Source organism: Triticum urartu, chromosome 5 (genome assembly GCF_003073215.2).
Source record: "Triticum urartu cultivar G1812 chromosome 5, Tu2.1, whole genome shotgun sequence".
NCBI lineage: Eukaryota > Viridiplantae > Streptophyta > Magnoliopsida > Poales > Poaceae > Triticum > Triticum urartu.
This window is the reverse complement of record NC_053026.1, coordinates 508,042,990-508,115,078: the sequence shown is the minus strand read 5'-3', so window position 1 is coordinate 508,115,078 and position 72,089 is coordinate 508,042,990. Positions and strand designations below refer to the sequence as shown.

Below are 72,089 nucleotides of genomic sequence, written 5' to 3'. Positions count from 1 at the left end.
AAAACCCAACTTGCACGTCTCTGCGGTTGTGATGATGGCATTTTACTATGGCACCGATTCGTATAGTCAAGCTGTACTTATCAGCTGCTTATCCCACTTGCACGTGTCAGCGTCGGTGTTGGTGGAGGTCTGAACTCCTCTACTGTCGTACTCGGACTGGTGATTGAAGTGTAATTGAACGTACCAAATACCAGCGATACTATGTGTGGTGCTAATGTTTTTTTAAACAATTTTCATATTTTTTTAAAGGATTGTTTATATCAAGATAACCTGTGAGTATTTTTTACAGATAAATTAGATTTTCACCAGTACAGGATGTATTATATTCGCATTTTGCTTGAGGTAATTATTTTTATGTACTGATGGTCTTTCTGAATTGGGAGTGGTAGGAGCAGGCATAGCTTTGTTTTTCAGTCGTTCACTGGTGTGTTTGTTATTACTATGCCTTTTGTACTGCCGACTGAGAGTTATCAGTACTGACATTTTTTTTGCTGAGTTACTAGTTGACAGTAGCGTTTTGCATCAGATATATCAAGATAAGTTTTTTCAATTTTATTTTTGACTGCATTCAAAAGGATTATCAAATGGTTTAAATAATAATGTCACTGCTTCAGCGGGCACAAATCAGAAATTATATCAGTACTGATGTGTACTCTGCCTTGTACTGACGACTGAGAGTTATCAGTACTGATATGCTACAAGAGTTTAAAATTTTCCTTGACATATTTTTTTCCTGAGTTACTGGTTCACAGTAGCCTTTTGCGTCGGATATATCCAGATAAGTTTTTTCAAACGTATTTTGTGACTGCATTCAAAATGATTATCAAATGGTTTACATAATAATGTCACTGCTCCAGCGGGCACAAATCAGAAACTAAAAAATAACTCTAGCTCTGATCGAGAATTTGACGATAAAGCTAAATAAGTTTTGGTAAACGAGAGTGTTTTGTGAAATGCTTCCTCATTGTGTGCTGATTCAACTGAGACTACAAGGTTATTTTTTAGTTGACGCAGCAGAATAACCACTATGTATTGTTCAGTCTTGAGCTTCTCCTAACTGTCCCCGAATGTTGTGCCTTGCCGGCTCTCTTTCCAGGTTGAGCCTTGGCAGCTTCATCGTCAGTTTCAGTTTCCTCGCCCCCGACACTGTCATCTTCATTGTCTTCGTCTGATTGGCCATCATTCTCATCAAACTCTTCTTCTTCATCATCTTCATTTGATTGCTTGGAACTCTGTACCTTGCCCTGTTTATGTTCAGCTCCACTGACCTCCTTGCCCACTTTGCACGTGCGGGCATTATGTCCGTTAGTTCTGCCACACTTGCGGCAAGTGTAGCTGTTACGTGTGTTGTCTCCATTGGTAGAAAGCTGGGTGGCTCCAATCTGCTTGTTCTTGTTGACAGTGGCATCTGTGCGGAGTGGGCATGTGCGGTAGTTATGGTTGCTCACGACGTTGCAGAATCCGCATGCCCTTACCCCGAGGGGTTTGCCGTCCGGGCCAAATTCCACGCGCTTGATGGGGCGTGGTGGCTTTTTGGCTGATGCTTTCGCAGCTTTCGCTGCTTGCGTCTTGCTCTTCCTCCCCTTTGTGTTTGAGAATATTGGGGGTTTAATCACCCTTTCCTGCTGCTGATGGTAGGATGTGCTATTGTCATGTCGTTCGCCTACAGCACCATCAAGCTCATGATCTCGCATGTGAGTTTGTCGGTGCTCTTGAGTGTGCACACGGGCAAGCTCCGGTTGCTGCTGCTCCTCTTCCTCGTTCTCAAACGGGTCAATAGCTCCCATATGGTTCATCTCGGACAACATTGTAGCAATATCCTGCTCAATGGCTTCATTGTCCGCGACACCTCCATTTTCAGCAGAATGCATGGTGTCGAGTTCTTGTTCAAGTTTGTCCATGACGACCCGCGTCCTTGCCATTTGCTCTTGGCTTCTCAAGCTTTTTCTGTGCACCCTCATGTTCAGCGTCAGCAGTGAGCTTTCAATGCAGTATTGGGATGCCTTGTTTGACGCTACTGTCCTCAAGTCATTTCTGTCAAATGTTGGCTGGATGTTCGGGCGTTTGGTGTATCTCCTGAGTATGTATTTCTCTGGAACGCTTTCAGCCTTAATTGTCTGCATCATGCACAGGACATGCACGCAGAAAAGACCTGTATTTGTTTTTGGAAGAGGTGCATGTTTTTGTCATTTCATTCGAACAAAAACTTTGCAAAAAAGTAGTACAGTATGTAACATCTTTTTTGTAGTCCTCACCTGTGTGGTCCCATAGCCTGCACTCGCACTATGTTTCTCCCACGGGGTCTGCAACCACCTGGAACGCGTGCTGAGCCCACACAGATCGTTTTTGCGGGTGGTTGTAGCGCACTAGGTACTTTGTGGGCTCTTCCGTCTCTGTCGCCGTGAAGAGAGTGCTCAGTTTTAGCCTATCTCTGATCTCGCTGTACACAGCTCGCGTGTATAGCTTTGCCATCTGGGTGTCAAACCCATAGAAGGTCAGCGTGTTTTCCCTTCTGCAGATGCAAGAATGATGACCAAATTGTTAGTTTTCGCGCAGGAAAAACTTCTAATAAAGTTTTTACTTTAGTAAGCATGTAATTTTTTGTCTTACGACAAGTGATAGAGCTATACCCGGTTACCCATTGTCTCCTGGTTCTCTGTCTGCCTCCTGGTTTTGACGCAGGAGTTTACCTGGCTGACAAACCGGTGTAGGTTATGTCTCTCATTTACGTAGTTCTTCTTGAGCACATAGTTCATGCTCTCACTTCGCTGTGTGGATGTCATTTTGGCGCAGAAAATTTCTTTGAAGTAGGATGATATCCATTTCTCATGCTCGTTCCACATTCCCACCATTGTGGCATCATCGTGGAGGTTGTACTTATCCATGAGTCTTTTCCAGGCATCCTCAAACTCAGTTGGCATGAGGGGCCAGTTGAGAATTGATGTGAATTCATCCTTAAGGTCCTCGTGTAGGAAATACAGGTACGCGAGGTGTTCCCTGTACTTCTTCATAATGTGCCAGCGACATAGCTTATGTACTGTGTTCTTGAAAACATCTGTGATCGCCAAAGCCATTGCCTGGCACTGGTCTGGTAATGAGAAAATAGACTTGGAGTGGTCAGCAGATGGTTGTGCATATATACCAATACAACTGACACAACATTTTTACTGTGTTATTTTCCTTTTCTTTTTGGTAGGGTGGTGGCTTGGGTTGGTTTAGCGGGTAGGTGTCGTAGGGCTTTTTATCTTCGAATTTATTGTGGAGTGGATTGTTAGTAATCTTACTTATCATGTCCTCAGTAGGATCTGATTTTTTATTCTTCTGGGCATTTAGTGTCATTTATATAATGCTTTTTGTGGATTAATGTTAGTATTTTTATAAATTAATCCTTATTCTTTTGGTGTTAGTTGGGTATTGCTTATGAATCAAGATCATTGTTTTTCGCTTGTTTATGTATTTTGGGAATCCTTCTGTTTTTCCTATCTTACTACTATTTTGTCTCTGCTGTTTTTCGTGGATATTCTATTTTAATTTTTTTCTATTGACTATTTGTAGAAGTCTGGATTGTTCGCGATGTGTTTTTGGTTTTATTTTTGGCTTGTGCTACTACTTGCAAATTTTTGCATGATTCTTCCTATTGTTGGATTTTATTTTGGTTTTATTCATGTGTTGTGTTGTATATTTATTATAAGTTTTACCTTATCGAGGAGCGTTGTGTTTGTGAAAGAGGATATTGAGCTTGTGTTGCATTTTGTCCGTTCAGTCTTTCTTGGTTTAGTTTTTGTTCGGTTTTTTGTTTTTTGCTCATGGTATTTATAGTGTTTTATATTATTTGTTTATTTTTTTTTCCGAGATAAAGTGCTTGTTATTTCTTCAACGACTTGTACCTATTGAGAATGCATGTAGGAGCCTTCCTTCTCATGCACCTTAAAAATGTCCTGAACAGCCACTTGAATGAATCTGCATCCTCATCTCTTATCAGGGCAAAACCAAAGAATGTAGTCTATAAGTGGTTGTTAGTTCCGACAAACACCCCAAGTGGCATATGGTACTTGTTGGTCTTGTATGTTGTGTCAAATGTTACGCAGTCCCCGAAGTCCTGATACGCTCCTCGGCAGCTTGCGTTCGCCCAGAATATGTTCTTAACTCTGTCGGACTCATCGAGTTGCATGTCATAGAAGAATTCTCTGTTTATAGCTTTCATCTCCCTAAAGAAGTTGACAGTCTTTAGGACATCATCCACATCATCAATCCTTGAATTCTTTGCTTTCCTGCATAAAAAAAGTTCATTGAAAAATGCATGTTGAACACGCGTCAGGTCATGCGTTGCTTGATATGTTTGTACTGACAGAGGAAAAAAGACGTAGGCGGTTTATGGGAGGAGAACAAGTTTGTACTTACAGGTTAATCAGGTCTTTGGCATTCATTTCGAGGAAGTAGCTACCAGGGTCATCACCGCCCAGAATGCTCATGATTTGCGCGTGTTCAATGCCTTTGAACTGCAGGTACTTGACGTACTCCAAGATTGTTTTGTCAAAGTTTTTGTGGGAGTGCAAGAAGACAAGCATTTCTGCGGTGAGCTGTAGCCTATGGTTGTGTTCCCAGACTATCTCTTTTACGACAATGTTCCATCCTTTTCCTTCTTCAGCCTCATTTTAGCCCCACAGTTAGTTCTGGCTGTCTTCTTGTTACGCTGTCTATTTGCTTCAGACACCTTTGATTCATAAACTCCATGGCACGTGCAATAAAGGTAGGCTCTGGTCTTAAACTTGGGGCCTTCCCTGACAGCAAAACCAGCGTGCTTCGCATATACGTTGTAGAAGTTCTTAGTTTCTTCGAAAGTTTCAAACCTCATCTCTAGCCTTGGCAGAACATACGCTTCAATGTCAGGTGGCTGCACACAACAGTGACAAAACAAAAATGTTAGATGGGGTGGTCACAGCACCATGGTATGGACTGTGCTTGTATTTGTTTCTATATGGATACTTACATGTGTATAGCTCTGCGCTGCCTCTGGTGTTTGTTGTTCTCCTTGGTTTATGGGCGCCGGTGGTGTCACCCTTGGCACATGCAGCAATGCATCTCTTGTTGGGAGCAACGATGACGAAGATCTCTGTCTCTCGTTGTACGGACGTCTCTCCTCAGATTCATTGTGATGTTGCTCCTGTCTATATGGCTCATATCTTGTAATTTTGAACCTGCTAGAGACGCCAAAATTTCTGTCTTTTTGCCGTGGTCTTCCCGTCGCAACTGCTTTTGCAGCACGGATGATTGATGTTGACGGAGCGACTGGTGGAAGCCTTCTTGTCCTTGGCTTTTTGCATGCGCTGGAGAAGGAAAACATTTGTTGTTGGTGATATTGTTGGCCTAGTTGCAACCCAGTAGCAGCAAAGCTTGCATTCCCAGACATTGCTGTTTGCTGTATAGAAGGACCTGTCCGTGCTTCTGAAGATTGCGGTGTATCTTCAAATCTGCCTGTACTGTTGAAATATCCAGGCGGTATTTCTGGTGTTACCTAACCAGGTGGTGCCCCATATCTGTTTTGCTCATGAAATGCTTGCTGCGTGCACCGCCTTGCATGCTTCTGCAAACAACATTCAAAAGTTTTTGGGATTAATCTGGTTTTGTTTTCAGTCGAACTGATGAACGTTCATGTTCAAACACGGATGTACTGATGTACTGTTTTTTAGCACTATTTTGTAAACTGGACATTGAACTCATGCATGACTTCTCCTTTGTTCTTTTGTAACTTATGCAACTACACTAGAAGTACTCCTAGTTTATGTATCATTGAACTTACTGTGTAACTGTGGCCCTCTCTCGTCACTATCTACCTAGACTGATGCATATGTGCTTTTTTTAACTTGAACTGAAGATAGCATATTAGATGCACTGACAGTAACCTCGACATCCTAATCGTGCATTAATGCATATACATTACAAGTACTGCTAGCTTATGTATCACTGAACTTATTGTGTAGCAATTTTATATTTTTTTGGTAACAGTTTTGTTACTCGTTCGAACTGACGCAACTACATGACTTGTACTCTTAGGAATAACAACATACAACTCTCAGCGGTAGCTGAACCTTGTCACTTATACCTGGACTGACGCATATGTGTTATTTTTTTTAACTTGAACTGAATATAGCATATTAGATGCACTGACAGTAACCTCGATGTCCTAATCGTGCATCAAGTGGCAGGGGTGTCAATGAACTGATGCTAGCATTTGCAATGTACCATCGGGTTCTTCTTCATAGCAGGACTGACGAACTGATGGAGTGACACAAACGTGGGGAGCAGACATTACCTCCAGTGTACTGTCTTCTTCTTCTACCTCTCGTGGGCGTCTTACTGGCATGTTCTTGCGAGGCGACACCATTGACGCAGCACCTGCTTGTGGTGGACGTCTGGCAAAGAGGTTTGTAGAGGAAGCACCTTGCGGGGATAACTGCCCCGGAGAAGGAGACCCGGCGACGGAGGGAGGCAAGAGGCGGGGATGACGGCTCCGATGATGGATCCGGCGACGGAGGGAGGTAGGAGGCGGGGATCACGGCCCTGTCGATGGATCCTGCGGCGGAGCGAGACAGGAGGCGAGGATCACGACCCCGACGATGGATCCGGCGACGGAGGGAGGCAGGAGACGGGGATGACGACCCCGATGATGGATCCAGCGATAGAAGGAACGAGGAGGCGGCGGCGGATCCGTCGCCGGCCAATCACGGCGCCGCGGGCTCCCTCGCTCCGGCTGTTGCCGTCGCTCGCTCGCCCGCGACGGCTGCCTCCGGTGGTAGGAAGCGAGTCGGATTGGGGCTGGGTCGGTCGTGGACGCGTCGCGCCTTATAGGGGGCGAGGGTAACAGAATATTCCAAAATAGTCCAGCCCTATATATATATATATATTCCTAAGACTCAGAACATTTTGTTCTAGACTCAACAACGCCAGCGATCCGATCAAGCATGGGGCTCCTAAGTTGGGGATGGCTCTGATTACCAACTTGTAACACCCACAAGGCGGCTATATCTCCCACGTGTCGAGGCACGACTTAGAGGCATAACCGCATGGTGGTTTAGTCGCAAGTGGGGTAATCTTCGCTCAATCCCATGTACTGAATAAGAAAGGGATAAAGAGCTGGCTTACAATCGCCACTTCACACAAATACAAGTTAAACATACATCATCCAGAGTACAATCAAGGTCCGACTATGGAACCAAAATAAAAGAAGACAACCCCAAATGCTAGATTCTCGATCGTCCCAACTGGGCTCCACTACTGATCAACCGGAAAAGACACATAACAATGATCAAGATCTTCATCGAGCTCCCACTTGAGCTCGGTTGCGTCACCTGCACTGGTATCATCGGCACCTGCAACTGTTTGGAAGTATCTGTGAGTCACGAGGACTCAGCGGTCTCACACCGGCGAGATCAAGACTATTTAAGCTTATGGGTAGGGTAAGGTAGTGAGGTGGAGCTGCAGCAAGCACTAAGCATATATGGTGGCTAACATACGCAAATAAGAGCGAGAAGAGAAGCAACACAACGGCCGAGAAGCTAGAAGTGATCAAGAAGTGATCCTGAAACTACTTACGTTCAAACATAACCCCAAAATTGTGTTCGCTTCCCGGACTCCGCCGAAAAGAGACCATCACGGCTACACACGCGGTTGATGCATTTTAAGTAAGTCAAGTATAAAGTTCTCTACAACCGGACATTAACAAATTCCCATTTGCCACATAGCCGCGGGCACAACTTTTGAAAGTTTAAACCCTGCAGGGTGTCCCAACTTAGCCCATCACAAGCTCTCACGGTCAACGAAGGATATTCCTTCTCCCGAGAAGACCCGATTAGTCTCGGAATCCCGGTTACAAGAAATTTCGACAATGGTAAAACAAGACCAGCGAAGCCACCCAATGTGTCGATAATCCCGATAGGAGTCGCACGTATCTCGTTCTCAGGGCAACACTGGATAAGACTAGCTACGAGTAAAACCAACCCTCAAGTTTCCCCAAGGTGGTCCTGTAGGCAGCTCGGTTCGGACCAACACTTAGAGAAGCACTGGCCCGGGGGGGGGTTAAAATAAAGATGACCCTTGGGTTGGCCGACCCAAGGGAAGGGTAATAGGTTGTTAGGCAAATGTAAAACCAAGGTTGGGACTTGCTGGAGGAGTTTTATTCAAAGCGAACTGTCAAGGGGTTCCCATAACACCCAACTGTGTTAGGAACGCAAAATCAAGGAACATAACACTGGTATGACGGAAACTAGGGCGGCAAGAGTGGAACAAAACACCAGGCATAAGGCCGAGCCTTCCACCCTTTACCAAGTATATAGATGCATTAATTAAAATAAGAGATATTGTGATATCCCAACATATCCATGTTCCAACATGGAACAAACTTCAGCTTCACCTGCAACTAACAACGCTATAAGAAGGGCTGAGCAAAAGCGGTAACTTAGCCAAACAACGGTTTGCGAGGATGGTTGAAAAAAGGTTAGAGGCTATCATGGCAATTTGGGAGGCTTGATAAACAAGTGGTAGGTAGAGCGACATAGCGATAGAGCGAACAACTAGCAAGCAAAGATAGAAGTGATTTCGAGGGTATGGTCATCTTGCCTGAGATCCCGCAAGGAAGAAGAACGAGTCCATGAAGAAGACAAACGGACGAAGTCGAATGAATCCTCACAACTCCGGAATGAAACCGAAGCTAACGAGAGAAGCAACCCGGAAAGAAGCAAACAACATAGTAAACAACCATCACATAAACATGGCATGATGCACAATCAAGTATGATGCATGTCTGGTTTAATGAGGTATGACATGGCAAAGTGCACAAACAATACTACAAATTAAGTGGCGCTCGTTGCATATTGACGAAACACCACATCACTTATTTAGTTCTCTCTCAGTTATGTACTCAACAATATTAAATGTTGGTTAGCATGACAAGGGGTGAAGTATAATAAAACTATCTATCTAGGCAAGTTTAAATGAGGCTGGAACAACAAGCAACAAGTCCGAAAAATCCTCATATGCATATTTTAGGTTTGGTACTGTTGTGCCCTAAACCATATTTTAGAGTTGTTAAACATGCAAAGTAAGTACATCATGTTAAACTATGCATTTTATATCCCATTTACATATAAAGTTTATTAAATTTGGAGCTACGGTTATTTAGTTATGAAATAAAGCATTTTAACATGGCATTAGAGCAAAAATTAACAAACAACATTTCAAACATTTCAAACATGGGTGAAAGTGGCATATTATGAAACTAGACGAAATTCTAAGCATTTAGCATATGTAATGTTTTAATAAATTATGCATGGTTATTAAGTTATTATATGCATGAAGAGCAAGGGTTTTTCTGTAAAACTGTAAATCCTGGGATAAAAGATTAAATGCGTCCAAAGGAAAAAACACTATACGGGCCGAAACTGATTGGCCCAATAGTGCTCAGGGTTAAACAGTGGCTGGGCTGAGGCTCACCAAAGGGCCTTGGGCCGGTGGTAGAGCTGGGCTAGACGCGAAGTGGAGGGAGGATGGTGCTGGGCCTTGGCACGGCTTGGCTGGCGGGTGACGTGGAGGACGGCGGGTCAACGGGCACGGGCGAATCGAGCAGGAGGAAGCGCTCGTTCGTCTCATTCTCGCACAAGAGGAAGCAGGCGGCAGCAGAACTTGCAGGGCGCCCGAAGATGGGGATGACGGGGACGGCGAGGGGCGGCGAACCTCCGGATCTGGCCGGCGCGAGCATGGACGGCTACGCGAAGAGAGGCACCGCTGGAGCTGTAGGTCACTGTTGGGGAACGCAGTAATTTCAAAAAAATTCCTACGCACACGCAAGATCATGGTGATGCATAGCAACGAGAGGGGAGAGTGTGATCTATGTACCCTCGTAGACCGACAGCGGAAGCGTTAGCACAACGCGGTTGATGTAGTCGTACGTCTTCACGGCCCGACCGATCAAGCACCGAAACTACGACACCTCCGAGTTTTAGGACACGTTCAGCTCGATGACGATCCCCAGACTCTGATCCAGCAAAGTGTCGGGGAAGAGTTCCGTCAGCACGACGGTGTGGTGACGATCTTGATGTTCTACTGTCGCAGGGCTTCGCCTAAACACCGCTACAATATTATCGAGGATTATGGTGGAAGGGGGCACCGCACACGGCTAAGACTATGATCACGTGGATCAACTTGTGTCTATGGGGTGCCCCCTGCCTCCGTATATAAAGGATCAAGGGGGGGTGCGGCCGGCCAGGAGGAGGGCGCGCGAGGAGGAGTCCTACTCCCACCAGGAGTAGGATTCCCCCCCTTTCCTAGTTGGAATAGGATTCGGGAAGGGGGAAAGGAGAGAGAGAGAAGGAAGGGGGGCGCCGGCCCCCTCTCCTTGTCCTATTCGGACTAGGGGGAGGGGCGCACGGCCCAGCGCTGGCCACCTCTCCTCTCTTCCACTAAAGCCCACTAAGGCCCATATACCTCCCGGGGGGTTCCGGTAACCTCCCGGTACTCCGGTAAAATCCCGATTTCACCCGGAACACTTCCGATATCCAAATATAGGCTTCCAATATATCAATCTTTATGTCTCGACCATTTCGAGACTCCTCGTCATGTCCATGATCACATCCGGGACTCCGAACAAACTTCGGTACATCAAAATGCATAAACTCATAATATAACTGTCATCAAAACCTTAAGCGTGCGGACCCTACGGGTTCGAGAACAATGTAGACATGACCGAGACACGTCTCTGGTCAATAACCAATAGCGGAACCTGGATTCTCATATTGGCTCCCACATATTCTACGAAGATCTTTATCGGTCAGACCGCATAACAACATACGTTGTTCCCTTTGTCATCGGTATGTTACTTGCCCGAGATTCGATCGTCGGTATCTCAATACCTAGTTCAATCTCGTTACCGGCAAGTCTCTTTACTCGTTTCGTAATACATCATCTTGCAACTAAGTCATTAGTTGTAATGCTTGCAAGGCTTATGTGATGTGCATTACCGAGAGGGCCCAGAGATACCTCTCCGACATTCGGAGTGACAAATCCTAATCTTGAAATACGCCAACCCAACATGTACCTTTGGAGACACCTGTAGAGCACCTTTATAATCACCCATTTACGTTGTGACGTTTGGTAGCACACAAAGTGTTCCTCTGGCAAACGGGAGTTGCATAATCTCATAGTCATAGGAACATGTATAAGTCATGAAGAAAGCAATAGCAACATACTAAACGATCGGGTGCTAAGCTAATGGAATGGGTCATGTCAATCAGATCATTCACCTAATGATGTGATCCCGTTAATCAAATAACAACTCTTTGTCCATGGTTAGGAAACATAACCATCTTTGATTAACGAGCTAGTCAAGTAGAGGCATACTAGTGACACTCAGTTTGTCTATGTATTCACACATGTATTATGTTTCCGGTTAATAAAATTCTAGCATGAATAATAAACATTTATCATGATATAAGGAAAAAAATAATAACTTTATTATTGTCTCTAGGGCATATTTCCTTCAGTCTCCCACTTGCACTAGAGTCAATAATCTAGATTACACAGTAATGATTCTAACACCCATGGAGCCTTGATGCTAATCATGTTTTTCTCGTGGAAGAGGCTTAGTCAACGGGTCTGCTACATTCAGATCCGTATGTATCTTGCAAATCTCTATGTCTCCCACCTGGACTAGATCCCGGATGGAATTGAAGCGTCTCTTGATGTGCTTGGTTCTCTTGTGAAATCTGGATTCCTTTGCCAAGGCAATTGCACTAGTATTGTCACAAAAGATTTTCATTGGACCCGATGCACTAGGTATGACACCTAGATCGGATATGAACTCCTTCATCCAGACTCCTTCATTTGCTGCTTCCGAAGCAGCTATGTATTCCGCTTCACACGTAGATCCCGCCACGACGCTTTGTTTAGAACTGCACCAACTGACAGCTCCACCGTTTAATGTAAACACGTATCCGGTTTGCGATTTAGAATCATCCGGATTAGTGTCAAAGCTTGCATCAATGTAACCATTTACGATGAGCTCTTTGTCACCTCCATAAACGAGAAACATATCCTTAGTCCTTTTCAGGTATTTCAGGATGTTCTTGACCGCTGTCCAGTGATCCACTCCTGGATTACTTTGGTACCTCCCTGCTAAACTTATAGCAAGGCACACATCAGGTCTGGTACACAGCATTGCATACATGATAGAGCCTATGGCTGAAGCATAGGGAACATCTTTCATTTTCTCTCTATCTTCTGCAGTGGTCGGGCATTGAGTCTTACTCAACTTCACACCTTGTAACACAGGCAAGAACCCTTTCTTTGCTTGATCCATTTTGAACTTCTTCAAAACTTTGTCAAGGTATGTGCTTTGTGAAAGTCTAATTAAGTGTCTTGATCTATCTCTATAGATCTTAATGCCTAATATGTAAGCAGCTTCACCGAGGTCTTTCATTGAAAAACTCTTATTCAAGTATCCCTTTATGCTATCCAGAAATTCTATATCATTTCCAATTAGTAATATGTCATCCACATATAATATCAGAAATGCTACAGAGCTCCCACTCACTTTCTTGTAAATACAGGCTTCTCCAAAAGTCTGTATAAAACCAAATGCTTTGATCACACTATCAAAGCGTTTATTCCAACTCCGAGAGGCTTGCACCAGTCCATAAATGGATCGCTGGAGCTTGCACACTTTGTTAGCTCCCTTTGGATCGACAAAACCTTCTGGTTGCATCATATACAACTCTTCTTCCAGAAATCCATTCATGAATGCAGTTTTGACATCCATCTGCCAAATTTCATAATCATAAAATGCGGCAATTGCTAACATGATTCGGATAGACTTAAGCATCACTACGGGTGAGAAGGTCTCATCGTAGTCAATCCCTTGAACTTGCCGAAAACCTTTTGCGACAAGTCGAGCTTTGTAGACAGTAATATTACCATCAGCGGCAGTCTTCTTCTTGAAGATCCATTTATTCTCAATTGCTTGCCGATCATTGGGCAAGTCAACCAAAGTCCATACTTTGTTCTCATACATGGATCCCATCTCAGATTTCATGGCTTCAAGCCATTTTGCGGAATCTGGGCTCACCATCGCTTCTTCATAGTTCGTAGGTTCATCATGATCTAGTAGCATGACTTCCAGAACAGGATTACCGTACCACTCTGGCGCGGATCTCACTCTGGTTGATCTACGAGGTTCAGTAGTGTCTTGTTCTGAAGTTTCATGATCATCATCATTAGCTTCCTCACTAACTGGTGTAGGAGTCATAGAAACAGGTTTCTCTGATGTACTACTTTCCAATAAGGGAGTAGGTACAGTTACCTCGTCAAGTTCTACTTTCCTCCCACTCACTTCTTTCAAGAGAAACTCCTTCTCCAGAAAGTTTCCGAATTTAGCAACAAAAGTCTTGCCTTCGGATCTGTGATAGAAGGTGTATCCAATAGTTTCCTTTGGATATCCTATGAAGACACATTTCTCCGATTTGGGTTTGAGCTTATCAGGTTGAAGCTCTTTCACATAAGCATCGCAGCCCCAAACTTTCAGAAACGACAACTTTGGTTTCTTGCCAAACCATAGTTCATAAGGCGTCGTCTCAACGGATTTTGATGGTGCCCTATTTAACGTGAACGCGACCGTCTCTAGAGCGTATCCCCAAAACGATAGCGGTAAATCAGTAAGAGACATCATAGATCACACCATATCTAGTAAAGTACAATTACGATGTTCGGACACACCATTATGCTATGGTGTTTCGGGTGGCGTGAGTTGCGAAACTATTCCATAATTTTTCAAATGTACACCAAACTCGTAACTCAAATATTCTCCTCCACGATCAGATCATAGGAATTTTATTTTCTTGTTACGATGATTTTCAACTTCACTCTGAAATTCTTTGAACTTTTCAAACGTTTCAGACTTATGTTTCATTAAGTAGATATACCCATATCTGCTTAAGTCATCTGTGAAGGTGAGAAAATAACGATATCTGCCACGAGCCTCAACATTCATCGGACCACATACATCTGTATTTATGATTTCCAATAAATCTGTTGCTCTCTCCATAGTACCGGAGAACGGTGTTTTTGTCATCTTACCCATAAGGCACGGTTCGCAAGTACCAAGTGATTCATAATCAAGTGGTTCCAAAAGCCCATCAGTATGGAGTTTCTTCATGCGCTTTATACCGATATGACCTAAACGGCAGTGCCACAAATAAGTTGCACTACCATTATCAACTCTGCATCTTTTGGCTTCAACACTATGAATATGTGTGTCACTACTATCGAGATTTAATAAGAATAGACCACTCTTTAAGGGTGCATGACCATAAAAGATATTACTCATGTAAATAGAACAACCATTATTCTCTGATTTAAATGAATAACCGTCTCGCATCAAACAAGATCCAGATATAATGTTCATGCTTAAAGCTGGCACCAAATAACAATTATTTAGGTCTAATATTAATCCCGAAGGTAGATGTAGAGGTAGCCTGCCGACTGCGATCACATTGACTTTGGAACCATTTCCCACGTGCATCGTCACCTCGTCCTTAGCCAATCTTCGCTTAATCCGTAGTCCCTGTTTCGAGTTGCAAATATTAGCAACAGAACCAGTATCAAATACCCAGGTACTACTGCGAGCATTAGTAAGGTACACATCAATAACATTTATATCACATATACCTTTGTTCACCTTGCCATCCTTCTTATCCGCCAAATACTTGGGGCAGTTCCGCTTCCAGTGACCAGTCTGCTTGCAGTAGAAGCACTCAGTTTCAGGCTTAGGTCCAGGTTTGGGTTTCTTCTCTTGAGTAGCAACTTGCTTGCTGTTCTTTTTGAAGTTCCCCTTCTTCTTCCCTTTGCCCTTTTTCTTGAAACTAGTGGTCTTGTTGACCATCAACACTTGATGCTCCTTCTTGATTTCTACCTCAGCAGCTTTCAGCATTGCGAAGAGCACGGGAATAGTCTTATTCATCCCTTGCATATTATAGTTCATCACGAAGCTCTTGTAGCTTGGTGGCAGTGATTGGAGAATTCTGTCAATGACGCAATCATCTGGAAGATTAACTCCCAATTGAATCAAGTGATTATTATACCCAGACATTTTGAGTATATGCTCACTGACAGAACTGTTCTCCTCCATCTTGCAGCTATAGAACTTATTGGAGACTTCATATCTCTCAATCCGGGCATTTGCTTGAAATATTAACTTCAACTCCTGGAACATCTCATATGCTCCATGACGTTCAAAACGTCGTTGAAGTCCCGATTCTAAGCCGTAAAGCATGGCACACTGAACTATCGAGTAGTCATCAGCTTTGCTCTGCCAGACGTTCATAACATCTGGTGTTGCTCCAGCAGTAGGCCTGGCACCCAGCGGTGCTTCCAGGACGTAATTCTTCTGTGCAGCAATGAGGATAATCCTCAAGTTACGGACCTAGTCCGTGTAATTGCTACCATCATCTTTCAACTTTGCTTTCTCAAGGAACGCATTAAAATTCAACGGAACAACAACACGGGCCATCTATCTACAATCAAGCATAAACAAGCAAGATACTATCAGGTACTAAGTTTCATGATAAATTTAAGTTCAATTAATTTACTTTAAGAACTCCCACTTAGATAGACATCCCTCTAATCCTCTAAGTGATCACGTGATCCAAATCAACTAAACCATACCCGATCATCACGTGATATGGAGTAGTTTTCAATGGTGAACATCGTTATGTTGATCATATCTACTATATGATTCACGCTCGACCTTTCGGTTTCCGTGTTCCGAGGCCATATCTGTATATGCTTGGCTCGTCAAGTATAACCTGAGTATTCCGCGTGTGCAACTGTTTTGCACCCGTTGTATTTGAACGTAGAGCCTATCACACCCGATCATCACGTGGTGTCTCAGCACGAAGAACTTTCACAACGGTGCATACTCAGGGAGAACACTTCTTGATAATTTAGTGAGAGATCATCTTATAATGCTACCGTCAATCAAAGCAAGATAAGATGCATAAAAGATAAACATCACATGCAATCAATATAAGTGATATGATATGGCCATCATCATCTTGTGCTTGTGATCTCCATCTTCGAAGCACCATCATGATCACCATCGTCACTGGCGCGACACCTTGATCTCCATCGTAGCATCGTTGTCGTCTCGCCAATCTTATGCTTCCACGACTATCACTACCGTTTAGTAATAAAGTAAAGCATTACATCGCGATTGCCTTGCATACAATAAAGCGACAACCATATGGCTCCTGCCAGTTGCCGATAACTCGGTTACAAAACATGATCATCTCATACAATAAAATTCAGCATCATGCCTTGACCATATCACATCACAACATGCCCAGCAAAAACAAGTTAGACGTCCTCTACTTTGTTGTTGCAAGTTTTACGTGGCTGCTACGGGCTTAAGCAAGAACCAATCTCACCTACGCATCAAAACCACAACGATAGTTTGTCAAATAGACTCCGTTTTAACCTTCTCAAGGACCGGGCGTAGCCACACTCGGTTCAACTAAAGTTGGAGAGACAGTCGCCCGCAAGCCACCTGTGTGCAAAGCACGTCGGGGGAACCGGTCTCGCGTAAGCGTACGCGTAATGTTGGTCCGGGTCGTCTCGTCCAACAATACCGCTGAACCAAAGTATGACATGCTGGTAGGCAGTATGACTTATATCGCCCACAACTCACTTGTGTTCTACTCGTGCAAATAACATCAAACCATAAAACCTAGGCTCGGGTGCCACTGTTGGGGAACGTAGTAATTTCAAAATTTTCCTACGCACACGCAAGATCATGGTGATGCACAGCAATGAGAGGGGAGAGTGTTGTCTACGTACCAACGCAGACCGACTGCGGAAGCGATCACACAACGTAGAGGAAGTAGTCGTACGTTTTCCCGATCCGACCGATCCAAGCACCGTTACTCCGGCACCTCCGAGTTCTTAGCACACGTACAGCTCGATGACGATCCCCGGACTCCAATCCAGCAAAGTGTCGGGGAAGAGTTCCGTCAGCACGACGGCGTGGTGACGGTCTTGATGTACTACAGCAGCAGGGCTTCGCCTAAACTCCGCTACAGTATTATCGAGGAATATGGTGGCTGGGGGCACCGCACACGGCTAAGGAATAGATCACGTGGATCAACTTGTGTGTTCTAGGGTGCCTCTACCTCAGTATATAAAGGACCAAAGGGGGGGGAGGCTGGCCGGCCACAAGGGGTGCGCCAGGAGAGTCCTACTCCCTCTGGGAGTAGGATTCCCCCCCCCCCCCCAACCCTAGTTGGAATAGGATTCGCGGAGGGGGAAAAGAGAAGGAGGGGGCCGGCCACCTCTCCTAGTCCTAATAGGACTAGGGGAAGGGGGAGGCGCGCAGACACCTTGGGCTGCCCCTTTCTCCTTTCCACTAAAGCCCACTAAGGCCCATTTAGCTCCCGGGGGGTTCCGGTAACCTTCCCGGTACTTCGGTAAAATCCTGATTTCACCCGGAACACTTCCGAAATCCAAACATAGGCTTCCAATATATCAATCTTTACGTCTCGACCATTTCGAGACTGCTCGTCATGTCCGTGATCACATCCGGGACTCCGAACAACCTTTGGTACATCAAAATGCATAAACTGTCATCGTAACCTTAAGCGTGCGGACCATACGGGTTCGAGAACAATGTAGACATGACCGAGACATGTCTCCGGTCAATAACCAATAGCGGGACCTGGATGCCCATATTGGCTCCTACATATTCTACGAAGATCTTTATCGGTCAGACCGCATAACAACATACGTTGTTCCCTTTGTCATCGGTATGTTACTTGCCCGAGATTCGATCGTCGGTATCCAATACCTAGTTCAATCTTGTTACCGGCAAGTCTCTTTACTCGTTCCGTAATACATCATCTCGCAACTAACTCATTAGTTGCAATGCTTGCAAGGCTTATGTGATGTGCATTACCGAGAAGGCCCAGAGATACCTCTCCGACAATCGGAGTGACAAATCCTAATCTCGAAATACGCCAACCCAACATGTACCTTTGGAGACACCTGTAATGATCCTTTATAATCACCCAGTTACATTGTGACGTTTGGTAGCACCCAAAGTGTTCCTCCGGCAAACGGGAGTTGCATAATCTCATAGTTATAGGAACATGTATAAGTCATGAGAAAGCAATAGCAACATACTAAACGATCGGGTGCTAAGCTAATGGAATGGGTCATGTCAATCGGATCATTCAACTAATGATGTGATCCCGTTAATCAAATAACAACTCCTTTGTCTATGGTTAGGAAACATAACCATCTTTGATTAACGAGTTAGTCAAGTAGAGGCATACTAGTGACACTCTGTTTGTCTATGTATTCACACATGTATTATGTTTCCGGTTAATATAATTCTAGCATGAATAATAAACATTTATCATGAAATAAGGAAATAAATAATAACTTTATTATTGCCTCTAGGGCATATTTCCTTCACATATGTTGTTCCCTTTGTCATCGGTATGTTACTTGCCCGAGATTCGATCGTCGGTATCTTAATACCTAGTTCAATCTCGTTACCGGCAAGTCTCTTTACTCGTTCCGTAATACATCATCTCACAACTAACTCATTAGTTGCAATGCTTGCAAGGCTTATGTGATGTGCATTACCAAGAGGGCCCAGAGATACCTCTCCGACAATCGGAGTGACAAATCCTAATCTCGAAATACGCCAACCCAACATGTACCTTTGGAGACACCTATAGAGCTCCTTTATAATCACCCAGTTATGTTGTGACGTTTGGTAGCACACAAAGTGTTCCTCCGGCAAATGGGAGTTGCATAATCTCATAGTCATAGGAACATGTATAAGTCATGAAGAAAGCAATAGCAACATACTAAACGATCGGGGGCTAAGCTAATGGAATGGGTCATGTCGATCACATCATTCTCCTAATGATGTGATCTCGTTAATCAAATAACAACTCTTTTGTTTATGGTTAGGAAACATAACCATCTTCGATTAACGAGCTAGTCAAGTAGAGGCATACTAGTGACACTCTGTTTGTCTATGTATTCACACATGTATTATGTTTCCGGTTAATACAATTCTAGCATGAATAATAAACATTTATCATGATATAAGGAAATAAATAATAACTTTATTATTGCCTCTAGGGCATATTTCCCTCAGTCTCCCACTTGCACTAGAGTCAATAATCTAGTTCACATCGTCATGTGATTCAACACTAAGAGTTCACATCACCATGTGATTAACACCCATAGTTCACATCGTCATGTGACCTATACCCAAAGGGTTTACTAGAGTCAATAATCTAGTTCACATCATTTATGTGATTAACACCCAAAGAGTACTAAGGTGTGATCATGTTTTTCTTGTGAGATAATTTTAGTCAACGGGTCTGTCACATACAGATCCGTAAGTATTTTGCGAATTCTATGTCTACAATGCTCTACACGGAGCTACTCTAGCTAATTGCTCCCACTTTCAATACGTATCTAGATCGAGACTTAGAGTCATCCAGATCTGTGTCAAAACTTGCATCGACGTAACTTTTTACGATGAACCTTTTGTCACCTCCATAACCGAGAAATATTTCCTTATTCCACTAAGGATAATTTTGACCAATGTCCAGTGATCTACTCTTAGATCACTATTGTACTCCCTTGCTTAACACAGTGTAGGGTATACAATAGATCTGGTACACATCATGGCATACTTTATAGAACCTATGGCTGAGGCATAGGGAATGACTTTCATTCTCTTTCTATCTTCTGCCGTGGTCGGGCTTTGAGTCTTACTCAATTTCATACCTTGTAACACAGCCAAGAACTCTTTCTTTGACTGTTCCATTTTTTGAACTACTTCAAAATATTGTCAAGGTATGTACTCATTGAAAAAACTTATCAAGCGTCTTGATCTATCTCTATAGATTTTGATGCTTAATATGTAAGCAGCTTCACCGAGGTCTTTCTTTGAAAAACTTCTTTAAAAACACTCCTTTATGCTTTGTAGAATAATTCTACATTATTTCCGATCAACAATATGTCATTCACATATACTTATCAGAAATGCTGTAGTGCTCCCACTCACTTTCTTGTAAATACAGGCTTCACCGCAAGTCTGTATAAAACTATATGCTTTGATCATACTATCAAAGCGTTTATTCCAACTCCGAGAGGCTTGCACCAGTCCATAAATGGATCGCTGGAGCTTGCACACTTTGTTAGCTCCTTTTGGATCGACAAAACCTTCCGGCTGCATCATATACAACTCTTCTTCCAGAAATCCATTCAGGAATGCAGTTTTGACATCCATTTGCCAGATTTCATAAAATGCGGCAATTGCTAACATGATTCGGACAGACTTAAGCATAGATACGAGTGAGAAAATCTCATCGTAGTCAACACCTTGAACTTGTCGAAAACCTTTTGCGACAATATTAGCTTTGTAGATAGTAACACTACTATCAGCGTCCGTCTTCCTCTTGAAGATCCATTTAATCTCAATGGCTCGCCGATCATTGGGCAAGTCAATCAAAGTCCATACTTTGTTCTCATACATGGATCTCATCTCAAATTTCATGGCTTCAAGCCATTTTGCGGAATCTGGGCTCATCATCGCTTCCTCATAGTTCATAGGTTCGTCATGTTCAAGTAACATGACCTCCAGAACAGGATTACCATACCACTCTGGTGCGGATCTCACTCTGGTTTACCTACGAGATTCGGTATTTAACTTGATCTGAAGTTACATGATCATCATCATTAGTCTTCCTCACTAATTGCTGTAGTAGTCACAGGAACAGATTTCTTGTGATGAACTACTTTTCAATAAGGGAGAAGGTACAATTACCTTATCAAGTTCTACTTTCCTCCCACTCACTTCTTTCAAGAGAAACTCCTTCTCTAGAAAGGATCCATTCTTAGCAACGCATGTCTTGCCTTCGGATCTGTGATAGAAGGTGTACCCAATAGTCTCCTTTGGGTATCCTATGAAGACATATTTCTCCGATTTGGGTTTGAGCTTATCAGGATGAAACTTTTTCATATAAGCATCACAATCCCAAACTTTAAGAAACGACAACTTTGGTTTCTTGCCAAACCACGGTTCAGATTGTGTCGTCTCAACGGACTTAGATGGTGCCCTTTTAAACGTGAATGCAGCTGTCTTTAATGCATAACCCCAAAACGATAGTGGTAGATCGGTAAGAGACATCATAGATCGCACCATATCTAATAAAGTATGGTTATGATGTTCGGGCACACCATTATGCTGTGGTGTTCCAGGTGGCGTGAGTAGTGAAACTATTTCACATTGTTTTAACTGAAGGCCAGACTCGTAACTCAAATATTTTACCTCTGCGATCATATCGTAGAAACTTTTATTTTCTTGTTACGATGATTCTCCACTTCACTCTGAAATTCTTTGAACTTTTCAAATATTTTAGACTTGTGTTTCATTAAGTAGATATACCCATATCTGCTCAAATCATCTGTGAAGGTCAGAAAATAATGATACCCGCCATGAGCCTTAACACTCATCGGATCTCATACATCAGTATGTATTATTTCCAATAAGTCAGTTGCTCGCTCCATAGTTCCGGAGAACGGCGTTTTAGTCATCTTGCCCATGAGGCATGGTTCGCAAGCATCAACTGATTCATAATCAAGTGATTCCAAAAACCCATTAGCATGGAGTTTCTTCATGCGCTTTACACCAATATGACCTAAACGGCAGTGCCACAAATAAGTTGCACTATCATTATTAACTTTGCATCTTTTGGTTTCAATATTATGATTACCATATAAGGTTTTATTCATGTAAACAGAACAACAATTTATTCTCTTACTTAAATGAATAACCGTATTACAATAAACATGATCAAATCATATTCATGCTCAACGCAAACACCAAATAACACTTATTCAGGTTCAACACTAATCCCGAAAGTATAGGGAGTGTGCGATGATGATCATATCAATCTTGGAACCACTTCCAACACACATCGTCACTTCACCCTTAACTAGTCCCTGTTTATTCTGCAACTCCCGTTTCGAGTTACTAATCTTAGCAACTGAACTAGTATCAAATACTGAGGGGTTGCTATAAACACTAGTAAAGTACACATCAATAACATGTATATCAAATATACTTATGTTCACTTTGCCATCCTTCTTATCTGCCAATCACTTGGGGTAGTTCCGCTTCCAGTGACCAGTCCCTTTGTAGTAGAAACACTTAGTCTCAGGCTTAGGACCAGACTTGGGCTTCTTCACTTGAGCAGCAACTTGCTTTCTGTTCTTCTTGAAGTTCCCCTTCTTCCCACTGCCCTTTTCTTGAAACTAGTGGTCTTGTCTACCATCAACACTTGATGTTTTTCTCGATTTCTACCTTCGTCAATTTCCGCATTACGAAGAGCTTGGGAATCGTTTCCGTTATCCCTTGCATATCATAGTTCATCACAAAGTTCTACTAACTTGGTGATGGTGACTAGAGAATTCTGTCAATCACTATCTTATCTGGAAGATTAACTCCCACTTGATTCAAGCAATTGTAGTACTCAGACAATCTGAGCACATGCTCACTAGTTGAGTGATTCTCCTCCATCTTTTAGCTATAGAACTTGTTGGAGACTTCATATCTCTCAACTCGGGTATTTGCTTGAAATATTAACTTCAACTCCTGGAACATCTCATATGCTCCATGATGTTCAAAACATCTTTGAAGTCCCGATTCTAAGCCATTAAGCATGGTGCACTAAACTATCAAGTAGTCATCATATTGAGCTAGCCAAACGTTCATAACGTCTGCATCTGCTCCTGCAATAGGTCCGTCACCTAGTGGTGCATCAAGGACATAATTCTTCTGTGCAACAATGAGGATAAACCTCAGATCACGGATCCAATCCGCATCTTTGCTACTAACATCTTTCAACACAATTTTCTCTAGGAACATATCAAAATAAACACAGGGAAGCAACAACGCGAGCTATTGATCTACAACATAATTTGCAAAATACTACCAGGACTAAGTTCATGATAAATTTAAGTTCAATTAATAATATTACTTAAGAACTCCCACTTAGATAGACATCCCTCTAATCCTCTAAGTGATTACGTGATCCAAATCAACTAAACCATGTCCGATCATCACGTGAGATGGAGTAGTTTCATTGGTGAACATCACTATGTTGATCATATCTGCTATATGATTCACGCTCGACCTTTCAGTCTCCGTGTTCCGAGGCCATATTTGTATATGCTTGGCTCGTCAAGTATAACCTGAGTATTCTGCGTGTGCAACTGTTTTGCACCCGTTGTATTTGAACGTAGAGCCTATCACACCCGATCATCACGTGGTGTCTCGGCACGAAGAACTTTCGCAACGGTGCATACTCAGGGAGAACACTTCTTGATAATTAGTGAGAGATCATCTTATAATGCTACCGTCAATCAAAGCAAGATAAGATGCATAAAAGATAAACATCACATGCAATCAATATAAGTGATATGATATGGCCATCATCATCTTGTGCTTGTGATCTCCATCTTCGAAGCACCATCATGATCACCATCGTCACCGGCGCGACACCTTGATCTCCATCGTAGCATCGTTGTCGTCTCGCCAATCTTATGCTTCCACGACTATCGCTACCGCTTAGTGATAAAGTAAAGCATTACAGCGCGATTGCATTGCATACAATAAAGCGGCAACCATATGGCTCCTGCCAGTTGCCAATAACTCGGTTACAAAACATGATCACCTCATACAATAAAATTTAGCATCATGTCTTGACCATATCACATCACAACATGCCCTGCAAAAACAATTTAGACGTCCTCTACTTTGTTGTTGCAAGTTTTACGTGGCTGCTACGGGCTTAAGCAAGGACCAATCTTACCTACGCATCAAAACCACAACGATAGTTTGTCAAGTTGGTGTTGTTTTAACCTTCGCAAGGACCGGGCGTAGCCACACTCGGTTCAACTAAAGTTGGAGAAACTGTCACCCGCAAGCCACCTATGTGCAAAGCACGTCGGGAGAACCGGTCTCGCGTAAGCGTACGCGTAATGTCGGTCCGGGCCGCTTCGTCCAACAATACCGCCGAACCAAAGTATGACATGCTGGTAAGCAGTATGACTTATATCGCCCACAACTCACTTGTGTTCTACTCGTGCATATAACATCAACAGATAAAACCTAGGCTCGGATGCCACTGTTGGGGAACGTAGTAATTTCAAAAAAATTCCTACGCACACATAAGATCATGGTGATGCATAGCAACGAGAGGGGAGAGTGTGATCTACGTACCCTTGTAGACCGACAGCGGAAGCGTTAGCACAATGCGGTTGATGTAGTCGTACGTCTTCACGGCCCGACCGATCAAGCACCGAAACTACGGCACCTCTGAGTTCTAGCACACGTTCAGCTCGATGACGATCCCCGGACTCCGATCCAGCAAAGTGTCGGGGAAGAGTTCCGTCAGCACGACGGCGTGGTGACGATCTTGATGTACTACCGTCGCAGGGCTTCGCCTAAGCACCGCTACAATATTATCGAGGATTATGGTGGAAGGGGGCACCGCACACGGCTAAGAATATGATCATGTGGATCAACTTGTGTGTCTAGGGGTGCCCCCTGCCCCCGTATATAAAGGATCAAGGTGGGGGGTACATCATCTCACAACTAACTCATTAGTTGCAATGCTTGCAAGGCTTATGTGATGTGCATTACCGAGAGAGCCCAGAGGTACCTCTCCGACAATCGGAGTGACAAATCCTAATCTCGAAATACGCCAACCCAAAATGTACCTTTGGAGACACCTGTAGAGCTCCTTTATAATCACCCAGTTACGTTGTGACGTTTGGTAGCACACAAAGTGTTCCTCCGGCAAATGGGAGTTGCATAATCTCATAGTCATAGGAACATGTATAAGTCATGAAGAAAGCAATAGCAACATACTAAACGATCGGGTGCTAAGCTAATGGAATGGGTCATGTCAATCACATCATTCTCCTAATGATGTGATCCCGTTAATCAAATAACAACTCTTTTGTTTATGGTTAGGAAACATAACCATCTTCGATTAACGAGCTAGTCAAGTAGAGGCATACTAGTGACACTCTGTTTGTCTATGTATTCACACATGTATTATGTTTCCGGTTAATACAATTCTAGCATGAATAATAAACATTTATCATGATATAAGGAAATAAATAATAACTTTATTATTGCCTCTAGGGCATATTTCCTTCAGAAACAACTAGTGATGGCAAGTAATATGTATATACCCACGCCCACAACTCCTTTGTGTTCTACTCATGCATATAACATCTACGCATAGACTTGGCTCGGATGCCACTGTTGGGTAACGTAGTAATTTCAAAAAAATTCCTACGCACACGCAAGATCATGGTGATGCATAGCAACAAGAGGGGAGAGTATTGTCTACGTACCCTCGTAGACCATAAGCGGAAGCGTTATGAGAACGCGGTTGATGTAGTCGTACATCTTCACGATCCGACCGATCCAAGTACCGAACGTACGGCACCTCCGAGTTCAGCACACGTTCAGCTCGGTGGAGTCCCACGAACTCCGATGTAGCAGAGCTTCGAGGGAGAGTTCCGTCAGCACAACGGCGTGATGACGGTGTTGATGAAGCTACCGACGCAGGGCTTCGCCTAAGCACCGCTACGATATGACCGAGATGGATTATGGTGGAGGGGGCACCGCACACGGCTAAAAGATCAACTGATCAACTTGTGTCTATGGGGTGCCCCCTGGCCACGTATATAAAGGAGTGGAGGAGGGGGGAGGGCCGGCCCTCCTATGGCGCGCCCTGGGGAGTCCTACTCCCACCGGGAGTAGGATTCCCCCCTTCCATGTAGTAGGAGTAGGAGAGAAGGAAAGGGAAAAGAGAAGAGAAGGAAGGAGGGGGGGGGCGCCCCTCCCCTTAGTAAAATTCGGACTAGGCCTTGGGGGCGCGCAGCCTCCTCTCTCTCTCCCCTAAAGCCCAATAAGGCCCATATACTCCCCGGCGAATTCCCATAACTCTCCGGTACTCCGAAAAATACCCGAATCACTCGGAACCTTTCCGATGTCCGAATATAGTCGTACAATATATCGATATTTACGTATCGACCATTTTGAGACTCCTCGTCGTGTCCCCGATCTCATCCGGGACTCGGAACTACCTTCGGTACATCAAAACACATAAACTCATAATATCGGTCGTCACCGAACGTTAAGCGTGCGGACCCTACGGGTTCGAGAACTATGTAGACATGAGCGAGACTCATCTCCGGTCAATAACCAATAGCGGAACCTGGATGCTCATATTGGTTCCTACATATTCTGCGAAGATCTTTATCGGTCAAACCGCATAACAACATACATTGTTCCCTTTGTCATCGGTTTGTTCCTTGCTCGAGATTCGGTCGTCGGTATCATCATACCTAGTTCAATCTCGTTACCGGCAAGTCTCTTTACTCGTTCCGTAATGCATCATCCCACAACTAACTCATTAGTCACATTGCTTGCAAGGCTTGTAGTGATGTGCATTACCGAGAGGGCCCAGAGATACCTCTCCGATAATCGAAGTGACAAATCCTAATCTTGATCTATGCCAACTCAACAAGTACCATCGGAGACACCTGTAGAGCACCTTTATAATCACCCAGTTACGTTGTGACGTTTGGTAGCACACAAAGTGTTCCTCCGGTATTCGGGAGTTGCATAATCTCACAGTCATAGGAACATGTATAAGCCATGAAGAAAGCAATAGCAACAAACTAAACGATCATCGTGCTAAGCTAACGGATGGGTCAAGTCAATCACACCATTCCCTAATGATGAGATCCCGTTAATCAAATGACAACTCATGTCTATGGCTAGGAAGCTTAACCATCTTTGATTCAACGAGCTAGTCAAGTAGAGGCATACTAGTGACACTTTGTTTGTCTATGTATTCACACATGTACTAAGTTTCCGGTTAATACAATTCTAGCATGAATAATAAACATTTATCATGATATAAGGAAATATAAATAACAACTTTATTATTGCCTCTAGGGCATATTTCCTTCAGTTTGCCACCCTACAATCATTATGTTGTGTGACACACCATTTCTGAAGATCAGGCGGCATCAGCAAGTAGGGAGCTGGCTTAAAAAGCTCTGGCCTGAGGGCTTTGAGTAAACAGTACAACCTCGACAAGCACGCGACAAGCGGCATGGTACTGAGATTGTCCACACGTGAAACAATGAGTTTGATTACCTCTGTGGGGAGCGAATTCCAGCCACTCTTTTGGCGGACGCTGCTCGGTTCTGCCATTGTTAGTGCTTGTTTTTCGGAAGAGGGGGAGGTGCCTAGCGAGGATGGAAGATTGGATGATTATGTGCGGACGAGGATGGAGAAGCGAATATGTGCTGCGGGAAGTGGACAGGTGATGACGACAATGTAGAAGCAGCACGCCGCTTGACTTACGAGACACATCCCAGCAGTGTAGGGTCATATCGATGCCAGACAACTTTAGTGATCACAGTACTAGTACAATAAACTACAGTACCTACTACTATGCCCTAGGAGTATAGTGGAGTAGGACTCTGCTATACTAGCACCAGAGGAGTAGTATATTGTAAATAGTTACAAACTTCAATGCCCGAGCGTGGAATGACTATGAACCGCCATCGGTGCTAACGCCAATCCCCAGCAAACGTTCGCTGGGAGACATGCCAGTTGGGTGGAAGTTTTGTCAAATACTATGGCTTAAAAAAAGACCGCCGTCGGATGGAAATCTGACGGTTATGTGGGCATTCATCGGGATTGGGTCAACATTGGACATGTAGAATTTCAACTCCTCCACTGCACAGGCCGACTTAGCATAAGCCGCGTCCCCTTCTTCACATTCACGAGCAACCTTTCTCTCCCCATTGACCGTGATAGTTCCCTTTGGCCCAGGCATCTTGAGCTTGAGATACACATAGCAAGGGCGAGCCATGAAACAAGCATAAGCCGGCCGCCCGAACGGGCATGATAATGACTCTTGATCTTAACCACCTCAAATGTCAGAAACTCCATTCTGTAGTTATACTCATCGCCAAACGCAACCTCAAGCTTGATCCGCCTGGTGGGGTAGGCAGATTTTCATGGACGATCATGTGAAAAACTGTTAAAGAAGGTAAGAGTTGCTTCTCAAATAAGTTCATACTCCCTCCGTTCCAAATTACTCATCGTGGTTTTAGTTCAAATTTGAACTAAAACCACGACGAGTAATTTGGAATGGAGGGAGTACATCCGAAGGTGTCATAATATAAGATGTTGATACTGCTTCCTCTGTCCATTAGTACCTCCGCGAGCTTATACCCATCAACTTGAGGTGCCACCACCAAAGCCAGGCCACCGGGGTTATCAACCCATGGCGGGTGATCAACCCTAATCCAAGTGATTGGTTGTTCTGACCAATTCAAATACTGAGGAACCACCGGCTCAACCAGATTAACAGCATGTTTCTGAACCTTGTTGTCCCGCTTGCAGGCACTAGTGGTAAACACGTGATACTGCCCACTGTTTATCTGCTTAGGATTGCTCTGAAAACCTGTCTGGTTGCTCTGATGTTGATTGCCACCTTTGCCGGAATGTTGATTGTCACCATGATTGCCAGACCCCTAATATCTAGATCCTGAGCCACCCGAGCCTTGATAACATGGGTTGTGATAGTTACCCGGTGAGCCGCCTCTTGGGAAATTTGAGCAGCCAGCCCCCGGTTGTCCAAGGTTGCCACCACCACATCCCTCATGATTCTGGTGGACTTGATTGTGATAAGCCTAAATGATAATATAGTTTTCCCAAGAGTGACTTGTCGGCCTATCTGGGGTACTCTGCTTTGGACACGGACCTTTGAGGGCTTCCTCAAAATTACAAGCTTTATTTGCACTCAGTGGTCTTCCGGAATTATTCCGTCTCTGGCCCTTGTAACCAGTATTAGTATTAGCAACGAGGTCTGAGCCGCCCTCCGGATGTTCGCACTTACCACCATTGCTCTGACCACCATGGTTGCCACTGTGCCCCGGGTTACCCTGCTGCTGACCTTTGGCTCCACCATTTTTCTTCCCTTTGTTGGTCTGATCATCGTCCAGGTTAGGATCTTTGGTGGTGTCTGACTCTGCATACCGGGTCAAGGCATCCATGAGCTCGCCCATGTCCGTAACCGTCCGCTTGAGTCGACCGAGCTTCTGAACGATAAGGTCAAAATGGCAGTTTTTCTCCAGGATAAAAATGGCTTGAGTTGCCAATATGCCATCCGAGGAGTGGATGATGTTCGCAACCCGGCGAGACCAATAGTGAGCTGACTCGCCCTCACGCTGAACACAATGATGTAAATCAACAATGGTCATAGGACGTTTGCAAGTTCCCTGGAAGTGTTTAATGAAGCGCGCTTTTAACTCTGCCCAAGTATTGATGGAGTCAGGGGCAAGTTCTTCAACCACATAAGAGCTGACCCTTCCAGCATCATAGTCAAATACTTGGCACAGACCGCGTCGCTGACATCCAGCATGTCCATGGCGATTTCATAACTCTCAATACAAGCCGCCAGCTCAAGGTCGGGCGTGTAGTTGGAAAACCTTCCGAGGGCCCTTGAAATCTTTGGGCATACGCTCGTTGCGCAGAGCCGACACTAGGTACGGAATCTTGATAGTTCGGGTGCTTGACCTAACACCTTGCGAAGCCAAGGGGATCATAGGAGGTGATTGATAAGCCGCCGCATTGGCAGTCTCTGCTTCTTGTCATGCCCGGGCCGAGTCAACGATCTCCTGGGCATCTGATACGTCTCTATCGTATCTATAATTTTTGATTGTTTCATGCCAATATTATACAACTTCCACATATTTTGGCAACTTTTTATATGATTTATTGGACTAACCTATTGATCCAGTGTAGAGTGTCAGTTCCTGTTTTCTGCATGTTTTTTGTATCGCAGAGTATCCATATCAAATGAAGTCCAAATGCAATAAAATTTCACAGAGAATTATTTTGGAATATATGTGATTTTTGGGAGTTGGAATCACCGCAAACGGAGGCCCACACAGCCCACAAGACACCAGGGCGCGCCAGAGGCCCCTGGCGCGTGGTGGTGGGTTGTGCCCTCCTCGAACGTTAGTTGGAGCTCTACTTCGGGCGCAAGGAAGCTTATATCCGGAAAAAATCCTGTTAAAATCTTAGCGCAATCGGAGTTACGGATCTCCCAGAATATAAGAAACGGTTTTTGGCCAGATCTGGAGCGCAAAACAGAAGAGAACGGAGAGGGAGATCCAATCTCGGAGGGGCTCCCGCCCCTCCGCCGCCATGGAGAGCAAGGACCGGAGGGGGAACTCTCCTCCCATCTAGGGGGGGGGCAAGGAATAAGACGAAGGAGGGGGCTCTCTCCCCTCGCTTCTGGTGGCGCCGGAGTGCCACCGGGGCAATGATCGGGACGGCGATCTACATCAACAATCTTGCTACCGTCAACACCAACTCTCTCCCCCTCCATGCAGCGGTGTAACACCTCTTCACCCTGCTGTAATATCTACTTAAACATGGTTCTCAACTCCATATATTATTTCCCAATGATCTATGGTTATCCTACGATGTTTGAGTAGATCCATTTTGTCCTGTGGGTTAATAGTGATCTTGGTTGGTACGATTGTATATTTTATTTATGGTGTTGTCCTACCGTGTCCTCCGTTCTTGCACAAACGTGAGGGCCCCCCGTTGTAGGGTGTTGCAATATGTTCATGGTTCGCTTATGGTGGGTTGCGAGAGTGACAAAAGCTTAAACCCGAGTAGGTGGGCTATGGCGTATGGGATAAAGAGGACTTGATACTTAATGCTATGGTTGGGTTTCACAACCTTAATGATATTTAGTAGTCGCGGATGCTTGCTAGAGTTCCAATCATAAGTGCATATGATCCAAGTAGAGAAAGTATGTTAGCTCATGCCTCTCCCTCGCATAGAATTGCAAGAATGAATACTGGTACTTGTTATCGATTGTTGATACGTCTCCGCCGTATCTACTTTTCTAAACACTTTTCCCCTTGTTTTGGACTCTAACTTGCATGATTTGAATGGAACTAACCCGGACTGACGTTGTTTTCAGCAGAAATTGCCATGGTGTTATTTTTGTGCAGAAATACAAGTTCTCGGAACGACCTGAAAATCAACGGAGAATTATTTTGGAATATATAAAAAATACTGGAAGAAAGATCCATGTCAGGGGTCCCACACCCTGTCCACGAGGGTGGGGGCGCCCTACCCCCTGGGCATGCCCCCTGCCTCGTGGGCCCCCTGGCGCTCCACCGACCTCAACCTTGACTCCATATATTCACTTTCGAGGAGAGAAAAACCAGAGAGAAGGATTCATTGCGTTTTACGATACGGAGCCGCCGCCAAGCCCTAAACTCTCTTGGGAGGGCTGATCTAGAGTTCGTTCAGGGCTCCAAAGAGGGGAACCCGTTGCCATCGTCATCATCAACCTTCCTCCATCACCAATTTCATGACGCTCACTGTCGTGTGTGAGTAATTCCATCGTAGGCATGCTGGACGGTGATGGGTTGGATGAGATTTATCATGTAATCGAGTTAGTTTTGTTAGGGTTTGATCCCTAGTATCCACTATGTTTTGAGATTGATGTTGCTATGACTTTGCTATGTCTAATGCTTGTCACTGGGGCCCGAGTGCCATGATTTCAGATCTGAAACTATTATGTTTTCATGAATATATGTGAGTTCTTGATCCTATCTTGCAAGTCAATAGTCACCTACTATGTGTTATGATCTGGCAACCCCGAAGTGACAATAATCAGGACCACTCCCGGTGATGACCGTAGTTTGAGGAGTTCATGTATTCACTATGTGTTAATGCTTTGGTCCGGTACTCTATTAAAAGGAGGCCTTAATATCCCTTAGTTTCCAATAGGACCCTGCTGCCACGGGAGGGTAGGACAAAAGATGGCATGCAAGTTCTTTCCCATAAGCACGTATGACTATATTCGGAATACATGCCTACATTACATTGATGAATTGAAGCTAGTTCTGTGTCACCCTATGTTATGACTGTTACATGATCGACCGCATCCGACATAATTCTCTATCACCGATCCATTGCCTACGAGCTTTCCATATATTGTTCTTCGCTTATTTACTTTTCCGTTGCTACTGTTACAATCACTATAAAACACCAAAAATATTACTTTTGCTACCGTTACTTTTGCTACCGTTACACTACTATCATATTACTTTGCTACTAAATACTTTGCTACAGATATTAAGTTTCCAGGTGTGGTTGAATTGACAACTCAGCTGCTAATACTTGAGAATATTCTTTGGCTCCCCTTGTGTCGAATCGATAAATTTGGGTTGAATACTCTACCCTCGAAAACTGTTGTGATCCCCTATACTTGTGGGTTATCAATTGCCTAGGGACAAATAAATTTCTTGTTGACAACAACCCTTTTACTAAACACCTAAGTTTTATTATCTTGCAAAGTACTTCTAGTTTTATTCTTGCAAAGTACTTCTAGCATCACACCTACAAAATAGTTTCATACTTGTTTTCGGTAAAGCAAATGTCAAGTGTGCGTAGAGTTGTATCGGTGGTCGATAGAACTTGAGGGAATATTTGTTCTGCCTTTAGCTCCTTGTTGGGTTCGACACTCTTAGTTATCGAAGAAGGCTACAAACGATCCCCTATACTTGTGGGTTATCAACATCCACAGCTCCTTGCCGGGGCGGGTCATGCTGTTGTTTGCATAGCCGTCGTGCATTTCTAGAAATGGCTGGCGACTCAGCATGGCGGCTCCGGCTACGGCTTGGGTGCGGGGTAGAGTGGAGTCGTTGCTGACTGTAAGAATAATTTGCCTGTTGAGCGACCGCTGTTTTTAATAGGTCAATGGCATCTAGAGCCTCTCTCTCCACAGGGGTGGCGCCAGTGAACGGAAGCGTAGTGAGATTGGCTGTCACTGCCACCAAGTTATCAACAGGGTTAGAGAAGTGACCCACCGGCGTCACGAAGCGATTGGGAGTCGTCCGGATAGGCGGCGGGTTTGGAGTTGGCTGGTTCGGGGACGGCCCGTCGTTATCGTTTTGTGGCACGACCCGGTTCTATTGGGGTATAACCGGTGTCGTAGGGGTGCTCGACCCAATGCCTGGCGCGGGTGTATTGAACAGACGTCTTCCCTCAAAGCCAGGGGGCAGGTGAGTTTCATGACGTCTCATGTGAACCGCCTCAGAAGCGTGTCGGCGAAGGCCCAAACGCCAAGCCTATGTCCTTAAGCCTCTGTTTCCTGCTGAATATGAGTTTGTAGCTGTATCATGTGAGCAATCTCGGTGTTGACGTCCTCTTGAGCCTTGGACATATGCTCACAGATCTTGGCTACTTTAGTATTGCTCCCGGCCTGGTTCTCCGGTGTCAACGGCAACTCGAGGAGCATCATTAAAGTGGTAACTAACTTGGTAAGGACTTGAGCCGCCGGTTTAACCGGGCCGGATGCGTTCACATAAGTCACCGAAGGGCTGGTCCCGTTCACAACTCCCGCAATGGAGGATTCAAGAGTTGGAGCGGTGCCCACCATATAGATGGTGGTCCAACGGGGCGACTCATTGTTGGAGCTGCCCCCGAGTCTGTCATCGTACAATGGGCGGATTGATTTTGTCTCCCCAACCGATGACTCACCGTCGGAGTAGACAAGGTTTTATTCATGTAAACAGAACACCAATTATTCTTTGACTTAAATGAATAACCGTATTGCAATAAACATGATCCAATCATATTCATGCTCAACGCAAACACCAAATAACATTTATTTTAGGTTCAACACTAATCCCGAAGGTAAAAGGAGTGTGCGGTGGTGATCTTATCAACCTTGGAATCATTTCCAACACACATCGTCACCTTGCCCTTAACTAGTCTCTGTTCATTTTGCAACTCCTGTTTCGAGTTACTAATCTTAGCAACTGAACCGGTATCAAATACCCTAGGGTTACTATAAACACTAGTAAAGTACACATCAATACCATGTATATCAAATATACTTTTGTTCACTTTGCCATCCTTCTTATCCACCAAGTATTTGGGGTAGTTCCACTTCCGGTGACCATTCCCTTTGCAGTAGAAGCACTCAGTTTCAGGCTTAGGTCTAGCTTTGGGCTTCTTCACAGGAGTGGCAACTTGCTTGTCATTCTTCTTGAAGTTCCCTTTCTTTCCCTTGCCCTTTTACTTGAAACTAGTGGTCTTGTCAACCATCAACACTTGATGCTTTTTCTTGATTTCTACCTTCGCCAATTTCTGCATCACGAAGAGCTTGGGAATCATTTCCGTTATCCCTTGCATATTATAGTTCATCATGAAATTCTAGTAACTTGGTGATAATGACTAGAGAACTTTGTCAATCACTATCTTATCTGGAAGATTAACTCCCACTTGATTCAAGTGACTGTAGTACTCAGACATTCTGAGCACATGCTCACTAGCTGAGCTATTCTCCTCCATCTTGTAGGCAAAGTACTTGTCAGAGGTCTCATACCTCTCGACTCGGGCATGAGTCTGAAATACGAATTTCAGGTCTTGGAACATCTTATATGCTCTGTGGCGTTAAAAACGTCTTTGAAGTCCCGGTTCTAAGCCGTAAAGCATGGCGCACTAAACTATCAAGTAGTCATCATACCAAGCTTGCCAAACATTCATAACGTCTGCATCTGCTCCTAAAATAGGTCCATCACCTAGCGGTGCATCAAGGACACAATTCTTCTGTGCAGCAATGAGGATAATCCCCAGATCACAGAGCTAGTCCGCATCATTGCTACTAACATCTCTCAACATAGTTTTCTCTAGGAACATATCATAAATAAAACGGGGAAGCTATATGCGAGCAATTGATCTACAACATAGATATGCAAATACTACCAGGACTAAGTTCATGATAAATCTAAGTGCAATTAATCATATTATTTAAGAACCCCCACGATAGACATCCCTCTAGTCATCTAAATGATCACGTGATCCATATCAACTAAACCATGTCCGATCATCACGTGAGATGGAGAAGTTTTCAATGGTGAACATCACTATGTTAATCATATCTACTATATGATTCACGCTCGACCTTTCGGTCTCAGTGTTCCGAGGCCATATCTGTATATGCTAGGCTCGTCAAGTTTAACCCGAGTATTCTGCTTGTGTAAAACTGGCTTGCACCCGTTGTATGTGAACGTAGAGCTTATCACACCCGATCATCACGTGGTGTCTCATCAAGGGAGAACACTTATACCTTGAAATTTTAGTGAGGGATCATCTCATAATGCTACCGTCGTACTAAGCAAAATAAGATGCTTAAAAGATAAACATCACAAGCAATCAAAATATGTGACATGATATGGCCATCATCATCTTGTGCCTTTGATCTCCATCTCCAAAGTATTGTCATGATCTCCATCGTCGCCGGCATGACACCATGATCTCCATCATCTTGATCTCTATCAACGTGTCATCACATGGTCGTCTCGCCAACTATTGCTATCGCATAGCGATAAAGTAAAGCAATTGTATGGCACTTGCATATTATGCAATAAAGAGACAACCATAAGGCTCTTGCCAGTCGCCGATAACTTTAACAAAACATGATCATCTCATACAACAATTTATATCTCATCACGTTTTGACCATATCACATCACAACATGCCCTGCAAAAACAAGTTAGACGTCCTCTACTCTGTTGTTGCAAGTTTTACGTGGCTCCTACGGGCTTCTAGCAAGAACCGTTCTTTCCTATGCATAAAAACCACAACGTGGTATAGTGATTTATTTTTGATCTTTAGAAAGAACCCTGTTCATTGAATCTGATTCAACTAAAGTTGGAGAAACAGACACCCACTAGCCACCTGTGTGCGAAGCATGTCGGTAGAACCAGTCTCGCGTAAGCGTACGCGTAATGTCGGTCTGAGCCGCTTCATCCAACAATACCGCTGAATCAAGAATCAACTAGTGACGGCAAGCAATATGTATATACCCGCGCCCACAACTCCTTTGTGTTCTACTCGTGCATATAACATCTACGCATAGACCTGGCTCGGATGCCACTGTTGGGGAACACAGTAATTTCAAAAAAAATTCTTACGCACATGCAGATCCATCTAGGTGATGCATAGCAACGAGAGGGGAGAGTGTTGTCCACGTACCCTCGTAGACCGTAAGCAGAAGCGTTATGACAACGTGGTTGATGTAGTCATACGTCTTCACGATCCGATCGATCCTAGCACCGAAGGTACGGCACCTCCGCGATCTACACATGTTCAGCTCGGTGACGTCCCACGAACTCTAGATCGAGCTGAGTGTCGAGGGAGAGATTTGTCAGCACGACGGTGTGATGACGGTGATGGTGAAGTTACCGACGCAGGGCTTCGCCTAAGCACTACAACGATATGACCGAGGTGGAAATCTGTGGAGGGGGGCACCGCACACGGCGAAGAGATCAACTTGTGTGTCTATGGGGTGCCCCCTCCCCCGTGTATAAAGGAGTGGAGGAGGGGAGGACCAGCCCTCTCCATGGCGCGCCCTAGGGGGAGTCCTACTCCCACCGGGAGTAGGATTCCCCCCTTTCCCTAGTTGGAGTAGGAGAGGAAGGAAGGATGAAAGAGGGAGAAGGAAAGGGGGGGCGCCGCCCCCCCTTCCCTAGTCCAATTCGGATCCCAAGGGGGAGGGGGCACGCGGCCTGCCCTGGCTTCCCCTCTCTCTTTCCACTAAGGCCCAATAAGGCCCATATACTCCCCGGAGGGTTCCGGTAACCCCCCGGTACTCCGGTAAATGCCCGAACTCACCCAAAACCATTCCGATGTCCAACCATAGGCTTCCAACATATCGATCTTTATGTCTCGACCATTTCGAGACTCCTCGTCATGCTCGTGATCACATCCGGGACTCCGAACAACCTTCGGTACATCAAAACACATAAAGTCGTAATACCGATCGTCACCGAATGTTAAGCGCACGGACCCTATGGGTTCGAGAACTATGTAGACATGACCGAGACACATCTCCGGTCAATAACCAATAGTGGAACCTGGATGCTCATATTGGCTCCTACATATTCTATGAAGATCTTTATCGGTCAAACCGCATAACAACATACGTTGTTCCCTTTGTCATCGGTATGTTACTTGCCCGAGATTCGATCGTCGGTATCATCATACCTAGTTCAATCTCGTTACCATCAAGTCCCTTTACTCGTTCCGTAGTGCATCATCCCGCAACTAACTCATTAGTCACATTGCTTGCAAGGCTTATAGTGATGTGCATTACCGAGAGGGACCGGAGATACCTCTCCGACAATCGGAGTGACAAATCCTAATCTCGATCTATGCCAACTCAACAAACACCGTCGGAGACACCTGTAGAGCATCTTTATAATCACCCAGTTACGTTGTGACGTTTGATAGCACACAAGGTGTTCCTCCGGTATTCGGGAGTTGCATAATCTCATGGTCATAGAAACATGTATAAGTCATGAAGAAAGCAATAGCAATAAACTAAACGGTCATAGTGCTAAGCTGACAGATGGGTCTAGTCCATCACATCATTCTCTAATTATGTGATCCCGTTCATCAAATGACAACACATGTCTATGGCTAGGAAACTTAACCATCTTTGATTAATGAGCTAATCAAGTAGAGGCATACTAGGAACACTCTGTTTGTCTATGTATTCACACATGTACTAAGTTTCCGGTTAATACAATTCTAGCATGAATAATAAACATTTATCATGATATAAGGAAATATAAATAAAAACTTTATTATTGCCTCTAGGGCATATTTCCTTCATGTCTTTGCCTACATGCGAACATGGGCTAGTACACGTGCCTGGGTTTCAAAAAATAAAATCGTTCTAAACATGGGCCCTAATACTACACATGCATACTTGGGAGGGGCCCCCTGACTTTTGGGGGCCCAGGGCGGCCGCCCCGTTCGCCCTGCCCCAGGGCCGGCCCTGGGCAGTGGATGCCATTTTGAAGTAGAAAGAAGTTCATTTCTCACCCCCAAATGTGCCTCAATGGACAAATCCCACCCTGAAGTCTAATTAGGTACAATTTTGACCATGAAATCTCCAAAACCGGACAAATTTGCCCCTTGAGCGGTTTTGCTGTAATTTTGCTGGTTTTTGGGGATGACATGGCATTGTTTTCATTGGATTGGGTTGTAGGGTGAACAAAAGGTGGCCGGCAATGGGCTAGTGTGGCGACGAGCCGGGGCAACTCCATGCGGGAATCAAGTTAGGGGAAGAGAGTGCTTCGGGGAAACTGAGGCAAACAAGGAGGAGTTCGCCCTAGCCTCGCACATTAGGTCGACAAGGACGACAGCGGTGCCATGGATGGTTGCGGCAACCACCGGGGCACAACATCGGGGAGGAATAAACTCAGGGTCGATGAGCTTGTTGGGGAGGTTTCAGCAATGCTGGGAACACCGGGCGGATCTCAAGGGAGGCGGCAGAGGCGTTGGGGGTCCTCAGAGCTAGGGAATCAGGCGTGGCGACAGCAGATCGGAAACGAGGAAGACGACGTTCCCGCTATAATTCAGGGGGCGACTGACACAAATTATGATGGTAGAGTAGGCGAGGGAGGCGTGGCTGAGACGCTTGACATGGCGTTGTGGCTCAAGGTGGCCGGTGGCCGCGTGGGCGGCAACGGCGGCGACGCTGACTGCAGCACATGCGCGTGTGGGGCGCGGGATTCCCGTCGCGAGAGGGTGGGGGGAAGGCGAAGGAGGGGCTGGGGCATGTGGGGTGACTTTGTAGCACCTAGGTGGGGAGCATCGACGGCCATGGAGGTCGATGAACGACACAGAGGAGAGAGGGAGAGAGGAAGAAGATGACGTCTTCTCCCAAAACCACCAAAATAATAATAAAACCGCTCTAGGATCATATTTATTCAGTTTTGTTAATTTCAGAGTTAAAACTGTACCAAAATAGACTTCAGAGGGGGTATTTGTCCACCGAGGCACATTTGAGGGTGAAAAATGAACTTCTTTCTTTGAAGTATCTTGCTGGGCGCTATGGCAAGAAGTGAACCGATCCAGGAACACCACCTTGGACCAAAGCCCATTTTGCGCAAGATCTCTAGAAGGAGGAATTAAGGAATTGCCAGGCCCACTGAATCAATCAAATGCTTTAGCGCTTTCTACCCGTTTCATGGTTCAGTAGACCGAACTTAGGCCTTCTTTGGTTTGGAGGAATTTTATAGGAATTCTAGAGGATAGGATTTTTATAGGATTTTTTTCTTTAGAGTCATTTGTTTCATAGGAATGGATTCATATTCCTACATAGGATTGGTTCCTATCCTCCACATTTCATAGGAAAATAAAAATGAGTCTAGACTCAATGAAATTTTTTTTTGATGTCAACCAAATGACATCTCGTTTTCTATTCCTACTCATAGGATTTGAGATACATGTCATCTCATTTCCTAGAAAATTTCTATTTCTACGATAATCTTATCCTATGAACCAAAAAAAAACTTATTGTGCTGTCAAGGCCGGCGCACTCCAGACACGCACGAGTCCCTGATCCCGAAGCGAGCAAGAGAGAGGCTGGCAACCAGACCGAAGGCAAAAAATGCGTGGATTGTCAGGTGCGCGTGTGGCCAGATTTGCGGATTTTGTCTCGACCGATCGGTTTGCGACGGAACGTACAGGAGCCACGAGGGTGAAGAGTGACGCTGACGCCTCTCTCGCTGCGTGTCAACAACCTCTTGAAGCTGACACGAAAAACCGGCGGAGGAAAACACCTCGACATTCCACCTTTGCATTGTACGTACGGGCGTCCACACGTCCCCGTCTGCCTGCCGTTCGTCTTCACTACCAACCTCTGCGCCGTGCAGTGTACATGGACGCTACCCTGAAGCCATGCAGTGGCAGTAAAGCTCCCCACGGACAAGAGCAGCCGCGGCCGGCCGCAGGAGGCGTACCGTGCATGCGCACGGGGCCGGGCATGCAGGAACAGGGAGCATGCATTAAAGCTGCTCCCGTGCCACTCGCCGTCGCCAAGTCCATCGTACGCATGGGGCACCATGAGCACGAGCGGACACATGAGCCACTGTTTCCCATTCAATTTTACCCGACGCGGACACATGATGCAGCACAGATGCATGGCTACCGCTAGTACTCCTACACCACTAGCAGCAGCAAAGGTGCGCGTCGATGGCCACCGCACCGCACAGCCGAACGGTCGGTTATTTTTAGGCGGCCGCGTTTTCCTTTTCCTTTCCTTGTCCGGCAGACAGGGGGTGAATGCCATAGATTCGCGGCACGTACTACGTGAGTACGTCGGTTTAGCTAGCCACCTTCGTTCACATGGCGGACACGCGGGGTCCCTCGTGAGGGAGTAGTACCTCGCAACGGTTGGTTGGCCGGCGCGGCGTCCGAGCCAGCTCCGAGAATCACCCCCTCTTGTTTCCGCGCCCCTCCCCTCCCCTTCCCTCCTCCTTCCTCTTTCTCCTCGCCTCGCCAAGGAGGGGAGGAGGTAGCTAAATTACCTACGTGCACGCGGAGAGATAGCCCGGGAGCACCTCGCCGGCAGCCGCCGGCCTTGCCGTTTCCCTCTCGCATTGTGCCGCCAGAGCGAGCAAGAGGGCGGCCATTCCTCCCGCAGGTAACCAATGAATTCACCCACCGACCTCTTCCACCTCCGCTGTGAATTGGTTGCCTCGTCTCTTCCAGATGATTTTTGCCCGCATTTTTTGTCGCGGCGCATACATGCGTCCACCTTAGTCTTGGTCCGTTCGTCGCCGTCAGTGGCCAGGAAACGTCACGTCCGTTCAAACATGGCAAGAAACAAAGGGCGCAGCATCCATTCGGCACCGCCCGCTGGCGCGCCGCTTTCGGCCCCTCCCCGAGCTCGCTTCGTACGCACCTAGTACGTGCCAAGCTCCACCGAGAGAAGAAGCTAGGCCGCGCGCGCGTGGCCGACGTCGACCGCTCGCCGACCTCGCGTCGCCTCGCACCGCCGGCGTCCGCCCGTGACCTCGCGCTTTTGGCTTTAGCGCGCGCGCTCTGCGTCCGTCCTGCCCGGGTAGCTCGACGCGACACGGGCACTACGTGCGCGCGCGGTGACCACGCGAGCGCTAGCCACCGTGCGCTCCTCGCTTCATACATACAGCACGCTGATTTCTGGTGTGCCGTCCGTTCCAGGGAGGGGGCGGAGATGGCGGGCGGGGAGGAGCAGCAGCAGGAGCGGATCCTGGTGTCGGTGCGGCTGCGGCCGGTGAACGCCCGGGAGGCGGAGCGCGGCGACGGCACGGAATGGGAGTGCGCCGGCCCCGCCACGCTCAAGTTCCTCGGCACCATCCCCGAGCGCGCCATGTTCCCGGCCAGCTACACCTACGGTAACATGCGCCCTCCTCCTGCTTAACTCCATGCATCTCAATTGATCTGCCATAGCAGACAATGTTCATTTCCCAATCGACCGTACGTCTTCCAGACCGGGTGTTCGACCCCGAGTGCAGCACCAGGCAGGTGTACGACGAAGGGGCCAAGGAGGTCGCCCTCTCCGTGCTCAGCGGCATCAACTGTACGTGCCAAAGCATCCATCCACACATCCAATCCAATGCTGTAAAATGGTTTGATGTGTACTTTCTGCCTGCTTGCATGCTCTTTGCTTTGCTCTGCAGCGAGCATATTCGCCTACGGGCAGACGAGCAGCGGCAAGACGTACACCATGGTCGGCATCACGGAGCACAGCATGGCCGAAATCTACGCCTACATAGACCAGGTGCATTGTCTGCATGGCTCTGCTGCTCTTGGTCTGCTTTGCCTGCGCTTAACCCGTGCTCTGTTTCGGGTCTTCAATTCAGCATCCCGACAGGGAGTTCATCCTCAAGTTCTCGGCCATGGAGATATACAACGAGGCCGTCATGGACCTCCTCAGCTCCGACGCCACCCCTCTCCGGCTCCTCGACGATCCGGAGGTGAGATAAAACTGCTTTCTAGCTGAAAGTCATTCAACAAAATTCTTTTCTATCAGATTCAGAGTTCATCCTACTCATGGTTGGTGCAACTGTGCTTGAATTGTTCAAGCAGAAAGGAACTGTGGTGGAAAAACTCACCGAGGAGACTCTGAGGGACAAAGGCCATCTCCTGGAGCTCCTTGCTGTGTGTGAAGGTGTGGAGCTGAATCCTTTTTTCTTTCTTTCACTGAATCACCGAAACTGGAAATAGCATATGCGCAGGCGGCTCAACTGGTTCATTACTGCTTTGCTCACTCATTTGTGTTGTGCCGCAGCTCAAAGACAGATCGGGGAGACTGCCTTGAACGAAACGAGTTCCAGGTCTCACCAAATACTCAGGCTGGTAGGTGCCATTATGGCCTTATCACACTGAACAGCGATCGGTAGTCATTCATGTTCTGCGAGAATTTGCTTGTGTTCTTAGCCTCCTGTGTGAACTGCAGACGGTTGAGAGCTCGGCCAAGCAGTTCCTGGGGAAAGGCAACTCCAGCACCCTTCAGGCTTGCGTGGTATGAAGTGAACACCTTAATTTCTTCCTGTGTTTTAGATTCTTTCGACGATACTACAGTTCCATGCATGGCCTCTGGGCTTCTCCTTCTGCGCAGAATTTCGTCGATCTGGCAGGAAGTGAACGTGCATCACAGACAGCGGCGAGCGGTATGAGGCTAAAGGAGGGCAGCCATATCAATAAGAGTCTTCTTACACTGGGAAAGGTCATTCGCCAGCTCAGGTTTGTTGAATTTCAAGTCATACTTCTTGAAGTACAAGCCCAAGCTCTGACGAAATAGTTGGCTTCTGATGCAGCGGTGGAAGAAACGGCCATATCCCCTACAGAGACTCCAAGCTCACTCGCATACTGCAATCGTCTTTGGGAGGCAACGCGAGGACAGCCATCATCTGCACGATGAGCCCGGCGCACTGCCATGTCGAGCAGTCGAGGAACACACTCTTGTTTGCAAACTGTGCAAAAAATGTAGTCACCAATGCACAAGTAAATGTCGTAATGTCCGACAAGGCATTAGTGAAGCATCTTCAGAGAGAGCTTACGAGGTTGGAGAATGAGCTCAAGTTTCCTGGATCAGCCTCCTTGTCAACTCATGCTGAGGTTCTGAAGGAGAAGGATGAACAGATTAAAAAGGTTTGGTTAGTCTTAGTAAATCACTTTCTAATAATCTTCACATTCATGGTAACTAGCTACATTCACAATAATCACCTTGTTTTAAAAATACATAATGTTATGGATTTCCAGCTGGAAGAACAGCTGAAGGAATTGATGGAGGAAAAAGACACTGTTCAATCAGAACTTGAGAATTTCCGCAAAGTTGCAAGTGATGATCATCTGAATTGTCTTAAAGCAAGGCGATGGGTACTTGCTCTCTCATGTATAACTGTCATTTTTCTTATCTAATTTTTTTACTTGTGCCTGTAATACCAAACCGGGTAACCTAACTCTGACAGGATGCACATAGTCGATCTTCAGAATCCCTACCACGTAATATGTCTGAAGATGCACTTTCATGTTCAGATACTTATGACCTAGTCGATCAAGATCTATTAATAGATGCACAGCCAGGGCTCTTTCCACGCCGACCCAGTAACCATGTTTTCGACAGCATAGATGAATGCCAAGAAAACTTGGTGGCCTACCCAGATGTGCCAGATGTCTCAGATGAGCATTGCAAGGAAGTACAATGCGTTGAAACTAATGGGCTCAGAGAAAGGATAAGCCAAGAATCCTTTCATGCACAGAAACCAGAAACGCCTGAAAAGGAGAGAAGACCGATGATGGATCAAGCTGAAGATTGTACTGATGAAGAGAAACGTGATGAAAGCATCACAAAGACAGCAGAAAATGCCATCGAGCTATATGCATGCGATTCTGACCCGTCTTTTGAAATTGAAAAACCTAACGTTGATGAGGAACCATTGGCCCTGAAGAGGTGTGTGGTAAGCTCCAGGGACACTGTACTAGCAAGGAGCAGCAGTTGCAAAGCAAGCTTCATGGTAATTCCAAACAGCTGGTTTGATGATTCAACAAGTATGAACATGACAACACCCCCAAGTGAAAATTTCAAGTTTCCTCCGAGAAGGCCAGAGAAGGTAAGGAGGAACCTGTTTCCTGAAAAAGTTGCCTCGGACGCCATCACCGACAACAGCACAGGTAATGCTGAAGAAGAAAGTGCTGCCGATGACACAAGCCGCGTGACTGAAGTGAAGCAGCAAACTGAGCAGAACGATGCATCCCAGCCACAGGAAAACAGGTCGCAAGCTGGCACAGATTCGTCAACGAGCACCACCTTCGAGTCTCCTTCACGGTGGTCCTTTGATTTTCCAAAGAAGCAGCAAGAGATCATCGAGCTGTGGCATGAGTGTCATATCTCCATAGTGCACAGGACTTACTTCTTCCTCCTCTTCAATGGAGACCACACGGATCACATCTACATGGAGGTAGAGCACAGGCGACTGTCCTTCATCAAGAGTTCTTCCATTGCTGATGGTGAGCCGAATGCCACTGTTGCATCAAGGTACTTATCATATGATGATAACGAACACACCTTCAGCTTATCCATAAAACCAATCATAATGAATTGCACAAATTGATTCTTGTTATTGTTGCAGTTTAAAGAGTCTTCGGAATGAGAGGGACATGTTGTACAGGCACATGGTGAGGAAGCTTAGCGGCGCTGAAAAGGAGAGCCTCTACAGCAAGTGGGGGATCGACCGGAGCTCTAAGCAACGAAGGCTGCAGCTATCGCGCCTCATCTGGACACAGACTGACATGGAGCATGTGAGGGAGAGCGCCGAGCTCGTTTCGAAAATGGTCCAACATCTGGAGCGGGGACAGGCCATCAAGGAGATGTTTGGGTTGAGCTTCTCGCTGAATCTACGGTCTGGGAGATCTTTCAGCTGGGGTGGAGCCTAATCCTGATCTGTGAGACGAGTTGATGACTTGATTACCATGACATGGAGGTAGACGGATACATAGCGCAGCAAGCTGCTCGCCGGGAGAGGAATTCACATCGGCTCCAGATTTGGTCCAGTACAAATGCTTTGCTGACTTATGCAGGTGACTAAATTTTCTGAGGGGGGCTTATGGAAGCTGAACCAACTAGACAAAGGGATGCATGCTAATGATTTTGCACTTAACTGTATGATCTATTTACCTGATCAGTGTATGCATCTATATATTGTGCCAACAGAAGGACTGCACTGGCTCGCGGTTTCGCTGTAATCATCGTAACTAATATGACCACTTCAAGCTTATAGCTTGTCGTAAATGTACAGTCTATGCTGGATGCTGCGAGCCTGCGAGGCGTACTTGACCGCAATATGGGTTGTGACGGGTAGTGCACCTGTCATTCCCTTTCCTCTTGTCCTCTATACAGCTAACTGGTTGGTGCTGTACTCTACCAAGAATTGCTGAAACCAGTTTGGCAGTTTCTAGTGTCTGTTCCTTACATTGCTTTCACTCATAAATTTTGGACATCGACATTTTCTCTCATTGGTTCAGTACAAACTTAGTGAATACTCCCTCCGTTGAGTCAGTTATTACAAAGTTGAGTCACTTATTTTGGGATGAAGGGAGTATCATAGAAAGAGCATAATATGTAGAACAGTTTTATCAGCTTTCAAAACCTTCCACAAATTGTAAACATTCAACTTAGAAAAGAAGTTCATTCGCAAAAAAAATAACTTGGAAAAGAAGTTCATAACCCGAAATTAGGTTTAGGGTTCTGGGCTTTCTGGCAAACCTCCGGCTCCCGCGACGCGGCGTGTAGAACGGGTGGAGGCTTGTACGACGGCGCGGCGCGGCGGTTTTTCGGGCGGCGGAGCGGCCACACGGACGGCATGCGGCGGCGCGGCGGGGGTTGTTTTCCCCTACGGCGCGGCATCCGATCGGAGCGGAAGCAGACTTTTCCTGTGGGCTTCTTTTCAGTTTCGTTGGGCCTAGAAGAAACAGCTGGGCTTTGGTTAACTCTCTCCGTCTCTCGTGGGCCTTGGAACCCTTCCTCTCACTTCTCCAGTTCTCACCACCTCTCTCCCCTTCCCCTCTCGCGGACGGTTGATCCATAGGCGGCGGCGGCGCTACGCTGCGTTAGGCATCGAGCTCGGCGGCGGAATCATGGCGCTGCGGATGGCGGCGGCTGCGTTCGTGCGGCGCCTGGCGCCGGCGCGCCCCCCGGCGCTCCTGGCGGAGGCGGAGGCCGTGACGTGCGGGCGCGGGGACAAGAAGACCAAGCGCGGGAAGCGGTTCAAGGGCTCCTACGGCAACTCGCGGCCGAAGCGGGAGAAGAAGATCGAGCGCATCAAGGACCGCGTCGAGGTGCCCCGCTCCACCCCGTGGCCCCTCCCCTTCAAGCTCATCTGAGCTCAGCGAGCACCCCCCCTCGGTTCGTCAGGCTACCTAGGGTTTCACTTTACCCCCTGTCGATTACTGCAACTCTCACCTGTTTTCCTTTAGCTCCACTTCCATGGCTGCGCCTGCGCGACCATGCGTTTTACTTAGTTGTTTCCCAAATTAGGCTGTGTTGGATATGTACTATCGGATCGAATTGCCATGTTACAACCATTTTGGACAGCGCAGTCGCTCTGGATGAAATGGATCGTGTTTCTGTCTCCGTGTTATCTGGATGATGATGATAATAAATCATTGCAAATGAAATTTTAGAGTTACGGATTTATACAGTTGTTGACAATACTAGTATGCAATAAGCCAGCTTAGCTTTGATTTTCTTTTTGTACGATTGTTGAAGAGTACCCATTTCTGAGTACTGGTTTCTGTAATGATGCTGGGCTTTGATCAATTTGTACATGAAAAATGCCCAACTAAATGTTTAGGCTGGCAAAAATAGCTGTAGATCGGTTAAAACAACAACAACAACAACAACAACAACAACAACAACAACAAAGCCTTTAGTCCCAAACAAGTTGGGGTAGGCTAGAGGTGAAACCCATAAGATCTCGCGACCAACTCATGGCTCTGGCACATGGATAGCAAGCTTCCATGCACCCCTGTCCATAGCTAGTTCTTTGCAAGATGCTGACTGTTTACTCTGAATTTGATTTTCATGTTGTGATGCTGAAGGTGCAACCTTATTGTCATTAGTGTCCCCATCTTGACTAACTGACAACAATTATAGCTGAACACCATTTTATTGCGTACCTACTACTTAGAAGGTATGGCCTGGGTAATTCATTCCAGTTTCGGTGTTATGGCTTGGAGATTCAGTGATGTTGGCAACTTGCCATTTATGTCATTGCTTTGATCATCCACATGACTTGAATCATTCTGGCATGGCAGAGTTTTAAATTTGCATGTTTCAGTTGCATACTAGAAGGTAGGGCCTGGCGATTCTGTCCAAGTTTCTATGTCATGACTTGAAGATACAATGTTTTTGGCAACTTGCCATTCTTGTCATTGCTTTGAATCATCCAAATGAGTTGAATCACTCTGGCATGGCAGAGTTTTAAAATTGCATGCCTCAGTTGCGTATTTTGTAGAGTTATGCCGCTGTTGTTATTGTTACAGCATGAGCAAAGTATACACAATGTTATGTGTTTTGTGCCACTGGTTTTCTGCTAGCATGTTGGGTGATCTTTGAATAATCAGTAGCCAAATCACATCTTAATGTTGCCTACAATGATGTCCTTTTCTCACCTTGTTTTAAAATTCTGATTTCTTATAAAACTAGTGTTTCCCAAACATGATCACATTACGGTTGCCTTTACGCAACAAGTATTGGAAAATCTTATCTACATAAGGATATATTCGCAAGCATAATGCAGAACTGGTATAGATATACAAGTAGGTTACGAAGAGAGCTAATTACATATGCCCTTTTCAATATCAATTCCAAATGTTAATGACAACATCTCTCTTTTTTTCCTAAAGTTAAATTTGCGATATAAATTCTGTGTGGGACATGCTTTGTTAGCTTTGCCACTGGTTCACCTAAACCATAGCTGAATTTTATGGTTTAAATTGTCTGAAATGTACCTTTTGCCACTGGGTCAAATGAACCATAGATCAGCCCAATGCTAGCTTGACACATGTAGATTGACAGCGAGGCCACTTGGTATTATTTATTTTGCTTCTGTTTTCCCTTGGAAAGTAGTCCAAGCCATCCATGACGGTGTACTGGCGAGCAGTCAGTTCGGCATATTGAGGATGATGGCGACAAATTGTCACCACCAGTGGATCTTGTGGACACGGCTGGAATTGCTTGGACGTATGCTGATGCTTTGCATAGGTACTTCTCCTGCAATTGTATTCGTTAAGCCTGCTCCTTATCATATGGAGTAGAAGCACCACAACTTGCATCTCTCTTGCATGCTTTTGTGCAAGTTACCTCCTCTCGCTGGATGTGGTCCATCTTTTGTTTCCCTTTGGCCTGCGGCCACTCTCCATGCCCCTGCTTTGGTCCGCTCAAGTTGCCGTCGGGTGATGTATCATGGATCAGTGAGCAGTGCCTGACCATGACAAGTGAGCGACCACACAGATTTCGTGCCAACGACCAGATTTTCGGTTTCTCCCAAGCTTACTGTCTGTAGCACCATTTCTCAGAGCTACGGGAAGCAACCTATGCGATGGTTGGACAGACTGAGATAGTAACACGGCTGACCCTAGGCTCTTCAATACGGGTGTACTGTAATCCGAGGTGAAGGTATCATCTTCAGTCACCCTGTGTGCCTGCTCCAGGATACATCTGTCCTGTACGGTCATCCTTGGGGTCTCTGAGCGCTCCGCATGGCGCTCCGTTGATCTTGATCCCACCAATGGATGGTGTTTATGAGTCGAGAATCATCAGCTGTCCTCGTCGAACCCATACGTCCGGCTGTTTGATATGAGCCCGTGCTGTGGGTGGCTGTTCATGCTTCATTCCTGGGCTTGTCCTGGTCGGGTAAACCACCCCGCACTCCAAGCTTACTTTAACTGAATCTTCAGAAGTAAGTGTTGTTCTTATTATTGTCAATGTATCATACTATGTCATGGTTGAATCTAGCATTGCTTTGCATTGATCGTTGTTCATGACTGGATACCATTGGAGTAGAGTTTGGGACTATAATTCACAGCTTTATATTCTTCATGCACTCCTTATAGCTTACTGGTGACTTAAAACTTGTCCTGTATTGACTTTATAATGGCTGGATTTTGTAACACCAAAATTTTGCGGAATGTTCTCTGGACATTGTTATGTTCTAACTCAACGGCCTTGCTGCTATTTGCAAGATGTTGACTGTTTACTCTGATTTTCTTGTTGTGATTCTGAAGTTGCATTCTTATTGTCATTTGTATCACCATCTTGGCTATTTGAAAACAGTAATAGCTGAAAACTATTTAATTGCATGTACTTGGAGGTAGGGCCTGCCGACTCAGTCCAGTTTTTATGTCATGGCTTGAAGATATAATGTTGTTGGCAACTTACCATTCATGTCATTGCTTTGACCATCCAAAATTTTCTAAATTGCATGTCTCAGTTGCATATTTCTGGTTAAACACATACTGTTGTGTGTTTTGTGCCACTGGTTTTCTGCTAACATGGTGGGTGATCTTTGAATAATCAGTAGCCAAAACACATATTAATGCGGTGTCCTTTTCTCACCTTGTTTTAAAATTCTGGCTTCTTATGTGAACTAGTGTTTCCCAAACACGAACACACTACGGTTGTCTTCACGCAACAAGTATTGGAAAATCTTATCTACGCAAGGACATATCAGCAAGCATAACGCAGAACTGGTATAGATATACGAGTAGGTTACGAACAGAGTTAATTACATATGTCCTTTTCAATATCAATTCCGAATGTCAATGATAACATCCTTTTCTTGTCTCCAATGGTAACATGGTGAAGTTCCTGTGTGATATGGCTCTACATTTTCTGAAGTTAAATTTGCGATATAAATTCTGTTTGGGATATACTTTGTTGTCTTTGTCAGTAGGTCACCTAAACCGTAGCTGAATTTGTGGTTTAAATTGTCTGAGATATACTTTTTGTCACTGGGTAAAATGAGCCACAGAATAAGCCCAATGCTAGTTTGACAAATGTGGATTGACAGCACGGGCTGTTGGTATTATTATTTCTGCTTCTGTTCTACCTTGGGGCAGTAGTCCACCTTTATACTAAAGGCTGGAGGAGAAGAACCTTAATAGTAAACCAAGTTTCGAGAACTTCTTAGTGACTTGATTGGTTCCCTTCCCCTAATTTTCACAGGATGGTTCCCGTGAATGTGATCTTGATCACCATTCGATGATATTCTGGATGCTTTTGAGAAGCTTTTCCTATATCAGACTAACCTTACAAAAAATAATCAACTGATTCTTGAGTGTTCAATTCGATTCCATAGCCATCTACGACGGTATAGTGGTGAGCAGCCAGTTGGGCACACCGAGGACGACGACAAATCTTCACGACCGGTGGATCTCTCCAGCGCGGCTGGAGTCGTCTGGACGTTTGATGATGATGGTATGGGCAATTCTGCAGTTTTGTTCGTAAAGTTTGCTTCTGATACTGTACTGTATAGAAAGCATAACTTCTATACATCTCTCTTGCATACTTTTGTGCAAGTATAGTTATTTCCTCTTGCTGGATGTGGTGCATCTTTTGTTTCCCTTTGGCATGCATGCGGCCACTCCATCTCCATGCCCCTGCTTTGGTCCGCTCAAGTTGCCGTCAGGTGATGGATCATACTTCAGTGAGCAGTGGCTCTGACCATGACAAGTGAGCGACCACACAGACTTCGTGCGGACGACCAGATTCTCCGTTTCTCCCCAAGCTTACTGTCTGTAGCACCATTTCCCAGAGCAACGGGAAGCAGCCTGTGCAGGATGTTCGGCCAGACAGACTGATAGTAACACGGCTGACGCTCGACTCTTCAATACGGTATTACTGTAATCCGAGATGAAGGTATCATCTTGAGTCACCCGGACGGAGTGCCTGCCTGCTCCGGGACCGGGATGCATCCCTCCTGTACTGTCATCTGGAGGCAGCCCTTGGGGGCTCTGAGAGCTCCGTTGAGCTTGATCCCACCAATGGATGGCGTATACGAGCCGAGCATCATCAGCTGTCCTCGTCCGTCTGGGACTAGGTGATGTGAGCCCGTGTGCACTGTTTACAGCTCCCCCGGGTGCACTGTATCTGTATGTATGTATGCATACCACAGTAGCAGCACCGAAGCAGATACTACACAGGCAGAGATATTATACTTGTGAGATAAGCAGCAGGCGCTGTAGCGGCGGCATGGCGCGGCCGGCCAATGCCAACGGCGGGTGGTGGATGGATGGCGACGGCCAATGGGGAGGAGAAAGGTGGCAGGCCGGGCCGGACGGATAGACCTGAACGAAGAGGATTAAAGGCGAGAGGCCGCCAAATCCAGACACTGTTGGAGCCACAGTCCCGGCCGGGCCCCTGTGCGGCGGATTCCGGCCGCACTCGGTGGCGGGCCGCGGTACGCCGCGCTGCTGGCCGGCTCCTCGCCGCTCGTTCGCTGCCGTGCCATGCCACTGCCAGAAGAGGACGATGGATCCGTCAGTGTACCGCGCGTGTACACGTACCTACTCTGTACCCTGCTGCTGGCTGGCCCCGCGTCGTCCAACAGTTCGCGCGACGTCGACGCATGCCCCGCGTACAGTCCTCGTGTTTTTTCTTCTCAAGCTTTTCAAGATTCGGTCCAGTCATGAGAAGAAAAAAGGGTTTGAATCCGGTTCCAGCCTATCCCGAGACGCCACCCGTTGTAGTCTCATTTTCACCCCTGCTTGGCGTTTGCTCCTGCGTGGTACAGAGAACAGCTCAGAGATCTCCACGCTCAAGCTAATTAGTAGATATTCTAGGCAGCGATGGAGTGTGAAAGAAGGGCGAGAGCTTATCCACGGGTCAACGATGATAAGCGTACGCCAAAGTAACTTGGCGAGACACGGAAACCCGGGGGAAGGAGGGGGTACGTGTGCGAGAGGGATGGACAGGTGACAAGACAGTAACCGGAAAGGAATCAAGACGAGCTAGCAGGGAACAATCGGCACGCACCGGACCGGATGGTTGGAGCAGAGTAGTACTCCTACTTAGGCTTCTTTTGGTTTATAGGATAGGATTATCATAGGAATAGAAATCTTGTAGGAAATGAGATGACATGTATCTTAAATCCTATGAGTAGGAATAGGAAACAAGATGTCATTTGGTTGACATAAAAAAAAAATTTCATTGAGTCTAGGCTCTTTTTTATTTCCCTATGAAATATGGAGGATAGGAACCAATCCTATGTAGAAATAGAAATCCATTCCTATGAACCAAAGGACTTTAAAGAAAAAAATCCTATAAGAATCCTATCCTCTAGACTAAAGGAGGCCCAGTTTAGTTTACATGGGATTGAAGAGGAGGGGTCGGTCAGTGGGTGGACCTTGATGAAAGCGTCTGTCAAACTTTGCTGCTGTGCGATCACACACACGCGCCCAAACGGAGCTCGCCAGCGGCGCCAGGAAAGCAGGACACCTGGATTGCATGTGCGCGACCGTGGGAGCCCCTTTTAGAAAACGGAAAACCGTGGAAAGTGTTAGGATAAGCCGCCCTTTCTCGTCGCGTTTATCCGTTCCATATATTCCCTCCGTTCGGTACGTCAACCGAACGTGCTGCCGTGTAGTACAGCACGTACATGGGCGCGTGATGCGCGTTGCATATGTACACGTACGTTAGGTATCTCTATAATAACGTAAAACGCCTGCAAACATTTAGGTGGCGTAGACGCGTCCGCGTGTCTAAACACCTGCAAATCGGATAAAAAGTTTGGGAAGGTTTGCATGAGTCCGACCTCTGTTTCGTAGGACTCTCACAAGTCCAGCCCACCCAAAACCCCACGCTAATCTCGCACATTTGTCCACATCCGCATAACTGCATTGTTTCCGCGCCAAAGCCCGTGCATCCCAGCCTCTTCAGCCGATAGCCGCTGCCCTCCATCCTGGTTCCCACCCTTTTCGCCTTCTGGCGCCGCATGGATCCGTCCATATTGTTGCTCGAGCCAGAGAAGGAGGATCCAAAGGTGGGTGCCGGAGCCCTATATGTGTTCGTCATTTGAGCGGATATGCTGTATGTATTGACCATGTCGTTTTTTGCCACCCCTCCCGTTTGGTCACGTACTTGAAGTTGGAGAAGAAGAACTTCATCCCCATACATTTGTTGGTAGAAGTTGAATAGGCAACTCAGATGGCTCCTATCCAATGTCAATACTGTCAAGACTGCCAACATCGATAATGAAGACGAAGATGGCGATGCAACTGACCCAACGAAAAGAGAGACGTCCAAGGAGATTATCAAAGGGGGGGGGGAGACGAGAAGGGGCGACGACCAAGATGAGAGAGAAGTTCGAGGGCATCATGAACTAGAAGAAGGCATGTGCCAAGCGCCATGACCTCAACGAGAAACAGAAGGAGAAGAGGTTTGGCATCTTGGAGGGGCGGAAAAGAAGATCAACCTTGAAGTGAAAGAGGGCCAAGCTTAAAAAGAAGAAGACCAAGAGCGAAGAAAGAAGGTTGAGCTCGCGGCCGCTTCAGGGGAAACCAAAATGTTGACTATGAAGATAGATGAGTTGAATCCCGATGCAACGAGGATCATGCAAGCGGTCCATGCAAAGATGTTGAAGCGCTTGACGGCAGAGATGGAGGAGCCGGCGGCAGAGTGGTGAAGGAGGGAGTCATGAACAACAGGTCTAGGAGGACAAAATTTGCACGGAGCACTGGACTAGCACTTTTGTGATGGGGCGCTTAGCTTCTGAACATCCACCTTTTTTTGTCATGAAGATTGCATATGTATGCACCTCATCAAATTGCTATTAATCAACATTTATACTATTTATGTACGAATATGGCCAGGCCTAGACGGATGTTTTTCTTTTAGAACTAAGGCTCGCGAAGAGCCCGACTTTGAATTAACAAAGCCATCAACCGGCCACGAATTACAAACATACACCAAACCACATCGGTCCAACGATACAAGGGAGCACTCTAGGAAGCTGACAACTCAACGCAGCGCACAAGAACGAAAGGAAAATACAACCGAGCCCATAGCTTGTACTAGCCGAAGACAGCAGCAAAACTGATAACAAAGGTAGCGACTGGCAGAGCAGGATGAAGACCTGCTAGAACAGAGTGTGGGCATGAACTAGGCTGACTCGCAGGATGAAGAAAACCAGGCGTCTTCCTCCTCTCACGCCGCAGAGGGACCCTTCCCTCTCGCCTTGGATCGAAAGGCATCAAACCAGCGGACCTGAGAAGCGCTCACCCTAGAGCAGAAGCGATGGCAACCTCGGAGCCAGGAGCAACCGCAGAGCACTCCACCATGGACAATGAGCACACAACATCCACTATACCGCCGCAACCAAGGACACCAATAGACTGCCGGAAAGCCACCGGGAGCAGCTGCTGAAGAAGGGCGGCAAGGACATCAAGGAAGACCACATAACGTCGAGGAGTAAGACCCGTCGGCCGTTGAAGAAGAGCACCGGGAGCCCACCGCCGGGGCCGTGTTGCTAATGCTGGGAAGGGGAACCCTATCCCCTACCGCCGGATCGAAGGCGTCGTACCGCCAGCCTTGAGCCAAACACGCCACACCCAGTGGGCACCACCCTTGAGGGGAACGGGGACAATGTCGGCCAAGCAAATCCCGACGAAACCGCCGCCACCAGACAACCAGAGCCGCCCAAAGCTCGGACCTTTGATACACCTCACCCGAACACGAGCCCTCCCCAGGCGGCACCTCCAAGGAGGAGCACGACACGAAACGCGCCGTTGCCGCCCAATCCTAGCCGGATTTTGGGCTTTCACCCGGAAGGGGGAACGAGGGTGGAGAGGGGAGGACCTCGGCGGCACCTCCAGGAAGGAAGAACGGCGCCAAAGGCGTCGCTGCCGCCGGACCGGACAAGCCAACCAAACGGTTTCCCGTAGTCCCAAGCCTCACCACCGAGCACACATCATCTCCAAATCCGGCGCACGAGACGCAAGCAGCAGGGGACGGCCAGAGGGAGTCAAGGAGGAGGGAGCCAAACCTCAGATCCGGCGAGGAGGGGAAAACTCCGCGCCGCAGCCAGCCCCCGCCGGCGGCTCACCACCCGCGTGGTCGAGCAATCCGGCCAGAATCACCCGCAGCCCGCACCAGCCGAGAGGACGACGCTGCCTCGCCAAACAGGGCCGCCGCCCCAGATCCGAAGTCCTCCGCCAGAGGCCTTGCCGGCACCTTCCCCGGCGTCTGCGGGCAATATCCGGGCGAGACCCTCAGGTGGCGGCGAGGGAGAACGGGGAAAAGGGAATGGCGGCGCGGGGGGAACCCTAGTCGCCACCCGAGTCGCCCAGGAAGACGATGCGGGGGCAGGTCAAACCTGGACGGATGTTCTAGGCATGATGTTGGATTACCGACTCGTATCTGTGTCCACGCACAGATATCTCGTATCTGTGTCCACACACAGATAGAGCGTCCGTTTTACGGCACGGCGTTCGAGGTGCTCTTAGTGCCGTTCAGGAGTTGATGAAGTTCATGTGGAGGAATAACGCAATCTAGTAGTGCCGATGATGACGATTCGCGCAAAAAAAAAGTACCGATGATCACTGCGAGCGTCCAGACACTGCACTAAGGTCAAAAGATCGAGGGCAAGATTTGATGTAAATAGAAGCGGCAGTACCCAAGGCACCCGCGCGCGCTCCGGTGTCGATGCCGCGCGCGCGTTCTCCAGTCCCCACACGTACGGGACACGAGCCGCACATACAGAACCGGCAGCAGCGGGCGGGGCGCCGAGATCACCACGCGCCGGTGCAGTGCACGGTGACTCCGTGCGTCGTGCGTCGTACCACGCCCAGCCCCGGCCGTCGCCGTACCATTGCCTCCGAGGCCCTGGCGGCAGCGTACGGAGCCTAGCAGGGCAGGTGCGTGGGCCGTCACGGCGACGCGACGCCACCGCCGATCCGACACGTCCCGCCACCGCGCGATTCCCCGAGTCCCAGCTAACCAACACGCCCCGCGCACGCAACTCAAAAAACGCGACGCCACTCCAGAGCACCAACCGTGCGCGCTCTGCTCGCTCGACGTGGCACGTACGCGCCGTGCGGCGTACGTGGCCGCCAGCTTACTAACACACGCCAGGGAGGGATCATGTCAGGAGGAGCAGCTCAGCCTAAGCAGGCTAGGTGCGCTCCCAAGTCCTCCCCCCGCCCGGCCCAGCGACAGCGACGCCGGCCGGGGCGTGCGGGGCCGCGCGCCCGATCGGGCTCCATCCATCGCCTAGCTGCACCTACAGCTACAGCTATTGCTATAGAGAGAGAGGGGAGGAGAGACCCGGCTACGCATGCACGCCACCGCGCTCCATTGGCCGCCCCGTTGCCATCACCGCGCCCATCGCCCCATCCTCCGATTAAACTAGTCCATCGCTAGTAGTAAGCAGAATCGATCGATCACAGCAAGCTAGCCTCCCAGCTCGCTCTCGCACACCTTGCCCCTCCAGATCAGGTGCATGACCGCGCGCGCGCTCAGGTGGCCGGCGAGACCTAGCTAGGGAGGTAGGGGGCGATGGAGCAGGGGGAGGAGGACGGGGACTGGATGGTGGAGCCGGCGGCGGGGAAGAAGGGCGGGGCGATGATCGACCGGAAGAAGCGCTTCAGCGAGGAGCAGATCAAGTCGCTCGAGTCCATGTTCGCCACGCAGACCAAGCTGGAGCCCCGGCAGAAGCTGCAGCTGGCCCGGGAGCTCGGCCTGCAGCCGCGCCAGGTCGCCATCTGGTTCCAGAACAAGCGCGCGCGCTGGAAGTCCAAGCAGCTCGAGCGCCAGTACGCCGCGCTCCGCGACGACTACGACGCGCTCCTCTCCAGCTACGACCAGCTCAAGAAGGACAAGCAAGCGCTCCTCAACCAGGTATGTCTCTACTCTACTACGTACCAGGTGTTAGTTTCGCCGTGCTCTCCGGCCGGTGGCGGCGTGCGCCGTGTGCTGGTGGTGCCTGTGGCTAATGCGCGGTCGACGGGTTCCGTGCAGCTGGAGAAGCTGGCGGAGATGCTGCGGGAGCCGGGCGGGGCCAAGTGCGGAGATAATGCCGGCGCGGCCGCCAGGGACGACGTGCGCCTGGCCGTGGCCGGCATGAGCATGAAGGACGAGTTCGTGGACGCCGGCGGGGCCAGCAAGCTCTACTCGGCGTCCGAGGGCTGCGGCGGCAGCGGCAAGCTCTCGCTCTTCGGCGAGGAGGACGACGACGCGGGCCTCTTCCTCCGGCCCTCGCTGCAGCTGCCAACCGCGCACGACGGCGGCTTCACGGCGTCGGGGCCGGCCGAGTACCAGCAGCAGTCGCCGTCGTCGTTCCCGTTCCACTCGAGCTGGCCGTCGTCCGCGGCGGAGCAGACCTGCAGCAGCTCCCAATGGTGGGAGTTCGAGTCCCCGAGCGAGTAGTGGTCGGTCAAGCACTCAAGCACCATACAAGGAATCGCCGACGTGATCGGCCATGCAACAAGATCAGTGCTCGTAACACAGAGCACTACCGCCGATCAATCAAATCCGTGGAGAAGACGACGCGATCGATCGATCATATGCAACCGATGGTGGTACGGTGTCAGTGTGTAGTGTACATAGCTCGAAACCCAGGTCTGTCCAGTCCAGGCCAGGCCAGGCAGTCTCCTCCTTCTCAATCAGCAGTCAGTCAGCACGCCATTTTTCTTCACCCTCGTCCTCTTCTTCAATTACTTGCTCTTGTCAATTACCCGCCACACCGTGTAATCCGTCGAAACTACTCACAAAACCAAACTTATAGAGATCGATCTTCAGATGCAAGTGCATGCGACTAGCCAGGCAAATATACATGCATGGCTGTTCATCATGCATGGTGGCCAGTTAATAAGCTTTCTCTCTTCTCTTGCTGTGCATGATCAATTGGTTCCTCGGGACGCAACACAATGATTGCGAGATCATGGCTGACTGGAATATGTAGCGAGCTAGATTGAGGAGAAGCATGTGGGGGAAAGCTAGAGAGGTCCAGGCTGCTGGATCGATCGATCAAGATTCTTTCACGAGCAGGAGAAGGAGAAGGGGAATCGAACAACACACTCATCACTAGCTAGTGACCAGTACAGCACTGCGGTACGGGGTAGTACAGGCCAGGCCAGGGTGGCACAGATCACAGAACGTGCATCCGGCCATTGTTAATTTCAGGCGAATGCATGGCAAGAGACGTGCCGTTTAGATCAGCCAAAAAAAAAATCAAAAGGGAGGTCGATCTGTGGCGTAGTGTAGCCTGGATTTTGATAACCAATGAACGATCGCTGGGAGAACATGGCAAAACACACGTTTTTGGGGGCAAATAATGTCGTCGTGACAATGGAAATTTTCTTTAGCAAGCATGAAAAATCCATGGAGTTCAGTTTTTTTTACCAGGATTGTTGTTCTTGCTAAAGGAATTTGCTATTCTAATGACAACATAAATTACCATAAAAAACATTCGATTTGCCATGCTTTTCAGCGAACGTCACACAATAATGTTTTCCTTGCCTTTTTTTCTTTATAAAAGGAGCCCAAGTGTATATTAGTCAAATACTTGCATTATAAGAAAACCCCTAAAAAGAAATTACAATCCAGTCCTAAGGGAGTCATCTATCCTCCCCTCTCGCACATGCTAATGAGGCTCCAATGTTGCTGGCGCTATAATTCTACACTGACGCGAGAACAAAACAGTAGTGTCCCGCGGGTAGACGAGAACTCAACGACTCTGACAGCAAATGTCGGGACATCGACCCCGAAGGATCATGGCCCGGAGAAGAATGTGATACTGGGTCAATCACACCTAAACGCCCGCCCTAGCCAACAGAAAACCGAAATCTGCGATGTAGTTGTAGCCGGCTTCATGAAGACACGAGCAACTCCCTGCTTCCGCGGATGAAAAGATAAACTGTCCACCCTATCTCGTCACTATAACGGATGGTACAGCACCACTGAAACCAGAAACGAAGCCATATGAGACCTTATTGAGCACTGGCATCGCCAGTGCCTAAAGGGTTAAAGCGACGAACAGGGAAGATCTCCGCCCAATCTCCTCATTGGATCCAACAATGCACACATCGCTGTGTCCAAGAAGCTGTAGGAACCATTATTGAACATAGTCGTCATCACTGTTAAAAGAACCGAAGCGGCGGATAAACGATGACCTACATAATGCCCCAAGACAGGTTAACTTCGCTCCCACGAGTAGACTTTTTTTTGAAAAGGTGGTGAGAACCCTGGCCTCTACACCATTACATGCACACAACCATTTCTATTAATTATTATGCATAGTGTAGAACAAAAACAACCACCACCGAATCATTACAAGATATGAAATTGACACCAGCGACTAAGTCGACTTCTTCCGCAGCAACGCCTTCAAGAAAGGATTAAGGTCCTCGCTCCGTCATTGCCATGTCCAACCAGAGAAGGCAAGAACAAGCATTTTCACCCTAATTGCAAATACCAACCAAATCAGCGATTAAGGTCCTCCTAGCTGATGGAAAACCCAAATCGGCGATGTCATTGTAGATGGCTTCATAAAGACACAAGCAACTCCCTACTTCCATGGATGAAAACATAAACATGTCCACCCGATCTCGTCGTTGTAGATGATGCACCGCTGAAACCAGAAATGAAGCCAGATGAGACATCATTGAAAACTGCCATCACCAATGCCTAAAGGTATAAAACGATGGACAACGAAGATCTCCACCCAATATCCTCATTGGATCCAATGATGCACACACCGTTGTGGCCAAGAAGAAGCCGCATGAACACTTATTGAACACAACCGTCATCACCGCTAGAAGAACCAAAGCGGCGGACAAACTAGCTATGACCTACACAATGCCCCTAGATAGGTTAAGTGTAGCTCCCACATGTACATTTCTTTGAAAAGGTGGTTAGAATCCCGGCCTCTACATCATTACGATGCACACAACCTTTTTAATTAATTAATTATTACGGAGAGTGTAGGACAAAGACAACCACGACCAAACCCTTATAAGATATGAAATTGACACCTATGACTAAGTTCACTTCTTCCGTGGCAAAACCTTCAAGAAGGGATTAAGATCCTCGCGGCATCGTCTCCATGTCCAACAAGAGAAGGCATGAACAAGGATTTGCATCCTAATTACCGATACCAGCCAATTAAGACCAGCACAACAACAATTACATAACGCATTCAACAAGGTAACGACACAAGTTCGTTGATGTTGAGCCCGACCAGTAAAGACCGAGAAAAGAGTTTTCATGCCAGATATGAAGCAGTGTTCCGATTAGTATCTTGATAAAGTATCTTTCGATAGTCGCCCCCGTCAATACTCCGTGCCATGGCCAAACGACACTAGTAGATTGGTGAGATGTCTTCCCACCTAAGAATACAATCACGGCCTTCAGGTGACGCCCATGTCTCGGCGCAGAATTGGCCGCTCCCGAGGGTGGATCGGGCCCTTCCCGCATACTCTCACCGAAGGAACCTACAGAGCGGGGAAGAGGAAGAAGACGGTGATCTAACAGTGGGTCAGTGGCGAAGGGGGTAGCAACATAAAAACCCTAGATCACATAGGAGTCGTGAGAGCCAGATGCGGCTGATGAAAAGTGTAATACTGTACAATCTAGTCATGCTTCAATGGAAAAAATAAATCCCATTTGGGTTTTGACAAAAAGAATCTGCAAAGAATTTGGAGATAATGTACGTAGTTACAGAAATCTGTCATGTTTATGTGTTTGCCTCTTGGCATTTTTGTAAGGAGGAAAACAGTTCTTACCAGCAGCTCCGTACATTAGGAAGACGACGTTAGCAAAAAAAAAGGTCGATAGAGGACGCAGGAAAATGACAGAGCCCACTTATTACCAATCCTTGGCTCATCCGAGGTAGAAGTGACTGGGGTTAATTTAGTCAGTAAATTTCCCTTCTTTGACACTTGAGAGCAACGTTTTTTACGTGGTAACAATTCCATTTCTAGTCGACAAGAGGCATCTATGAACCGTGTTGTTTCCTCCAAATCAAAAAGGGCTTGCATTTGTTTATACTTACTAGTATATCACTTCAATGTGATCACTGACATCAAAAGTTACTGGCAGTAACTAATTTGTACGTACTCGCTGTTTGCTTGGACACTTACGTTTTATTAATTTGTTTATTTATTTGAGAAACGCTTGAACACTCAGCTGACGCGTCAAGTTGGGTTGGTTTTCTTTTCTGGCGACGTATAGGGTCTCTTTCTTTCGTCCTCGGACTGTTGCGTGGGCCTCTCTCCGGACAAAAGAAAGACTGTTGCTGCACAATGACATGCCACTGTTCGACAGTACTGCGACGATTAGAAATTCAGAGAATCCTAGAATAACCAAATCCCAGGGTTATTTGGCTGCACCCCACTAATCTAAGAGCTAATGAAAGCTTGCCCTGCTAATCTGTTGCCAGAATTCTTGCAATAATCTGTCAAAGGTACCTGCTTGCGTCAAAGTTTTGGGCTGGTTTCCCCTCCGCTGCATGCATGCATTAGCTGAGCTAGGTCACGGCCGAAATTAAGAAGAATATGCCACGCCGTGCATGCTGATCTGACGACGTACGTACGCCAGCCATGACCAGAAGTCCAAAACCCAATCAAATCATCAGAAGAAACAAAAATTTGTGTGTCGTAGTACATGGCACCAGGAGGGCGGACGTACACGGGCACCTGTCGCGTAATCGTGGGGGTGGTTAGCGATGCTCCCATCCGGCCGATACGGGTTCCACTCAAGCGCGACAGCTCATCGGGATCGGGGTCATGGCGCCGGAGGGAGATATTGTAAACCAACGCGTTGCTGTCAAGACCCGAGGGAGGAGAGGCCCATCGCTGAGTGGAAAGGCCAACGCCAACATATATCTAATCGGCGTATAAAATTGCTCCGCCTGGTGACGGATGGAGCCACTTGTACGGCGCGCTGTGGGAGGGGAGAGATTTGCGTTCATCAGCAGATGCCACACGTGGCCTGCTTATCCCGTGTGGGTGTTAACCTTGTACCGCAGATTAGAGTATGGATGGATTCGGTGGGGGTGCTTGCCGAGGCTCTGTCTGAGGGATATGTTACTTTTGTGTCTCAGGGCACTTCTAACCGATCCCTTGAAAGTAAATTCTTAGATCATCTACAACCCGACCTTTTATACCCGTCTCAAACGCCCGAACATGCCGTTATTCATCGACCGGTCATAAGAAAATGACCCAGCCAAACCTTTCAAACCACAGATAAACATCCGGACTGACCGACATCCCTTATATCCAGCTCAAATATAGGGCTGATATAGGACGGCTCGGGCGCGTCCGCCTGACAGGCCCGACCTGTTGGAAATATGAGCAAATTACTACGAGATTTAATCCGAATGGACACAAGATAAATCATGACAGCAATAGCAGAGATTAAACTAATCATACGAACTAGCATAGTAGATGAACAGATCACATCTAGGGCACATACTAGAAACATGAATTCTACCACGATCTCGAACAGGAAGGATAGAATCGCATACGGAGCACCGCCGGCGTTGACGTTGTCGCCCATGTCGTCGAGGATGAGGTTGCCGAGGTCGGGGAAGAAGTCGTCGTTCGCGAAGTCGTCGCTGCCAGAAGTCGCGCGAGTGCGCTCCTCAAAAACCTGATCGCCCCTCTCCCGTACAGGATCACGGGAGGCGGGGTTCCAGAGGCCTGTTGTCCCTTCTCCCGGTGCACGCCGAAAGGAGGGATGGAGAAGACTTGCTTGGCGGCGCAATGATCTGGAACGGTGGTGAGAAACCATACGAAGCGGCTACAGTTAGGGTAGACGTCTGCCTGACTATATAGTGCGGGCGGGCCGGGTAGGTCGTGGAAGTAAACCCCACGTCCGAGTCGTCACGATTCAAAAGAATCAGAAACGGTTCAGTAATTAACGCGTCCATTAATTATTAATTAATGACTCATTAATTTTTCCCGAGCAGTAAAAATATAGACAACGTGCATAGCTCTGTCCTCGGCTCGGCTCAGCTCAATCCCGCAACCCTTGGCGCGGCGCGTCGTGACGAGGCGTGGCGAGGCGAGCGAGAAGGAGGAGCGCGCGTGTAGGTCTCCTCTTCTCATGCTCATACAAGTGGTAGAAGAGCTCACCTTATAAAAAGGTGTAACTCTCTCTCAACTTTCGGGGTGAGACTAAACTTTAGTCTCACTCACTCCACTCACATGTGTGCATGAATGGGCCAAGAGAATTTCAAAATTTTAGTTGGGCTTTGGGCCAAAGGCCTACTAGCAAAATTCCAACAATCCCCCCAAAGTCTCATTGGCACATCTCATCATTTAGTTCCAAAACATTGTTTATATACCGGTGCTTAGTGGAGACTGTGAAGTTGAACTTCCACTTAGAATTTTATGCTACACTAGATCACAACTTGAATAGTGTACTATGCCTTGAACTAAAAGTTTTTCGTGAAACTAGTTTCACACAAATTCTTGACCAATACTGGGCTGCCGCAAGACTTCCCCGCGGGTGGAGCGTATACGTAATACTCCATGCCCTTTCATGAATTTATTAGAGAACACCCAATTCTCACAGACTGCGACGTTAACAGTCAAATTCATATAGGTGTGTTCCTCAGGAGATGCTCTGCAGGACAACATCTCTGCTTACTCAAATAAGCCACTTGGAACACATTAAGATAAATATCAACCTGCCATGTAGATCAGGAGAGTATTGCATCTTCACAGAGTGGGATAATTAAAATAGAGGTACTCTCCTCTCAGCCGACCAATAGCTTGTCTCCCACTTCTACTTCACGGGATCTCCGATCACATAGAGTGGGTTACCACTATGGACAACTCATGCGGTGGGTCTCAAGCCCATCTCCATCGATGCATTATCTATCACGTTACGTGATAGACCCTTTGTGAAGGGATCTACCAAGTTTTTCGATGTTTGGATATAATCCAACGTAATAACTCCGGAGTTTCTCAATTTTTTGACAGATTTTAGTCTCCTCTTCACATGTCTTGAGAACTTCATATTGTCCTTAGAACTGTTTATCTTGACGATCACAGTTTGATTATCACAGTTCATCAGGATAGGGGGTATTGGTTTTTCAACCATAGGTAAGTCCATCAAGAGCTCACGAAGCCACTCTGCTTCAACAGTGGCAGTGTCTAATGCTGCGAGTTCTGCTTCCATAGTTGACCTCGTTAAGATGGTCTGCTTGCAAGATTTCCAGGAAACAACGCCACCACCAAGTGTAAAAACATAACCACTTGTGGCCTTAATCTCATCAGCATCAGATATCCAGTTTGAGTCACTATAACCCTCCAGTACCCTTGGATACCCGGTGTAGTGAATCCCATAGCTAGCGGTGCCTTTCAAATAGCGCATAACTCTCTCAAGTGCATGCCAATGATCATCTCTCGGTTTTGACACAAACCGACTCAGCTTGCTCACAACAAAAGAGATGTCAGGCCTCGTGGCACTCGCCAAATACATAAACGAGCCAATAATCTGAGAATACCTCAGTTGATCTCTAGCAATTCGTCGATTCTTTCGAAGCAACACACTAGCATCATATGGAGTTGGAGAAGGCGTGCAGTCGCTATACCCAAAACGACTCAAGATCTTTTCCACATAGTGAGATTGAAGCAGTGTGATCCCACCATTCTCATCTCTCAACAGCTTGATGTTTAAGATAACATCAGCTACTCCTAGATCCTTCATCTCAAAGCAGCGAGATAAGAAATCCTTAACCTCCTTAATTATATCAAGTTTGGTTCCAAAGATCAGTATGTCGTCGACATACAGACAAAGGATAACTCATTCGCCCCCACCATGGCGATAGTACACGCATTTGTCACCATCGTTTACTACAAGCCGGCAGCAGTTAATGTTCTTTCGAACTTCTCATGCCACTCCTTAGGAGCTTGTTTAAGGCCATATAAAGACTAATAACTTGCACACCTTTCCTTCCTGACCAGGTACTATAAAACCATCTGGTTGATCCATATAAATTTCCTCCTTTAACTCTCCATTGAGGAAAGCGTCTTAACGTCCATTTGATGAACAAGAAGACCATGTGAGGCAGCCAGTGATAGTAGCACCCGAATTGTGGTCAGTCTAGCCATGGGTGAGTAAGTATCAAAGAAGTCTTCACCTTATTTCTAGGTATAACCCTTAGCCAAAAGCCATGCCTTGTACTTTTCAATCATACCATCAGGTCTAAGCTTCTTCTTGAACACCCACTTACATCCTACAGGTTTGCACCCATAAGGACGGTCAGTGATCTCACAGGTTCCATTAGCTAAGATAGAATCCATCTCGCTACATATAGCTTCCTTCTAGTAGTCAGCATCAGGAGATGCATAGGCTTCTGAAATAGTCCTGGGTGTGTCATCCACGAGGTACACAATGAAATCATCACCAAAGGACTTTGCAGTCCTCTGTCTCTTACTCCTCACAGGAGTTCCATTGTCATGCTCAACAGGATTCTCAACGTGTTCCATCGCAATGGTGGGTTCAGGAATTACAGCGAATTCCTCACTAGATGGAGTAGGTATCTCCTGATTTGATGAACTCGACATATCCTTCATAGGAAATATGTCCTCAAAGAAAGTTGCATCATTCGACTCCATAATCATACCAACATGCATGTTAGATACCTCAGATTTTATTATCAAAAATCTATAGCCAACGCTATGAAAAGCATAGCCCAGAAGAACACAATCCACGGTTTTTGGTCCAAGCTTGCGCTTCTTGGGAATTGGTATATTGACTTTCGCCAAACAACCCCAAGTACGTAGGTAAGAGAGTTTCAATCTTTTTCTTTCCCATTCCTCAAATGGAGTCATGGTCTTATGCTTTGTGGGAACTCGGTTTAGGACATGACACACAGTCATTAGCGCCTCCCCCACCATTCCTTGGAAAGACCCGATGTGTCTAACATGGTGTTAACCATATCAGTTAGAGTTCGGTTCTTTTTTTCGGCTACCCCATTTGACTGAGGTGAGTAGGGAGGCGTCCTCTCATGGATTATACCATGTTCTGCACAAAACAGATCAAATTCATTGGAAAAATACTCTCCACCACGATCGGACCTAAGCCATTTAATTTTTCAATCAAGTTGGTTCTCTGCCTCAGCTTTATAGTTTTTGAAAAAAGTTAAAGCCTCATATTTGATTTCAGAAGATACACATAACAATATCTAGTGGAGTCATCAATCAACGTCATGAAGTATCTCTTTCCACCTTTTGTCAACACGCCATTTGTCTCACAAAGATCAGAATGTATAAGCTCTAGTGGCGCCAAGTCTCTTGCCTTTGCAGTCTTATGGGACTTGCGAGGTTGCTTAGATTGCACACATACTTGGCACTTAGAGCCTTTGACAGTAGAGATTTTCGGAATTAAATTCATATTGGCTAGCCGCATCATGCAACCAAAGTTAATGTGACAAAGCCGTGAATGCCAAATATCAGACTCATTATTGTGGCAAACATTATTAATAACTTTAGTGCAAATATTTGACAAAGACAGACGGAACAAGCCTCTGCTCTCATAGCCTTTTCCAACAAATTATCCATATTTAGAAATTACAACTTTATTGGATTTGAAAACCAACTTAAAACCATCTCGACATAAATGAGAACCGCTAACGAGATTTTTATTGATGGACAGCACATGATGAACGTTCTTCAGACGCACGGTCTTCCCAGAAGTAAACTTCAGATCGACCGTACCAACACCTCGAACGATGGCATGTGACCCGTTCCCCATCAGCACGGGAGAAGTCCCTGTGACCTGGTAAGAAGAAAACATGGAGGCATCAGCACAAACATGTACATTGGCACCGGTGTCAATTAACCAATCAGGAGATTGAAATACTGAAAGGATGGTAGGAAGAATACCGTACCCAGAATCCTTCATATCAGTATCACCGATGACAACATTAGCGGACTTGCCGCTCTTCTCATGTTCGCGCTCCTCAAAGCGGTTAGGACACTTCGGAGCCCAGTGATTAGGATCACCGCAGACATGGCAAAGTCCCTTCCCTTTCTTATGAGAATTCTTCTTGAAGTTGGTAGAATGTGACGGCTTGTTCTTTGTATCAAACTTGCCTTTGCCCTGAGTTTTGTTCTTGTTATTTTTGAACTTGTTGGGCTGGAAGTTCTTCTATACCACGTGGGCACTAGAAGCTCCCTCGTCAACTCGAGCACGTGTGTCCTTTTCTCTCGCCTTCTCTTCAACATCAAGAGTATCAATGAGATACGCAATGGAAAACTCCCATCTCTTGTGTTTCAGGGAAGTAGAAAAATTGTTCCACGAAGGTGGAAGCTTGGCAATGATGCCTCCGGCAACAAATTTGTCCGGCAGCACACACTTGAAGTACTCAAGTTCTTTTGCAAGCGACTGTATCTCATGAGCCTGCTGTACAACAGAGCGCTCATCATTCATCTTGTAGTCATAGAATGGCTTCATGACGTACAACTCGCTGCCGGCGTCTGAGGCACCAAACTTGGCATCGAGCGCAGCCCACATGTCCTTGCCGTTGTCAAACGACATATACGAATCCACAATGGAGTCATCAAGAACACTCAGAAGAGCGCCTTTAAAGAGAGTATCGATCTTCTCAAAAGCTTCCAGCTGTGCTGGATTAAGATCGCCCTCAGACTTGCCCTTGGTGGCGTCATAGCAGCCCATGGTCTGAAACCAGTAGACTGCTCTCATGCGCCACCTCTTATATTGCGCCCCTTAAAGGGAGGTGATACGTCTCCAACGTATATATAATTTTTGATTGCTCCATGCTATTATATTATGTGTTTTGGATGTTTATGGGCTTTATTATCCACTTTTATATTATTTTTGGGACTAACCTATTAACCCAGAGCCCAGTGCCAGTTTCTGTTTTTTCCTTGTTTTAGAGTATCACAGAAAAGGAAAATCAAACGGAGTCCAATTGACCTGAAACTTCACGGAACTTATTTTTGGACCAGAAGCAACCCGGGAGACTTGGAGTCCACGTAAGGGAAGCAACGAGGAAGCCACGAGGCAGGGGGCGCGCCCTCCACCCTCATGGGCCCCTCGTGGCCCCCCTGGCGTACTTCTTCCACCTATATATCTCCATATACCCTAAAACGATCGGGGAGCACAATAGATCGGGAGTTCCGCCGCCAGAAGCCTCCGTAGCCACCGAAAACCAATCTAGACCCGTTCCGGCACCCTACCGGAGGGGGCAATCCCTCTCCGGTGGCCATCTTCATCATCCCGGTGATCTCCATGACGAGGAGGGAATAGTTCTCCCTCGGGGCTGAGGGTATGTACTAGTAGCTATGTGTTTGATCTCTCTCTCTCTCTCTCGTGTTCTTGAGGTGGTACGATCTTGATGTATCGCGAGCTTTGCTATTATAGTTGGATCTTATGATGTTTTCTCTCCCCTCTACTCTCTTTTAATGGATTGAGTTTCCCCTTTGAAATTATCTTATCGGATTGAGTCTTTAAAGATTTGAGAACACTTGATGTATGTCTTGCTGTGCGTATCTGTGGTGACAATGGGATATCACGTGATTCACTTGATTGGTGATCAACTTGCGGGTTCCGCCCATGAACCTATGCATAGGGGTTGGCACACGTTTTCGTCGTGATTCTCCGGTAGGAACTTTGGGGCACTCTTTGAGGTTCTATGTGTTGGTTGAATAGATGAATCTGAGATTGTGTGATGCATATCGTATAATCATACCCACAGATACTTGAGGTGACATTGGAGTATCTAGGTGACATTAGGGTTTTGGTTGATTTGTGTCTTAAGGTTTTATTCTAGTACGAACTCTAGGGCTGTTCGTGACACTTATAGGAATAGCCCAACGGATTGATTGGAAAGAATAACTTTGAGGTGGTTTCGTACCCTACCATAATCTCTTCGTTTGTTCTCCGCTATTAGTGACTTTGGAGTGACTCTTTGTTGCATGTTGAGGGATAATTATGTGATCCAATTATGTTATTATTGTTGAGAGGACTTACACTAGTGAAAGTATGAACCCTACGCCTTGTTTCCTAGCATTGAAATACCGTTTACGCTCACTTTTATCATTAGTTACCTTGCTGTTTTTATATTTTCAGATTACAAAAATTATTATCTACTATCCATATTGCACTTGTATCACCATCTCTTCGCCGAACTAGTGCACCTATACAATTTACCATTGTATTGGGTGTGTTGGGGACACAAGAGACTCTTTGTTATTTGGTTGCAGGGTTGCTTGAGAGAGACCATCTTCATCCTACGCCTCCTACGGATTGATAAACCTTAGGTCATCCACTTGAGGGAAATTTGCTACTGTCATACAAACCTCTGCACTTGGAGGCCCAACAACGTCTACAAGAAGAAGGTTTTGTAGTAGACATCAACTCTTTTCTGGCGCCATTGCCAGGGAGGTGAGTGCTTGAAGGTATATCTTTAGATCTTGCAATCGAGTCTTTTAGTTTCTTGTTTTATCACTAGTTTAGTTTATAAAAGAAAACTATAAAAAAATGGAATTGAGTTTGTCTCATACGCTTCATCTTTTTAATATCTTTCGTGAGTATGATGGAAAGGAAAATTGTGCTCAAGTGCTAGAAGAAGAATGCATTAAAATGTTTGGCACTAAATCTTTGAATAATGAGCATGATTGCAGTGTTGTTAGTATGAATTCCTTGAATATCCATGATGCTAATGATATGCAAAGCCACAAGCTTGGGGAAGCTATGTTTGATGAAGATGATATTTTTTGTCCCCCAAGTTTTGATGAGAAAATTTATTATGATGGAAGAATGCCTCCTATTTATGATGATTATATTGATGAAAGTGGATTTGGAGAGGTCATGACTTTATTTTGTGATGAATCCACTATTCTGGAAGAGGTTCCAATTGATTATGAGAACAAAGTTGCTATCTATGGTGATTATTGTGATGACTTGTATGCTATAAAGAATAATGATATCCATGAAACTTGTCATCATGATTTTAGTTTTCAATTGGATTATGCCTCACATGATAATTATTTTGTTGAGTTTGCTCCCACTATTATTCATGAGAAGAATTTTGTTTGTGTGGAGAGTAATAAATTTATATGCTTGTAGATCATGAAAATAATGCTTTAGGTGCTGTTTATATTGTTGAATTCATTCATGATGCTATTGAAAATTATTATGAGGGAGGAACATATGCTTGTAGGAATTGCAATAATATCAAGTTTCCTCTCTATGTGCTTAAAGTTTTGAAGTTATGCTTGTTTTGCCTTCCTATGCTAGTTGATTATTGTTCCCATAAGTTGTTTGCTCACAAAATCCCTATGCATAGGAAGTGGGTTAGACTTAAATGTGCTAGTCATATTCTTCATGATGCTCTCTTTATGTTACAATTCTTATCTTTTATGTGAGCATCATTGAAATCATCATGCCTAGCTAGGGGTGTTAAACGATAGCGTTTGTTGGGAGGCAGCCCAACTTTATTTTTGTTCCTTACTTTTTGCTCCTATTTAGTAATAAATAATTCATATAGACTCTGTTTAGATGTGGTTTTATGCTTTTAATTAGTGTTTGTGCCAAGTAGAACCTTTGGGAAGACTTGGGGAAAGTCTTTGCGATCATGCTGTAAAAAACAGAAACTTTAGCACTCACGAGAACTGCTGCCATTTTTTATTGGAGAGTGCTATTTAGTTAATTATTTTTGCAGATGATTAATAGCTAAATTTCTCACGTCCATCAATTTATTTTAGAATTTTATGAGTTCCAGAAGTTTGCGTTAGTTACAGATTACTACAGACTGTTCTGTTTTTGACAGATTCAGTTTTTCATGTGTTGTTTACTTATTTTGATGAATCTATGGCTAGTAAAAGAGTTTATAAACCATAGAAAAGTTGGAATACAGTAGGTTTAACACCAATATAAATAAAGAATGAGTTCATTACAGTACCTTTAAGTGGTGTTTTGTTTTCTTTCGCTAACGGAGCTTACACGTTTTTTGTTAAGTTTTGTGTTGCGAAGTTTTCAAGTTTTGGGTAAAGATTCGATGGACTATGGAATAAGGAGTGGAAAGAGCCTAATCTTGGGGATGCCCAAGGCACCCCAAGGTAATATTCAAGGACAACCAAAAGCCTAAGCTTGGGGATGCCCCGGAAGGCATCCCCTCTTTCGTCTTCGTTCATCGGTAACTTTACTTGGAGCTATATTTTTATTCACCACATGATATGTGTTTTGCTTGGAGCGTAATTTTATTTACTTTTGTTTTGCTTGTTGTTTGAATAAAATACCAAGATCTGAAATTATGAAATGTTAGAGAGTCTTCACATAGTTGCATAATTATTTGACTACTCATTGATCTTCACTTATATCTTTCGGAGTAGTTTGTCATTTGCTCTAGTGCTTCACTTATATCTTTTAGAGAATGGTGGTAGTTTTATTTTGAAGAAATAATTGATCTCTCATGCTTCACTTATATTATTTTGAGTGTCTTTAGAATAGCATGGTAATTTGCTTAAATAATCCTGATATGCTAGGCATCCAAGAATAGTAAAAACTTTCATATAAGTGTGTTGAATACTAAGAGAAGTTTGATGCTTGATGATTGTTTTGAGATATGGAGGTAATAATATCAAAGTCGTGCTAGTTGAGTAGTTGTGAATTTGAGAAATTCTTGTGTAGAAGTTTGCAAGTCCCGTAGCATGCACGTATGGTAAACGTTATGTAACAAATTTGAAACATGAGGTGTTCTTTGATTGTCTTATGGGTGGCGGTCGGGGACGAGCGATGGTCTTTTCCTACCAATCTATCCCCCTAGGAGCATGCGCGTAGTGCCGAGGTTTTTGATGACTTGTAGATTTTTGCAATAAGTATGTGAGTTCTTTATGACTAATGTTGAGTTCATGGATTATACGCACTCTCACCCTTTCATCATTGCTAGCCTCTTCGGTACCGTGCATTTCTCTTTCTCACATTGAGAGTTAGTGCAAACTTCGCCGGTGCATCCAAACCCCGTGATATGATACGCTCTTTCACACATAAACCTCCTTATATCTT

The 72,089-nt window shown here is 46.2% G+C and overlaps 3 protein-coding genes across 3 annotated transcripts; all 3 read left to right on the top strand.

The window, feature by feature from the left end:
- The first annotated feature begins 40,367 nt into the window (after positions 1-40,367).
- On the top strand, positions 40,368-45,555 carry LOC125510195 (kinesin-like protein KIN-7J). Its single transcript, XM_048675294.1, has 13 exons — positions 40,368-40,709; positions 41,249-41,442; positions 41,538-41,627; positions 41,728-41,828; positions 41,911-42,024; positions 42,137-42,218; positions 42,339-42,406; positions 42,507-42,572; positions 42,669-42,793; positions 42,868-43,201; positions 43,313-43,429; positions 43,522-44,588; positions 44,683-45,555. Exons 2-13 carry the CDS (start codon positions 41,262-41,264, stop codon positions 44,984-44,986), a joined length of 2,649 nt encoding a protein of 882 aa, XP_048531251.1. The 5' UTR covers positions 40,368-40,709; positions 41,249-41,261; the 3' UTR covers positions 44,987-45,555.
- A 507-nt stretch (positions 45,556-46,062) lies between these two features.
- LOC125510196 (30S ribosomal protein S31, mitochondrial) lies at positions 46,063-46,745 on the top strand. The gene has a single exon (XM_048675295.1). The coding sequence runs from the start codon at positions 46,187-46,189 to the stop codon at positions 46,430-46,432; it is 246 nt and encodes an 81-aa protein (XP_048531252.1). The 5' UTR covers positions 46,063-46,186; the 3' UTR covers positions 46,433-46,745.
- A 9,599-nt stretch (positions 46,746-56,344) lies between these two features.
- LOC125510193 (homeobox-leucine zipper protein HOX6-like) lies at positions 56,345-57,851 on the top strand. Its single transcript, XM_048675293.1, has 2 exons — positions 56,345-56,945; positions 57,066-57,851. Exons 1-2 carry the CDS (start codon positions 56,604-56,606, stop codon positions 57,471-57,473), a joined length of 750 nt encoding a protein of 249 aa, XP_048531250.1. The 5' UTR covers positions 56,345-56,603; the 3' UTR covers positions 57,474-57,851.
- The last annotated feature ends 14,238 nt before the right edge of the window (positions 57,852-72,089 follow it).

Coding starts and splice junctions, on each gene's coding strand:
- LOC125510195 (XM_048675294.1), top strand. CDS start 41,262: ATGGCGGGCGGGGAGGAGCAGCAGCAGGAGCGGATCCTGGTGTCGGTG. Junction 42,407..42,506: donor CTCACCAAATACTCAGGCTG/GTAGGTGCCATT, acceptor TGTGAACTGCAG/ACGGTTGAGAGCTCGGCCAA. Junction 43,430..43,521: donor GTCTTAAAGCAAGGCGATGG/GTACTTGCTCTC, acceptor TAACTCTGACAG/GATGCACATAGTCGATCTTC.
- LOC125510196 (XM_048675295.1), top strand. CDS start 46,187: ATGGCGCTGCGGATGGCGGCGGCTGCGTTCGTGCGGCGCCTGGCGCCG.
- LOC125510193 (XM_048675293.1), top strand. CDS start 56,604: ATGGAGCAGGGGGAGGAGGACGGGGACTGGATGGTGGAGCCGGCGGCG. Junction 56,946..57,065: donor AGCAAGCGCTCCTCAACCAG/GTATGTCTCTAC, acceptor GGTTCCGTGCAG/CTGGAGAAGCTGGCGGAGAT.